The sequence below is a fragment of the Barbus barbus genome, assembly GCF_936440315.1.
Source record: "Barbus barbus genome assembly, chromosome: 29".
NCBI classification, from domain to species: Eukaryota; Metazoa; Chordata; class Actinopteri; order Cypriniformes; family Cyprinidae; genus Barbus; species Barbus barbus.
In genome coordinates, this window is record NC_136757.1 from 29,868,206 (window position 1) to 29,940,294 (window position 72,089).

Sequence of the window (72,089 nt, forward strand, 5' to 3'; positions counted from 1 at the left end):
AGGGTAATTAATGACAGAATTTACATTTTTGGGTGAACTATCCCTTTAACCTGTTAACCCGCATCGGCCCGCGGGCGGGCCGGAAGGGCGTGGTCGGGCGTGGTCGGACTTTTTATTACCTTTGTTTTAGAACAATATTCAATCAATTATCATTAACTATATATCATTTGAAAGCTAAAACACTCAAGATTAACGATGTGAGCTTGTTTTTGAAATCAATACACCAGAGAGGAAAGGGTTAACAGAAATGCTGAAAGACCGGCCATTTAAAATGAACAAAGCGAACCGCAGTACTCACGTTTGATCGCCAATAGCGCTGGTCAGCTCAGACTATTCCAAGACACACCAGCATACATTTCAAGAGAAGGGTCCACTCTTCAAAATGCATCCACTTTTTAATCCAAAACAACGAAAAAATAGGGGAAAACACGATAGATCCTCCTTTGTTTACATAAGCGATTCGAGTTATAGTTATCGATAGCGTCCATTTTCCAATAAATATCGATTATAATTCGTATTCCAGCTTTGAAACGCCATCTATTTCCAGCAGAATCGTCTCTTCCGAGTAAGAATAGCCCTCCCTCGTCTCTCTCCTTCAATCGCAGGAGCTGTTATAACCCGGGACAGTAAGCGCGTCCGTGAATGGGTCAGCGAGGTGTCAATCCGGACACATCACAATAGGGGTGTTTGAACCCAGCCAATGCCTCGCCAGCACAGTTTTGATGGATGGAAGTGTTAGCCAACCACAAGGACGTTTAAAGTGATTGACAGTTTGAATAGTTTACGTAAGATTGTTTAGAGAATAGCTCGGCGTATTGTCCGTGTGTTTTCGTGCGCTCTCGGGTTACGCATGAAGCGTACACATAATGGCGTCGCAGCGCTACACAGACTGGCTATCAGCGAACAGATGTTGTCCAAAGCTCACATCTGAATCTCTCCATCGTGGATCTTCGACTTGAGAAGTGTTTCTGTGGCGTTTGGTGGTGTTTTGGAGGACGTGGGGAGAAAAATGGCTAATTTAGTAGCCGAATACGCGCTGAGATCGCTGGGAAGCGTGGATAGCATTAGCACGTAAGTGTCTCCACCCTCCTCTTGAATGTTTATGTGTCTTTATCATGTATTTGCAGCTTTTGTTTCATGTTAGCTGTTTTAGATTCTAAAAATGACAACGGAGAGGGATAATATGAGGGGATTACATGAGTTTTGTTCGTGTGGGTGGGTGGGTGTGTTTGTTTGTGGGTATGTCCCGGTTATTGTGTGTGTGTGCGTGCGCGCGTGTGTGTGTGTGTGTACAAAATGTAAACAGTGTTGCAAGTTTGATTTGTTTTGCTTACACACTTTCTCACTCTTTTTCTCTCACTCTTCCCTGTCTTTTCAGAGGTCTGGTGAATCCAGATGGTCAGAAAAAAAACCATTTTAGTGGCTGCTAGAGCGTCTTCCTCCACTGTAAATACTGTAAATAGTTTTTTTTTTTATTATTTAGTAATATTAGTAATAGTAATCTATTACTATATTAGTAAAATAGTAATATTCATAATATTCACCATATAAAATAAATAAAAAATACAAATGTTGTAAAAACAATGTATTTTGCATGTTTTGTGTTTTCACTAGTTCAAAAATGATCAAATCTGTTTTGGTTCACTGTTTTCATTATTGGAATTGTTCAGAATAAAGACTGTTTAGTTATGTTCAAATTCTGAAATAGTTTTGTGTTTTTTTGTGGTTTCATTGGTAGAGCAGTTCTGAATTGATATACATATGTAGTATGCAGTGTCTTATGGAGTCTCTAAATAGCATTTTTGAAAGGATTCCTAGACTTTTCTTGAAATAAAATATCCAAATGACTTTTCCAAAGCTTTTCTTGAAATGAAATACCATAAAGATGTACTTTCTGTAAGTCTTTACCTATAAAAAATTTATTATTTCATATTTTATTTCAGGAAATATTTAGGCGTTTTTTTTCAAAAATGCCATTTGTAGACTAACCAAATGACTAAATGAGTCAGCACTACAAATGCTGTTCAGAAATAGTTTTTTATTGTGTGTTTTGGTGGGCAGAGCAGTTCTGAATTGATATACATATATGTATTATGTAGTTTTGACTCATTTGGACATTTGTTTACAAAGTGTCTATTTGGGGTCTCCAAATGGCTTTTTTGAAAGGACGCCTAGATTTTTTTTAAATAAAAGCTTACAGAAACTACATTTTTGGGAGTATCATCCTCAAATTTGAATCAAAACATGGTCAGATGTTCAGCTTTATCTTTATGGTGTTTTCAGGCCTTTGGCATGAAAGTCTCATCCATTTTTCCCTTAGTGAGCTTCATTAAAACATATCGCGAGTCAATTTCATGTATATTTTACCTTGTTTTACTCTATTGCTATACTAATTTTGAGTTATTATGACTCTAGAGTAACAAAGGATCAAGTGTCTAGTTTCAAACAACACCAGATTTTTAAATATAGACCTTAGGGTTCAAGAGCTACAGACATTTTTATTTGGTTATATCGTTTTTTACAAAATGCTCAAAAATAGGGGCGCAGGGTAACAGGTTAAGGGCTAAAATTGTGCTGAACGTTCAAACTTTTGAACTCTTTCAAACTTTTACAGCGCCTTCAAACTTTTAGACTAGGCTTTCTCAAGCCGACATCAAAGTTTTCCATCTTGTTGGAGAGCTGCGCTCCACCTCACCTCACATCTCTCAGGATGAGGTCATTCTTGTCACCTTATCCCCTCTGAAAGGAAACACCGCACTACTCTACTGGATTGGTTTTCCTGCAGATGAGAGCCGCCGCCTCAGATAGATATGCACATAGATTGTTCACACGGAAACCCAGCGTTCATCTCTGCTGTCTGCTTTTATTTCAGGTCGTAGTGGATGATTTGGGAAACAAGGCTGTGTACGAGTTTCCCATCAGCCGCTGGTTTGCCATCGATGAGGATGATGGGAAGATACAGAGAGATGTTCTGGTTGGAGGCAGTCAACCCACCGGTAAACATGCAAAATATCGCTTAAAATGAACATAGAGACAAAAGCCCCTCATACAGTCTTCAGAAAAACCAACATCAGCATCACATACTGTTGACTGTGTATAGAAATGTGCAAAAGTTTGGAAAAACCTGACTGAATTATTTGATCTGAAGACTTAAATGCTTTAATAAATTAGGTTTAAAATACCGTTCAAGAGTTTGGGGTCAGTGAGATTTATTTTTATGTTTTTAAAGAAGTCTCCTTTCCTTACCAAGGCTGTGTTTATATGATCAAAATGCAGTTAAAATTGTAAAATATTATTACAATTTAAAACAGCTTTTTTGTGTGAATATGTGTTAAAGTGTAATGTATTTCTGTGATGTGCAGCTGTATTTTCAGCATTATTACTCCAGTCTTCAGTGTCACATGATCTTCAGAAATCAGTATAATATACTGATTTACTGCTGATGTGCTGCCCAATATTTTTGTGGAAACTGTGATGCTTTTATTTTTTTTAGGATTCACAGATTAACAGAAAGTTCAAAATAACAGCATTTATTTGAAATGGAAATCCTTTGTAACATTGCATTAATTTAATGCATCCTTGATGATTAAAATATACTAACTCCAAGCTTTTGAATGGTTGTATATCATGGTTTCCACAAAAATATTGTGCAGCACAACTGTGTTCAACATTGATAATAATCAGAAATGTTTGTTGAGCAGTAAATCAGTATATTATTATGATTTCTGAAGATCATGTGACACTGAAGACTGGAGTAATGATGCTGGAAATACAGCTGCAGATCACAGAAATAAATTACACTTTAACACATATTCACATAGAAAACACTTATTTTAAATTCAAATAATATTTCACATTTTTACAGTATTTCAGATCAAATAAATGCAGTCTTGGTGCACAGAAAATATTTTTTTCAAGAAAGCTCTTCTTTTATGATTCAGTCTGGACTCATAACATTATATATTACATTTATATATATATATGAAGAGTTCATTTGCAAAAACAGATTTTCAAAAATCATGTTTTTTAATTGTGCATTCCAGTTAATCAAACTGCAGTCTGGTTATTTTGATTAGGTTAAAAAATAACTAAAAAACACAACTAACTAACATAATAAAAACATGATTTTTGAAAATAAAAAAAAAACCCTGTTATCTGTTTTTGCAAATAAACTCTTCATATACACATTATATATTTTTGCAGGCATCGTGTACAACGTTCAGTTGGTGACGGGAAAGATCAGAGGTGCAGGAACCAACTCCAAAATCCACATGATCATGCACGGCTCCAAAGGCATGAAGAACAGCGGCAAGATCTTTCTGGAGGGAGGGAAGTTTGAGCGCGGCCTGACCGACATCTTTAACGTGGAGATCGCGGCGTTGCTCAGTCCGCTCAGCCGAGTCACGATCGGTCACGATAACGGAGGAGTCAATGCCGGCTGGTACTGTGACAAGGTCAAGGCTCTGTCCTCCATAGCTCAAACTTCACCACTGATTATCATTTCAATTTGGCATTTAGTTTGGAAAAACCAGCAAAAATCATCTTTAAAATAATGCAAGTATTAAGGCAAGATTATTAAGGCGAGACACTACAAGCAACAGGCTGGCTGATTTTAACATTTTAATCTATTTTGCTTCCGTAACATGTCTTTTTTTCAGACTAGTGGAAAGAAAACATCCATTAAACACATATAAGTGTTTATTTTTTTACTCTATTTACGTCTGTAGATTTATTGCACTTTATCTGTTTTCGTCTCCAATCCATATCTTCAAAGAGTTTTTTCTCTTACAAACACCAAAACTTAGCAATTTTATTCCTCTCTGTATTCTGAAGGTTTGTTCAGGCATAATTCACACTGATTTATAAAGCATTTTATTCCTAAAAAATGTGTTTGTTTTCTGTCTGTTAACAGTATTTCCTATGGAAGCTTGATTCCACCACAAAATAAAAATAAAAACCAGTAATTGCTAATTTATCATAATTCTGACTTTTTTTTCTTGCAATTCTAAGTTTATGTCTCACAATTGTCTTTTTTTTCTTGCAATTCTGAGAAAAAACTTAATTGTGAAATATAAATTCATATTTGCAAGAAAAAGTCGTAATTGCAAGATACAGTATAAACTTATAATTACAATAAAACTCAGAATTATGAGGGAAAAAAAGTCGTAATTGCAAGAAAAGCTCATATCTGGCCATTCTTAATGTACTGTGATATGGTATGGGGATATCTATTAGTTGAAATATGTTCCCTTACTCACCTGTTCTGTCCTAAACTGAAAATGCTGTGTGATTAAATGCGTAATTTGTCTGTGTTTTTGTGTTGTAGGTGGTCATCTTCTGTCCGTTCACTGGCATCGAGCAGACGTTCCCCTGCTCTAAATGGCTGGATGAGGACGAGGCTGACGGCCTCATCGAGAGGGAACTGTATGAAATGGTGTCGCTCCGGCAGAAGAGGCAAAAAAGTGAGTATTGCTCATAATGTGAGAGAGAAACAGATTGCAGGTTTTGTGAGGTTAAACGGATCTCCTGCTTCTCAGAGCATCCCTGGTCTCTCTGGATCTGGACCTCAGAGCTTCCAGGAGCAGGAACAGACGCGTCTATCTTACTCCAGATATATGGAGAGAAGGGCAAGTCGGACGAGATGAGACTCGACAACAAAACTGATAACTTTGAGCAGGGCCAGCTGGACAAGTTCATGGTAAATCTGACATTTTAGGGATAAAAATATGGTGATGTGGGGAGACGCTGCCAAATGGAAAAAAATACATATTATTTATCAGGCTTTGATGTGTTTTAGAAATGGCTATATACAATTTAAACATTTTACTGTATATGACGTTGTACATAGTCATTCTGCTATATTATTAAAAAAATTGGTAAATTGAGTTCATTTTCATACCACAAAGATTTGCATGTAAATCTGAAATCTGTGTTATTATTATACTTTCTAAAGTATTTGAGTTAATTTTTATATTTTCTATTTACATTTTAATTTTAGTTAAAGTTTTAGTAATTTAGTTTAGTTTTTTGTCATTTATATTATTATATAAATTATTATATTTTTAGTAGGTGTTTTATTTTGATTTGTTTAAATTTAAAAATTAATAATTTTAATTTTACATTTTTATGATTTAAGTCATTTAGGTAAATGTTTATTTTGATTTGCTTTATTTTTTTTTAATTATTTTTATTTTTATAATTTCGTAAATTTTTAGTATGTTTATTATAATCGTTTTACTTTTAAAGTCATTTATTTCTTACAGTTTTATTATTTAATTTGAATGCATATTTAATTTTAATTTAAATAATTTTTATAATTTCATTAATTTTATGTATTCATTTAAATTTAATTAAATTTGAACAAATGTCAAAAGGACAGGAATTAGTTTGCTGTATGGATTGTCATTGTTTATGCATTTCAGCAGTTCAAACCATCTGATCTGTGTTGAATATGATTCATTTGTCATCTGTTTTATCAGATTGAACTACCAGATCTTGGGAAGCTGACTAAACTGAGGATCTGGCATGAGAAGAGAAATCCCTTCGCCGGCTGGCATTTGAGTCGAGTAAGAGCATGAGATGCTGCTGCATTTAATGCTTCACACTTGATATCAGAATAACAGTCTTCTGTATGTCTCCTAAGATGTCCATAATGAAAACTTTAACAAAGGAAACATTTAAATTCCCATGTGAGCGCTGGCTGGATGCTAATGAGGAAGATAACGAGGTGGTGCGAGAGCTTCCAGCCACTGGAGATCTCATCCCAGAACCTCTGACACGTACATTATCACGCATTATTATTATCGTTAACATTATCTACAAGATCATTTAGCTCTCTAATGGATATTTCTGTTTCTCCAGTTATCAAATATCGCATCACAGTGTACACAGGGAACGTGAGCGGCGGAGGAACAGACGCCCATGTGTTTCTGTGTCTGATCGGGGATCAGGGCGACACCGGCGAGCGCGCTTTGATCAACTGCAAAAACAACGTCAACAAGTTTGAGAAGGGCAACGTTAGTGGCGTTTCTGTGCAGCTTCTATGATGTGCTTGTGTTTGTCCATTTGTCTCTCTGACACCCTGCCCAGCAAACACAGAACGTTCCCCTAACGTTAGTATTTGGTTCCCGTTTGATTATTTTTGGAGAACCAAATAATAACGTTCCCAGAATGTTGCAGGGAAGTTAGTTAAAAAAACAAAACTAAAATAACTTACAATGTTCCTTTGGGTTATTATTTTGGAACCATAAAATAACGTTCCCAGAACATTGCAGGGAGGTTATTTTTAAATAACCTAAATATAAGACAGAACGTTCCCTAATGGTTAATTTTGGGCTATTATTTTGCAAATATAAAATAACGTTCCCAGAAAGTTGCAAGGAGGTTAAATTTAAATAATTAAAAATAACTTAGGCAGAACATTCCCAAATGTTTTTTAGGTTATTATTTTGGAATCATAAAATAACATTTTATAGAATATTGCTGGGAGGTTATAAAATAACATATACAGAACGTTCCTTAATGGCTATTTTTAGGTTACTATTTTTACAACCTTTTAAACTAATTCCAATTACAAAGTTGTTTTTGTGTAATGCCTTGTACAGAACTCTGATATTAGTTTAATACAGCATTTATTGAAATGTAGAAATTAATCAAATTGATAAATCCAACTTCCATGCCGCTATATGCTATACTAGGCAATAACGTTAGAGTAACATTCTACAAACGTTCTGTTTCCAAGGAGAAAACCTTCCTGTCTAACCAAAAACAAACCTTAAAATAGAATGTTTAGGGAAGCAAACTTTATTAGCTGGTGTTCCGTGTGTTTGTCACAGGCGGATGAGTTCATCATCGAGGCCGTGTCCATCGGGCAGGTGCGCAGGGTGCGAATCGGTCACGACGGCCGTGGTGGAGGCTGTGGATGGTTCATGGATAAAGTAATCGTCAGAGAAGAAGGCCAGGCCGAATCACAGGCCGTCGAGTTCCCATGCAACAGGTTACCGTCAATCCATTAACTGGAACCCATAGCACTGGTTTAAAGGGATAGTTCACACAAAAATGAAAATTCTGTCATTAATTATTCACCCTCATGTCGTTCCAAACCCATAAGACCTTCGTTCATCTTCAGAACACATTAACCCTTTAATTCACAGAATAGGTCATTCTTGAGTGATGTTTGTCTTTTTTTTGTCTTTTTTTTTTTTACACATCCTCCGTCATCTGTTCAGATGGTTCGACCGCAGTGAAGACGACGGGCAGATTGTTCGTGAGTTGGTGCCATTAGCAGACGGACAGAGACTTTACAGTAAGTTTTCTCCTGTTTCATATCTTGGTTTTCACCTGCTGGATGTGAAAGACATCTAATTAAGTATAATCTTAAATTAAAATATTAATGTGTAATCTAATTAAGCCAGTAGAGCAGGGATTGTCAGACTTTTAAGTATTATATTTTGTGATTTCATTAATTTTTAATAAGCATTCTATTTTGATTGTTTATTTTAAAATAATTCATTTCAATTCTATATATTTACTTAATTTTTTGTATTTCGTTATTCATTTAAAAAAAATAGTATTTCGTTATTCATTTAAAATTACTTGTATAATTTCTACATTATGATTATGATTATTTATTTACTATTTTACATTTTTACGTCTTAGTTAATTTTTAGTATCTTAATATGATTATTTGCTATTTTAAAATTATGATTTAATTATTTTTAGTAAGTGTTATATTTTGATATTTATTTTAATTTGACATTTTTATGATTTCTGAATTTGTGTTTTATTTTTATAGTTTTATAAAAGTTTAAAATTTCACATGAAGTGAAGTGTTTTTAAGTGAAGTGTTTTATTTTTATAGTTTTAATTGTACAATTATTTCAATTCTGCATTATGATTTAATTAAATGTTACTATTTTTATTTTGATAGTTTTAATTTTAAATTTTCAGTTCTATATTTTTATTATTAAAGTTTTAGTATTTTATTTTGACCGTTTTTGTGTTAAAGGTATTTAATTTAATGAATTTTTAGTGAGTGTTTTATTTTGACAGTTTTTATTTTTAAAGTATTTATTTTTATTTTACATTTTTGTGATTTAATAAATGTTTACTTGGTTTTTATTTATATCATTTTAATTTAAAATGATTAATTTACATTCTATATTTTTATGATTTAATTTGTATTTTTATTGATATTAAATTGTCTTCAATTTGACATTTCTGTGACGTAATGAATTAAGTGTTTTATTATTATTTATTTTATTTCAATTAATAATTAGCTTGTCTCATAAACCCCCTCACTGTTCAGGGGAACCCCAGTTTCACCGAAAACTAGAATTCAGCACAAAGGTCAAATGAGCCTTTTCAGTTCTTAGAACATATGAAAGCTGAATATGAGAAATGTCTGTTTCAGACGTCAGCTATCACATCGCAGTGAAGACGGGTAACGTCAGTGGAGGAAGTTCAGACTCTAAAGTGTTTGTGAAGTTCTACGGTGAGAAGGGAGACACCAGCAGAATGATGCTCGTGGTCTCAGACAACAACCTGCGCAATTACTTTGAGGCTGGCCGGGTGGATGTTTTCACCGTCGACACCGCTGACATCGGGCAGGTATGTGTGCTTTCCCACCTGTACTGTATTATATTGAACAGACACATATTAAACCACCTCATAAACTCATGAAGATGTGTTTCTCAAATCTAGATTAACCGGCTCCTGATCGGTCACACTAATGAAGGGATGCGTGCCGGCTGGTTTCTGGACAGCGTTCAGATCATGGTGCCAAATCACGGCAAACACTACATGTTCCCCAGTCACCGCTGGCTGTGCAAAGACGAGGCTGATGGGAAGACGGAGGTGGAGATTTACCCCAGTGAAATACTGGATCTTGAACAATGTAAACGCTCATGCTGTTATTATATAGCAGATCCCTGCTGAAAACACACAGCACACCTCAGCATTTTTGCCTTGTTTGCCTTGCCTTGGTTCCAGTACATTCGTAAATCAACATACATTTACTTGAGAAGCAAAATGACTTAAGATATTAAGTTTTGTTCTATTAAAAATGTATTATGCTCAAATCAAGAACATATATCTGCCATTGGAGTCAGAAAAATAATCTTGTTTTAAGTTTTTCACTCTACTTTTTCTGGCAGATATTTTTATTCTTTAAACCATAGAAGAAACCACAAAGCAACATTCTAAAACACTCAAAATAATGAAGCAACTGCATAGCAACACACTAAAAACTCTCCGAATAGCCTAGCAACTGCATAGAAACATTCTAAACCCTGAAACCGCATAGCAACACTCTAAAACCTCTCAAAACAGATTACATTTATTGTTCTGATCCCAATGGAAGATTTTTCCTTTTTCTTGTTTTAAGCAAAAATTCTATCAATTTTTCAGAAAACAAGACTTAATAGGCCTAAGTGTCTCGATTTAAGAATGTTTAAATATGTAATATATATATATATTTTTTTTTTTTTTACTGTGTATATTTATTTTTTTATATATAGATACTCACATATTGCATATATTTTGGAAATATTTACATGCATATACATTTATATATTTATATTCTTATATTTTATATTTAAATATATTTCATATATAAACATAACATATTTGTCTTAAATATATACATGTATGTGTTTGTATTTACATATACATAAAAATATACACAGCGATTAATCGTTTGACAGCACTAATATATATATATATATATATATATATACACACACACACACGCACACCCTGGCTGTGAAAACCCAGCTAAAGTAATTTTTTGGTGATTTACTGTTTTCTATATAAAATCATCCTTCATAAGGTAAAGAACATTCTGTGAAAATATAACCTTGATATCTTTAATATTGACTGAGTAAGACCATGTCAAAGATTTAAATCATAGTGAAATTAATGGGTGAAATCAAATTTTGATCTCATAATTAGATTTTGAGACTTTAGCCTGGATATCACAGAGAGGGTCGCATATTATTATATAATATTATATTATTTTTTTATAGTATTGGAATAAATATTGCATGTTCTTGTTGTTAGAAGCATGAAGTACTATTGCGTTCTTGTGTCATTGTCCTGTAGTGATAAACTATGAGATCACGGTTGTGACCGGGGACGTCTTTGTTGGTGGCACAAATGCCAATGTTTTTCTCCAAATCTACGGAGATCAAGGAAAGACGGAGGTGTTCCAAATCGGCAGCAGGTCAAACAACTATGAGAGAGGAGCAACAGAAATATTCAAGGTATTTTCAATGTCTACCATCATCATCATCATCATCACACTCACTCAGTGTCATAGTGATCTGTGACGTCTGATCGAACAGATTGAGGCTAAAGATGTGGGGAAGATCTTCAAGATCCGCATTAGTCATGATGACTCGGGCATAGGAGCCGGATGGTACCTGGACCATGTGGAGATCAAGCGTCTGATAATGGCCATGGTGCCCAAAGAGAAGAAAGAAGATAAAAAAAAGAAGAAGAATAAGAAAAAGAAGAGCGATGAGGATGAGGATGAGGAAGGCGGTGAGGAGATGCGTGAGGTGGTCTTGACCTACGTATTCCCCTGTGATCGCTGGCTGGCTTCTGGTGAGGAGGACGGAGAGATGGTGGTGGAACTTCTGCCGGAGGACAATGAGGAGCTGGAGGGTACAGACACCTACCAATGATTGATCATGCGATTCTGTTAACTACGTTTGACTATGTCAGTCATCACTAGACTCTAAAACACACTCAAAATAATGAACCAACTGCATATCAACTCTCTAAAACACTCAGAACACTCGCCTAGCAACTAAACCCAGCAACCACATAGCAACACTCTAAATCACTCAAAATAACCTACAGTAGCAACTGCAAAGCAACACTCTAAAACACTCAGAATAATCTAGAAACGGCATAGCAAAACTCTAAAAACACTCAGAATAATCTAGAAACGGCATAGGAATACTCTAAAAACACTCAGAATAATCTAGAAAATGCATAGCAACACTCTAAAAACACACAGAATAATCTAGAAAATGCATAGCAACACTCTAAAAACACTCAGAATAATCTAGAAAATGCATAGCAACACTCTAAAAACACTCAGAATAATCTAGAAAATGCATAGCAACACTCTAAAAACACCCAGAATAATCTAGAAAATGCATAGCAACAGTCTAAAAACACTCAGTACAACCTTGAAACTCCATAGAAACACTTTAAAACTCCTCAGAACAACCTAGAAACTGCATAGCAACACTCTAAAATCACTCAGAACAACCTAGCATCCACATAGCAACACTCTAAAAACACCCAGAATAATCTAGAAAATGCATAGCAACACTCTAAAAACACTCAGAATAATCTAACAACTGCATAGCAACACTCTAAAAACACTCAGAATAATCAACTGCATAGCAACACTCTAGAAACACTCAGAACAACCTAGAAACAGTATAGCAACACTCTAAAAACACTCAGAACAACCTAGCAACCGCATAGCAACACTCTAAAGCCCCTTTAGAATAACCTAGCAATTGCAGAGCTATACTAAAACCCATCAAATCAACCTAGCAACTGAATAGCAACACTTTATAACCACAGAGAATGCCTTAGCAACCACATGCAACCAATTTCAACACTCTAGAATTAAGGCAGTGAGTTTTACATGGGAAAACTCCACTAATATTTCTTTCAGATTTAAGAATCCAGTGTGACATTAATACTGGTGTATTATGGTGCATAAATCACAGATTACAGCTGCAGTATCATTGATCAAATCATGGTAAATCCTTTCTTGTTTTAATAATTCATAATCTGTTCCTCCTCAGAAAACACATATGAGGTCCACATCTTCACGGAAGACATGATGGGGGCCGGAAGTGATGCCAACGTGCTCATCAACATCTACGGAGAGAATGGAGATACTGGAGAACGACCCTTGAGAAAGTCCAATCATCTTAACAAATTTGAACGCGGACAGGTGAGATGAAACACCAGATGAACACCAGTCATGGAAGGCAGGAAATCTGACACGATCCCTCATGTTATTCACAGTAGATGTAGTCGTATAGTCTTACTCATAATTTGAGCCGATCAATTATTTACCGCACACATCGAATATGCTCCTCTGAATCGAGGCCACCCTGACAGACCCAAGCTGAAATCTTACGTGTCATTGTTTTCTTCATGTTTGTGGAAGGAGATTCAGGGTTATGTGTTGCTTCAATTTACAGGAGGACACGTTCTCCATCACAGCTGTGGAACTGGGGCCTTTGAAGAAACTAAGGATCCGTCACGATAACAGCCATCAGTCAGCCTGGTACCTGGACAGGGTGGAGATCGTGGACACTAAAGATGACACCACGTGAGTTCACTCAGACTGATTCCTTAGACTCTGGCCTGACACAGATATCAGAACAATCTAGAAACCGAATAGCAACACTAAAACCTTTCAGAACAACCCAGCAGCTGCATAGCAACACTCTAAAAGCCCACAGAAAAGCCCAGCAACTGCATAGCAACACTCAAAATTACCCAGCAACTGCATAGCAACACTCTAAAACCCCTCGGAACAACACAACCGCATAGCAACACTCTAAAAGACTCTGAATAACCCACAAAACCGTATAGCAACACTCTAAAACCCCTCTGAACACCTCAGAAACTGCATAGCAACACTCTAAAACCCTTCGGAACAACCCAGCAACCCAAAAGAAACACTCTAAAGCAGTGATCCTCAAATCTGGCTCACGAGATCCACTTTCCTGCAGAGTTTAGCTCTAACCCTAATCAAACACACCTGAGCATGCTAATCAATGTCTTCAGGATCACTAGAAAATCACAGGTAGGTGAGTTTGATCAGGGTTGGAGCTAAACTCTGCAGGAAAGTGGATCTCGCGAGCCAGATTTGAGGATCACTGCTCTAAAGCAATCAGAATTACCCAGCAACCCACATAGCAACTAGGGCTGGGATGATAAATTGACAAAGAATCGATTCATGGATCAATTCTGAGATTTTCAGAATGCATCGCGATTCCTCTGGAATCGATTCTGAGCTTAGATTTTAACAGCAGATGGTGCTCTAATCTAGTTTTTATCCACACACTCAAATGCTCATGAAGTGCTGAAGAGCGCTTGTGCGTTCAGCTGAGTCATGTAATTTCACCTCAGCTCAGAATGCTTTTATGGCACTTTTTTATGAGATTAATGTAAACACAGCCCACTGTGAACACCGTTGTAATTCGCTTCAACCTTTTCGAATTTTATGAATGATTATTTTAGGTTCAAGTGTGTGTTAGGATTTGGAAACAAGCAGAGTACTGCCGTTCAAAACTAAGCTCAGAATCGATTCCAGAGGAATCGCGATGCATCAGAATCGATGCTGAATAATTTCTCGATTTGCGATGCATCAATTTATTTTCCCAGCCCTAATAGCAACACTCTAAAAACCCTCAGAACACCGTAAAAAACTCAAAATCACCCAGCAACTGCATAGCAGCACTCTGAAATGCTCAGAATAATCCAGCAACCACATAGCAACACTCTAAAGCGCTCAGAAATACCCAGCAACTACAAACCCGATTCCAAAAAAGTTGGGACACTGTACAAATTACGAATAAAAAAGGAATGCAATAATTTACAAATCTCATAAACTTATATTTTATTCACAATAGCATATAGATAACATATAAAATGTTGAAAGTGAGACATTTTGAAATGTCATGCCAAATATTGGCTCATTTTGGATTTCATGAGAGCTACACATTCCAAAAAAGTTGGGACAGGTAGCAATAAGAGGCCGGAAAAGTTAAATGTACATATAAGGAACAGCTGGAGGACCAATTTGCAACTTATTAGGTCAATTGGCAACATGATTGGGTATAAAAAGAGCCTCTCAGAGTGGCAGTATCTCTCAGAAGTCAAGATGGCAAGAGGATCACCAATTCCCCCAATGCTGCGGCGAAAAATAGTGGAGCAATATCAGAAAGGAGTTTCTCAGAGAAAAATTGCAAAGAGTTTGAAGTTATCATCATCTACAGTGCATAATATCATCCAAAGATTCAGAGAATCTGGAACAATCTCTGTGCGTAAGGGTCAAGGCCGGAAAACCATACTGGATGCCCGTGATCTTCGGGCCCTTAGACGGCACTGCATCACATACATTAATGCTACTGTAATGGAAATCACAACATGGGCTCAGGAATACTTCCAGAAAACATTGTCGGTGAACACAATCCACCGTGCCATTCGCCGTTGCCGGCTAAAACTCTATAGGTCAAAAAAGAAGCCATATCTAAACATGATCCAGAAGCAGGCGTTTTCTCTGGGCCAAGGCTTATTTAAAATGGACTGTGGAAAAGTGGAAAACTGTTCTGTGGTCAGACGAATCAAAATTTGAAGTTCTTTTTGGAAAATTGGGACGCCATGTCATCCGGACTAAAGAGGACAAGGACAACCCAAGTTGTTATCAGCGCTCAGTTCAGAAGCCTGCATCTCTGATGGTATGGGGTTGCATGAGTGCGTGTGGCATGGGCAGCTTACACATCTGGAAAGGCACCATCAATGCTGAAAGGTATATCCAAGTTCTAGAACAACATATGCTCCCATCCAGACGTTGTCTCTTTCAGGGAAGACCTTGCATTTTCCAATATGACAATGCCAGACCACATACTGCATCAATTACAACATCATGGCTGCGTAGAAGGAGGATCCGGGTACTGAAATGGCCAGCCTGCAGTCCAGATCTTTCACCCATAGAAAACATTTGGCGCATCATAAAGAGGAAGATGCGACAAAGAAGACCTAAGACAGTTGAGCAACTAGAAGCCTGTATTAGACAAGAATGGGACAACATTCCTATTCCTAAACTTGAGCAACTTGTCTCCTCGGTCCCCAGACGTTTACAGACTGGTATAAAAAGAAGAGGGGATGCCACACAGTGGTAAACATGGCCTTGTCCCAACTTTTTTGAGATGTGTTGATGCCATGAAATTTCAAATAAACTTATTTTTCCCTTAAAATTATAAATTTTCTCAGTTTAAACATTTGATATGTCATCTATGTTGTATTCTGAATAAAATATTGAAATTTGAAACTTCCACATCATTGCATTCTGTTTTATTCACAATTTGTACAGTCCCAACTTTTTTGGAATCGGGTTTGTACATAGCAACAATCTAAAACCCCTCAGAACAGCTCAGCAACCACATAGCAACACTCTAAAACACCTAAAACTACCCAGCAACTACATAGCAACACTCTAAACCTCTCAGAAATACCCAGCAACTACATAGCAACACTCTAAACCCTTTCAGAACAGCCCAGCAACCACATAGCAACACTCTAAAACACCCAAAATTACCCAGCAACTACATAGCAACAATCTGAAACCCCTCAGAACAACCCAGCAACCACATAGCAACACTCTAAAACACCCAAAATTACCCAGCAGCTACATTAAAAGACACAGATATCACTTCAGGAAAACGGATCACATGAAGATCTGCATGTGTCGATTTATTAATGAGCGCTTAAACACACTGTCACATAACGCAGAAACGTAATGAACGCGTCTCACGTCTAGCTGTTCATATCGGCTTACGCTCAGGTATTACTTCCCCTGTAACCGCTGGCTGGCGGTTGATGAAGATGATGGTCAGATTGCGCGAGAGCTGGTTCCTGTGGATGAGGCCTTCATGAGGAAGGACGAGGATGAGGAGGAGTCTGGGGCCACACTGGGTTTGGAGCAGAAAGGTGAAAAAAAAAAAAATAGTTTTATGTCATAGAAGATCTAAAAATATATTACATAGGCTTGAATTATTAAATGTTGCTCAGTATGAACTTAAAATGAAAATTTGAACAATTTTTACAAATTGGAAACATATCTCAGCAAATTCTCTCGAGAATCCAATGATCTCTATACACACTACTTTTATTGCTTTGTGCTCTTGATGAAAAGAAAATGGCAAAGGATTTTTAACACATAACTATGTACCAAGTTGGGAGAACTTTGTGGTATCTTTAATAAAATTTGAATAATCTAAAAAAAAAAAAAAATGTTGTTTGTATGATTTGTGTTGTTATTTTTAATTAAAAAATAAATCTTATTCCCCAGCAATTCAGCTTGTAACTGGAACATTTTTGCTGAAATTATATTGAAATCATATCTACTTCTAATTTCAGTCTAAAGCAAACGATTGCAAATTTTATAAAAATGTGATCAGTTTTGTCTGTCAGTCCAAGTACTTTGAATAAACATTTATTTTCTTCTTATTCTTTTTGTTTTGTTTGTAGCAATGTCGACAACATACACATTGAGGATCAAGACTGGAGAAAAGAAACACGCAGGAACAGATGCCAATGTCTTTGCGATTCTATATGGAGAGAATGACGACACAGGTGAAAATACACACAATCATCACTTCAATGAAATACAGAGTGTTCTTCACACTATCTGCTAACTGTTCAAATGGCTTTTCTTGGTTTCTTTCCCTCTATCCTCATGAACTAAACAGGACTCATTAACCTGAAAGCCTCTAAATCACACAAAAACAAGTTTGAGAAAGGAATGATCGATGAATTTATCGTGGAGGCCGTTGATCTCGGAGAACTCCAGAAACTGAGAATTGGCCATGACAACTCAGGTGAGTGTGACGGTCATTAAATGTGACCGAAACCACGTCTAAATGTGATCATGGACTGAGTGATAGCTGGGTTTGAATCAGGCTTTGTTTAGACAGGATTCGCTCGACTGCCTCTAAAAGCTGCTTGCAAACAGTTAGCAACCTGTCTGGTATTAAGTTGCTTTGGCAAAGGTACAGAAACGATCCTATCACATCGCTCTTAATGGCAGCTGTTGTTCTCGAGCCATTTGGAATAAATCACAAATGAACCTCTTACATTCCTGGACAGCAGTGATTAAATTGAGATCAAACGTTGCTTGTTTCTCCCATGTATTATGTATTATCTGAAACGGTGCTCACATACACTATATTGCCAAAAGTACCCTCCTTCTAATGAACAGTCATTTCACTACTTCAGTCATTTCCATGAGTACAAATCCTAATGTTAAAGCATATAATGATATTCTAGGGAATTCTGTGCTTCTAATTTTATAGCAACAGTTTGGACAGAACAGAGTCACACCAGAGGTGTTCAGCTGGGATCAGGACTTGGCTTTCTGCAGACCAGTCCAGTTCTTCCACACTGACTCAATCAATCATGTCTTTTTAACCCTGCCTTATGCACAGAGGCACTGTCATGTTAGAATAGAAAAGGATCCTGTCCAAACTGTTGCTATAAAATTAGAAGCACACAATTCACTAAATATTTTGAGATTGCTTAGAGGGATCGATTGCTTCAGTTTGTCCCTGTCTGTTGTGCTGCTGAGAGGTTTGCGTTTGTAGCTCCGCTTTTTTATTGAATCTTTACCTTACTTTCACTCTCTGTTGTTTAAAGTGATAATATATAACTTAATTCCCACCATATTTCTGGTATTATCTATCAAACTAATCTAACTAATTTGATCGTTCGCTTTTTAAAACCGTGAGTGCAGTGCATCAGCTGGTTAGCTTGTTACTCACGGTTCCATTCGCGTTTCTATTATTGTTTTCTTTTTTCTCGCTCCGTTTTCATTCCTCTCTCGCTCCGTTTTTCACGAGTTCATCAAACAACAGTGGTAAGTGGTAAGTTAAGTTGGTATCATTCATCAGTCACGGTGAGTAATGGCTTCTTCTCCTGCTATTGTTGTTTGCACTTCATGTCACATGTATAGTTTATCTCTCTCTGTCGGCGATGAGGGATTCACATGTGATAAATGCAAGGAAATAGTTAGGCTGACATTTACATTTACATTTACATTTATTCATTTAGCTGACGCTTTTATCCAAAGCGACTTACAATTGCTATATATATCTGGAGCAACTAGGGGTTAAGTGTCTTGCTCAGGAACACATTGGTGTCTCACAGTGGATTCGAACCCGGGTCTCTCACACCAAAGGCATGTGTCTTATCCCCTGCGCCATCACCACCCCGTATACAGGGGTGGTGATGACAGAGAAGGTTTCAGAATTAGAGACACGCATCCAAACTTTAGTTGAGGATAGTAAGAAATGTGAGGGCTGGTGATACTGCTTTGGATGCGACTAGCTCAGGGAGTCCTGTACATTGTTCGGTTCCGGTTGAGCCTGTGCAGCAGGGCAGCTGGGTGACTGTGAGGCGGCCTAGTCGCGGGTCCGTTCTGATCCGTTCCGATCAGAACATCAACCAGGTTCTCCGCACTCAGTGACACACCCACTGAGAAACCTGATGAAAGTGCTCTAGTTATTGGCGATTCTATTGTATGGAACTTGAAAATAGAGACACCAGCCACCATAGTCCATTGTTTACCGGGAGCCAGAGCGCCTGACATCTTGGCAAATTTAAAAGTGCTGGCTAATGTTAAACATAAATTCATTAAGATTGTTATTCACGTGCTAATGATGTTCCCCTTCGCCAGTCGGAGATCACTAAAAATAATGTTAAAGAGGTGTGTGAACTTGCAAGTACGATGTCAGGCACTGTAATATGCTCTGGTCCGCTCCCTGCTTACCGGGGTGATGAGATTCATAGCAGACTGACGTCACTCAATGACTGATTACTTTTCGTCTCTTCTATAAGAAAACAAACATAACCCCCGGTATTTATTCAATACAGTCATTAAATTAGCAAAAAATAAAGCATCAACAGGTGTTGGCATTTCCCAAAAGCACAGCAGTAATGACTTTATAAACTACTTTACTTCCAAGATCGATTCTATCAGAGATAAAATTGTAACCATGCAGCCGTCAGCTACAATATCGCATCAGATAGTGCACTATAGATCCCCTGAGGAACAATTTCAATCATTCTCTACTATAGGAGAGGAAGAATTATATAAATTTGTTAAATCATCTAAACCAACAACATGTATGTTAGACCCTATTCCGTCTAAACTACTAAAAGAGCTGCTTCCAGAAGTCATAGATCCTCTTTTGGCTATTATTAATTCATCACTGTCATTAGGATATGTCCCCAAAACCTTCAAATTGGCTGTTATTAAGCCTCTCATTAAAAAACCACAACTTGACCCCAAAGATTTAGTTAATTACAGACCGATCTCAAATATCCTTTTTCTGTCAAAGATACTAGAAAAGGTAGTATCCTCGCAATTATATTCATTCTTAGAGAAAAATAGTATCTGTGAGGAATTCCAGTCAGGATTTAGACCGTATCATAGTACTGACACTGCTCTCATTAGAGCTACAAATGACCTGCTTCTATCATTTGATCGTGGTTGTATCTCTTTATTAGTTCTACTGGATCTAAGCGCTGCGTTCGACACTATCGACCACAACATTCTTTTAAATAGACTAGAACACTTTGTAGGCATTAGTGGAAGTGCATTAGCATGGTTCAAATCGTACTTATCTGAACGCCATCAGTTCGTAGCAGTGAATGAAGAGGTATCATATCGATCACAAGTGCAGTACGGAGTACCTCAAGGCTCAGTACCAGGGCCGTTACTTTTCACGCTTTACATGTTACCCTTGGGAGATATTATCAGGAGACACGGTGTTAGCTTTCACTGTTGTGCTGATGATACTCAGCTCTATATTTCTTCGCGGCCCGATGAAACACACCAAATTGAGAAACTAACGGAATGCATAGTCAATATAAAAAACTGGATGACGAGTCATTTCTTACTGCTAAATTCTGAAAAAACAGAGGTGTTAATTATCAGACCTAAAAACCCCACATGTAATAACCTAGAACACTATCTAACACTTGACGGCTGCTCTGTCAATTCTTCTTCATCAGTTAGGAACCTAGGTGTGCTGTTTGATAGCAATCTTTCACTTGAAAGCCATGTTTCTAGCATCTGTTGGAACTGAACTGCTGGTTCGTTTGGCCAGAGGAGACTGAGCCTGCTTCTCCCAAGGTTTTTTTTCTCCATTCTGTCACCGATGGAGTTTTGGTTCCTTGCCGCTGTCGCCTCTGGCTTGCTTAGTTGGGGACGCTTCATTTCCAGCGATAATGTCGACCTGATTGCAAAGACACTATTTAAACTGAACTGAGCTGGACGATGACATCACTGAATTCAATAATGAAATGCCTTTAACTAAAAATCTTTTTTTTATCTTTTCATTTTACATTATTGACACACTATTTTCCTTTTTTGATATTGTGCAGTTGCTTTGACACAATTTACATTGTTAAAAGCGCTATATAAATAAAGGTGACTTGACTTGACTTAAAATATCATTATATGCTTTAGCATTAAGATTTGTACTCATGGAAATTACTAAAGTAGTCAAACCTGTTCATTAGAAGGAGGGGTCCTAATACTTTTGCCAATATAGTGTTTATCTAGATTTGCAGTCTCAGTGAGAACTCAAGTGTTTCTCATCAAATGATCTGAGCTGCTCTCCTCTTAATGTTATAGCTTTATACTCTTACTACAACACAACTATTGGCTCATTTATGTTTGTTTTTATTTCTCCTACGGAATTTTAGGAGAAACATCTGTACGAAATCTCTTCAACTTCATTCCCGAGAACTTGAGCCATAAAAGATCAACATCTGAGCAATAAAATAGGCATCTTGGATAGTTTTTTTCTCTAGCTGGACTGTTGCTTTAATTGTCTGTATTAGCTGGAGCATTACTGGAGATGATTGGGTCTGTGTTTTGCAGGAGGGTCGGCTGGATGGTTCCTGGACTGGGTGGAGATCGATGCTCCATCTCAAGGACAGAGGCTTCGTTTCCCATGTGGCCGCTGGTTGGACACAGGAGAAGACGATGGAGCCGTTGTCAGAGATCTGTATCCAGCGGAGCTACAGACTGAACTTTACACGCCATGTAAGAGACCGTGAACCGCTTTGTTTACAACCAAAGGACATGCAATGGATTAAAAAGAGATTATTTTATTATTGTTTGCTTCTATTGAACACTCTTTGGCATTTTTCTTACAAAACAGTAATAGATTGTAATCCAGATTTTTTTGTTCTGTCTTGTACAAATATCTAAACATTCTTAAATCAAGATGCATTTACTTCAGTAGCAAAATGACTTAAGATATTACAGTTTTTTTCAATTGCTAACATCCCTTTGTCTAATCTGTAGTCCCATTTTCAAAACTCTAAACGCAATTAACACCACATCCATCTGTTGTGACCATACCATTAACACAATTCATGCTGTTTTCACACAATATTCAGTCAATTAACACGTTTCTAAAATGCTTAAAATGTTCTTTTCACCCAAGCTTACCCCATACCAAAAATCATGGATCTTTCTTATCTTTTTTACAAATGCTTAAACACAGCATGACAGAAATTAAGACCTAATGTTCCAAAATTTAAATATAGTGTAAAGCCTCTACTTCTGCAACAAAAGCATCTTAAAAGAGCTACTTAGAATTATTTTAATTACTAATAATTGAGAAATAGCAGATTCCAATCTTACAGTAATGAATAATTCCAAGTCTTTCCCTACATGGCCATGTACAATAAAAAGGCACTCTCTGGATTGTGTTACGGTACGTGTGGTTGTAGAATAAATGAAGAGCACTCGACGAAGTGATGAGGAAACAGGAATCTTTTTAATAGGCTTCAACTCACTAATACCATTGAATAGCACACATACAGTCTCAGACAAAAGACTAGAGGAGAACTCAGGACTTTTAAAGGTACAACCAAACGAGGAAACTAGATAATTAACTCAAGACTGGTGAACAGGATGAACGATGATTAACTAATGACAGGAAACTAGACCAGGAAAAACCAAATAAGGGCAAAAGGGAAACTAAACAGAAACCAAACCGTGGCAGATTGGTTTTGAAATGAACTATTTGACTAACTGTGTGATGTAGGTGTGTTACGGTGTTAAGAGTTTAGAAAAGTATTGGTAAACGCTTGTTAGCAATTGAAAAAAACAAAGTCTTTCAATTATATTAAATGAAAAAAATGTATCAAAATTAAGCAAATTTATGCTTAAAAGAATTCCAAATATCTGCCAGTGGGGTCAGAAAAATAAACTTAATTCAAAGGGAAAACAGGAATTTTTATGACACCATTGGCAGATATTTTTTTCTTGTTTTAAACATAGATTCACTTAAATTAGAGAAATAAGAAAATAATTTTTGCAGTGTATTATAACAGTAAGTTTAGCATGAAAACATCTTTGTTTGGATCAGTGTTGTTTTAGTGTTTATTTTAGTAGTTTTGATTTGCTGTTTTATTTTAATTTTAGTTCAGGTTTTAGTCATTTTGTCAGTTATTGCATTTTTTTTAAATATATCTATTTTTTTTTTTCTTGTGTCATTTTTTTGTCATTTTTATGATTATTACTTTTTAAATAGGTTTATATATTTCTGTTTTATAACTTAATATATTTTGCCAATTCAAATACATCAAGTTAAACTAAATGAAAATGAGAAATGTTGCCTTGGCATCTAGCTTAAATAAACTAGTTTTTTGTATACTTTATTTTATTTCAATTAACATTTATTTTGTTTCAAGTAATGGAAATGTTGCTTACACTTTATTTTAAGGTGTTCTTGTTACAGTGTAATTATACATTTAACTACTGAGTAATATTAATTAACTGCATGTACCATATGGTTAGGATTTGGCTTAGAGTTACTTGCATGTAATTATGTATAATTTATTGTTATTACAATATTAAGTACATGTAACGTGTAACAAGGACAACTTAAAATAAAGTGTTACCGAAATGTTTTGTATAGTTTTAGTTAACGGTAATAATAACCCTGGTTTGGAGTCCAGCACGAAACCACAGATGAAGAAACTGCTCTTAATTTAGCTTTATATGACTATAAAACAGCCAGAGAGGTTTGTGTGCATGTGCTTCATCTTTTGGGTGAACGATCCCTATAGATTTGAATAATTGTTCGTGTCTTTCTCCTGTAGTCGTTCCCTATGAGATCACCACCTTCACGAGTGACGTGTTCGCTGCGGGGACGGATGCGGACGTTTTCATCGTTCTGTACGGTCAGAAGGGTCTGTGTACGCAGCAGAAGTACCTGTGTGTGAACAAGAGAGAACGACGCATGTACTTCGAGAGATCAGCAGAAGATATGTTCATTGTAGAGGTGAGCATCAGTCGGTCATCGCTATACAGCACAGAAATGCTCTCAGTCACTCAACGCTGTGCTTTTATTTCTCTCTGCCAAGCTTGAAGACATAGGGGACGTCATAGAGAAGATCCGCATCGGACACGATAACCAAGGGACGAACCCCGGCTGGCATCTGGACAGAGTGGAAATCAGAAGACTTTTGAGGAAAGGAAAGGTAACAGCATTCAGCCAGAAATCACTAATATTACAGAAAAGGAAGGAAGGAAAGGATGTGACGTGTGGCCAAGTATGGTATCCCATACTTGGGGTTTGTGCTCTGCATTGAACCCATCCAAGCGCACACACACAACAGTGAGAAGTGAGCACACACACACACACACACTGTGAACACACCCGGAGCAGTGGGCAGCCAATGCTGTGGCGCCTGGGGAGTTGGGGGTTCAGTGCCTTGCTCAAGGGTCTCACCTCAGTCGTGGTATTGAGGGTGGAGAGAGCACTGGACATTCACTCCCCCCATCTACAATCCCTGCCGGACCTGAGACTTGAACCCTCAAAATTCCGACTCTCTAACCATTAGGCCACGACTGCCCCAGGGTTCCTACGCAGTTTGGAATAGTATGGAATTTGATTTAAGTAATCCCCAAAAAGCATGGAAAAAAAGTAATTTCCAGACTTTTGTCCCTATTTAGTTTTTTTATCATAGAAAATTAAGAAGTTAATGGAAATAAATTAATTGAACAAGAAGTGTTTTCATGGCAGCTGTTTAATGATTCTTTAGTGATTGTCAAACACGATTGAGTGAATTCAAGGTGCACATTTTATTAGGCAAAATGCAGGTTATAAGAGTTTTGGATTTCTCATCATATTCTTAGTACCGAATTACATAGTGTCCAGGACCTTTGCAAAAATAAAAAATATAAAGACTTTTATATGCACGTGAGAAATCACCTATCGTGCCATCGGCCCCTTTTGTGGTGTGGGTTCTTGGCCTCCACAGAGTATGCGTTAAAGAGACCTAAGGTCTTGAAATATGACATACTGCCCTAACGAAAGCCAAATTTTGAACATCTTTTTATAGTACCAGTCTTTTTTTATAATCTCTTGAACTTGGCAAATAGGACGATGCACACAGCCGTATTATGCCATCAGCTCATTTTGTTTCATGGTTTCTCCATCACCACAGAGGATGTGTTAAATTGGACATTAGGCCTTGATATTTGAGGTACTAGCATAAGGAAAGCCACATTTTGAGCAAGTAGAGTTTTATAAATAGTTTTATTCATGGTGAGATGGCAGTGAATAGGTTAAATAGGCTTTATAAAAAATATCTAAAAAGTTTAAATGCGTAAGCATGCAAAACAATTCATGCACATGTGAATAGTGTCTCGAAGACACAAAGTTTCTTGTGTGCATGCAAAATTCAATTTTTATTATTATTGTAATTATTATTTTAGGGGCTCTGTATGTTGTCTCTTCAAGAAAATCAATGAAGAATATATTTACAGATGACTGTATTATATATGGAAGGCATTTTCTGCCAATTTTAAATCAATTTAATTATAAAAATTAAATGAAAGCCAGATTAACAATTTCATTATAGAAAATTATACGCGAAATATGTGCCAAAATATTTTTCAATCTATCAGGGACAATGCATTGTCACAGTGAAAGTGAAACGATTTCATTTCATTATCAATTTTGGCAGATATTTTGCCTATAGTTTTCTATAATGAAATTGTTAATTACATTTTTATAATTAAATTGATTTATTTAAAATTGGCAGATGATATCTTCCATACTATATACCAAATATAAAGCTGACAATAATGCTGTATGTACTGTTTATGTTAAGTATGGTCTGTTATTCTACTGAGAGGTTTGGAAATTTGAGTCTGCAAAAGTATGGATTTTGAAATGGAAAATGTGAACCGAATGTTGTCCAGGGTTCGGAGACGACCATCTTCCCCTGTGAACGCTGGCTGGCCAAGTCTGAGGATGACGGCGAGACGGTGAGAGAGCTGGTGCCTTCGGAGATCATCACGGAGAAGCTGCTGAGAGACGGGACGCTCAAACACAATGAGATCGAGGTGGAGGATGCTCTGGAGAGTATGTGACTGTCATACTGTACATTATTAGGATTTCAGTCCATTTATTTATTTCTAAAGCACAAATAAACACAAATATCCAGCTTTTGCCTATGCCCCATTATGCTATAGGAATAACGTCTGTTAAACTGTGAACAATCAGCAAAGGATTCCATCATTTTAACAGATAACAAATATTGCTTTAGAAACATTCCTGTAAACACTAGGGCTGGTTTTAACACAAATTTCATGATTTGATTCGATTATGCTTCACAAGCTTGTGATTCGATTCCATTCAATATAAATTATTTTTTATATACATCATGTACAGGACAAATTTTCTCAAGGAAAAAAAAAATCTGTCATCTAATGCTGTAATGCAATGTAGTCAGTTGGTACTACATTAATACTGAAATTTAAAATTATCTAAAAAATGGTAAATATGGTGCATATATTTAGCAGAATTATCCTCTCTAGAGTTCATTTCTCTAGCTGACTAACACGTTTTTGATCACTTTTTATGAGTTAATATAATTGTGACGTTACTTGAGATTGTTTACAAGCTGTTATAATTACATCTGTGCGCGGTTGAAACACTGATTGAGTGAATACATGAGACAGGATACGGATTTCAGTAAGTTGTACTCTATATTTTAACATACCTTCGGATGTTCATTCATGTTTATTTTGTGCTGTAACTGGTAATAAAGCGGAGGAGATGATCAGTCACTCCACATTAAACGGCATTTATTATTTGAATATTGCAATAAGATGAACAGAGTTTGACATCTCAGACTTTGGTTCATATCAAAAGTAACAAATCACAAAGCTTATTGTGGTTTATTGAACGGAAGGCGCAGTACAATGTTCTGTTTATTAACTGAATCTAGACTAATCAATTCTTAGGATTTAATAATTGATATTGTTTCATAATAATAAGAATCGATTAAAATCGAGAAATCAATTTGTTATTTGTAACCAGCCCTAGTAAACACTGAATTTAACTTCCAGCAGGTCCAGCAAACGCACGTCCTGATCTGTTCATCGGATCGCAAACATCTGATCCAATCTTATTAAAGCTTAACCGATCCCACTGATAGGAAGGCGCCAGGTCATTTAAGCATTAACAAACAGGCATGCACTTTAAAAACAGTTCTGTTACACACTGACACTGTCAACCAGTTAAGAGACATTTAAATCAGAGTAATGTATTTTCATTTAGGACCATTTCAATTGTGACATAAGGACTGGGTTATTCCATTATTTAAAGAATTACACAAATCTAAACGAGATGAAATGAAAGCATGGATAACTCAAGACTTGAATTTGGCTAAAACTATAAAATGAAAAACTTTACTTAGTAATATTCTGTATTATTCTATATAGTATATATTCATATTTTCAGTTTTTTATTATTATTATTAGCTTTAATTTATTTTTATTTCAGGTTTAGTTTTGAGTTTATTTTAATTTTGGTACTTCAGTATTTTAATATTCAAAATGTTAAATTAATATTATTTTAAGTACTTTAGTAATAAGTGCTACTTATTTTATTTTAGTTAGTTGCCAATGCAACATTTCCAATTTTCATAATTTTTTAATTTACACTGAAAAAAAATATTCATTGAATTTACTAAAAAAAAAAATTAAGGTAAGAGATATTTTAGCTACATTTAAATAAACAAATTTAGTTGACTAACTTTCGATATTTTTTCTTTATTTAAATATATTTTCCTGTTTCTTACTGTGACAATGCTTTGAAACAATCTGTATTGTATAAACGTGAAGAATAGTTTTAGTTAAGAATAACAACACTGGCTCAATAAACACATTTCAGCTGGAAATACATGCCAGAATTCATGTTGTGGTTTGTTTTCTATAATAACAGAATATTCTTGAAAGGTCACAGTGGTGTATCACACTTGTTGTCAATCATTAAAACACATGCTGATGTTTCTGCAGCTCACACGTATAAGGTGTCGGTGAGAACGGGTGACATGAACGGAGCTGGCACCGATGCCAATGTGTTCCTGACCATCTACGGAGATCTGGGAGACACCGGAGAACGCAAGCTCAGCAAATCTGAGAGCAACGGAAACAAGTTTGAGAGAGGAGCTGTAAGTCATGAAACCGGTTTCACTATCACATATACTCATAGTTACTGTTATATCTTTCTTGAAATACATTTCCTTGCAAAAAACACATATGGCAGCTAAAGAGGATGATGTAAAACCAGCTAGAACAGCAGTTTGCAACCTTTTTGACTCCAGGATTCAATAATATTCACAATAATATGTGTATCATTCAAAATAATATATTCTTCAGGAATACTGCTCTTATTAACCAATGAATTTACAGTACATGATTTACTGGATATTTTTAACAACATTATTATTTCCCTAACTTATAGGTCAAGAAATCTCACATTTCAAATTAGGCTTCTTCAAATATCCAGATTCCTCAAAAAAAAAAAAAAAAAAAAATTGTTGAGAGGGTGAATTAAAATAGAAATTATGTTGATTATTTTAATGTGGTTTTGTCTTATTGTAAATCATTTGAAGTCATCTTAACAGCCCTTGGTTGAGAAGCACTGACGTAGAAACAGGTTCCACAAAAGCAGCTTATTTCTAGATTCGACGACTAATACAATGAATAATAACCAGTGTTATTTTAGTATCAGTGAGATACTATTATTCTTTTTAGTAGTGCTGTCAAATGATTAATCGCATCCAAAATGAAAGTTTTTATTTACATAATATATGTGTGTGTGCTGTGTATATTTATTACTGTATGTATATACAAATACACACACCTACAATATATATTTTGAAAATATTTACATATATTTACATGTATATATTTATATTCATATAATTAATATTATATATAAATACATTTAATACATAAACATTTTTCTTATATATATATATATATATATATATATATATATATATATATATATATATATATATATATATATATATGCATGTATGTGTATTTATATATACTTAATAAATATATATATATATATGCAATTAATCGCGATTAATCGTTTGACAGCGCTACTTTTTAGTAATATTTTGAATTTTTTTACTTTTTTTATTATGTTTTAATATTTTACATTTTTATTTTTCATGTATTTTATTTTTTATATTTTTATTTAATTTAAAGTGTTATTATTTTTGTTCTTATTTTTTGTTTTGTTACATTAAGTTACATTACATCAAGTACTATGAAAATGAAATGAAAAATTGTTAATTTTATTTCTAGTGACACAATTGTCTAAATTATAATAACCCTGATAATACCCTTTTCATCTGAATTAGCAGAAGGAAAGTCAGTTTATTGTTTAGTGGTTTCAATTTTTAAAATTAAAAAGTAAAAATTTTTACATTTTTAAAATAGCTTCAGAACAGTTTTATAGCTATTAGAGCTGTGGCAATGAAAAACATTTATGTAGAAGAAGGAAATATTATCATCCATAAAGTCCATCAGACCCGTAACACACTCCACAAACCATCAAACCTCATTTAGAAGAAAATGAAAGCAGAGCATCATCAGCACCACAATGAAAGCAGTAACGTTAGCCAGCTCCAGATCAGCATTTCAGGATTCACTGCAGCTGTTTGTGTGCAGGTTGACAAGTTCAGCATTGAAGCCGTGGATCTGGGTCAGGTCTATAAGATCAGAATCCGGCATGATAATTCTCTGGCTGGAGCTGACTGGTATCTGGATCAGGTGGAGGTGGTGGATGTGGAGACAGAAGAGGTTTACATGTTCCTGTGTGAACGCTGGCTCTCCATTAAGAAAGAGGACAAGCGCATCGAGAGGACCTTCTTTGTCAAGGTAATGGAAATCTGACTTAATAAAAACTAGGGCTGTCGATTTAACTTGTCAATTAATTATGGAATAAATAAAGTGTTAAAATGCATTTAACACAGCGTCCCATCCAGACTCGTCTGTCATCTTTGATGCAGTTTCTGATGAACATGATGCAGGATGACTGACTGCGTGATGGAGCCTGTTACAATGCAGTTATATGAATCTAAAATTCAAGAAATGAGTGCAAAAAAACTAATCACCCTCTAATATGTGACCCTGCAGCACAAAAGCAGTCATCAGTAACACAGGTATATTTGTAGCAATACACAACAATACTCAATATTTAGATTTTTTTGCTCCCTCAGATTCCAGATTTTCTAATAGTTGTATCTCAGACAAATATTGTCTGATCATAACAAACCATACATCAATGGAGAGATTATTTATTCAGCTTATTTATTTTTATTAAAAAAATGGACCCTTATGACTGGTTTTGTGGTCCAGGGTCACATATTTATATCATATGATATAGTTTAGCAATATCACACCAGCAAAAGTGCTGTTTCTCCCCAATATCTGCATTACAGCAAATGTGATACTGAATTATACAACAGTTCAATAAACAAGAAGTTAGTACTATTTTACATTTTTACAGTTTTGATCGATTTAACAAAATAGTTCCAGTTGAAGCCACAGCAGAACTGTTTTGCATGTCTGAGCAACACACAGCGAGTGAGTCAATGATTCAGTGACGTGTTCAGAAAGACATTAGGTGTGTTCGACTTGAAGTGGCGTTGCACAGACCGATCATGTAGATATATTAAAGTAGCACGAGAGTGATTAGAGAGCAGACGAGAGAGCTTTTGAATGGTTTTCGCAGTACTAGTCGAACACTCCTAGTCACTTGCTTAGTTTCTGAACAAATGACCTGTTTGAATTGAATCAGTGATTCAGTGACTCATTCATAAAGACAGTCTATCGCTTCATTTCTGAGTGAATCTGTCTTTTCAAGGAATCGAGTGAGCCAAAGATTCAGTGACTCATTCGTTAAGACAGGCAATTATTTGTTTTATTTCTGAAGGAATTTGACATTTGAAAGAATCAGTTGAATGAATGAATGTTTTTTTTAAATCTCATTAAGACATTTTGACCTATTGTTGGTCAAATTTAATTTGGTCTAATTTAAAAAAACAAATAAAAGTTGAATCAAAATCTTTCTAAATCTACTTTTCTGTAATGTCTGTTCAGTGTTGAAATGACTTTAAATGATCTTTTGAGGGTTATTTCTCAGCCCAAATTGATTGACATTTCATGTAATTAATTAGATAAAAAAAATTTAATCAGCCCTAATAGAAACTTCATGAAAAAGTTAACACGCATAATTCACTGTCATGTTTTTCTGTTAGGGATACGAGGGTGAGAGGAACCCTCAGAACGCAAAGAAGAACATGCAGAACACTAAAGCAGGTCTGGACAGCAACATGAACAAGAAGAAGAAGAAGAAAAAGGCTGTTATTATGGAGGAGGGTCCGAGTAAGATCATACTTTATTCCAGTGATTCATTCTGAAGTCTTAGACAGTCAGAGATGGGTGGTTTAATGCTCAACATGTTATGAAATCAAGAGAAGGATTCAATAGCAGATAACCACAGTTTATTAGAGAGAAGAACAGTCACAAGGAGCAACAGAGCTCGTGCACAGCGTTGATAGGAGACGGATGCAGGGATGCAATGGGCAGCCATGTCCAACTGTAGGAAACAAAACGAGAGGAAGCACAGGAACACAGAGATACTCTGAGGATCTGACAATCAGCGTAGCGTTAACTGATCTTAAATAGCCCCAGTAACAAGTAACAGCTGGGGCAGATCAGCCCGTAATAACGAGCTGGACACATCCACTCATGCCACACACACCACAACAGACAAGCAAGATGAGACACTGATTCTATGAACCGTGACACAACATCTGTGTTTTGGCAGTGATCCCGTACCACTTCACAGTGTCCACCGGAGACGATCGTGATGCCAGCACCACCAGTCGGGTTTACATTATTATCTTGGGGCCCAACGATTTAGAAACGGAGCGACTGTGGCTGGATCTCACTGACGGGAAGACATGCTTCGCTGCCGGAGGAATGGAGCACTTCATGTGTTACGGACTAGACGTGGGTGAGATCAAGAGAGTTGAGGTGAGACTCGTGTTGTTTGATTTAAACACATCAAACAGAGGAGTGAACATTTACACTATTGTTCAACTTTTTAATGTTTCTGAAAGAAGTCTCTGCTGCTCATCCAGGCTCAAAATATACTGTAAAAATTGTGAAATATTATTACAGTTTAAATCAGCTGTTTTCTATGTGATTATGTGTTAAAGTGTAATATATTTCTGTGATCTGCAGCTGTATTTTCAGCATCATTACTGCAGTCTTCAGTGTCACATGATCTTCAGAAATCATAATAATTTACTGATCAACAAACATATCTGATTCTTATCAATGTTGAACACAGTCGTGCTGCACAATATTTTTTGTTGAAACTGTGATGCATTTTATTTTTCAGGATGCACAGATGAATAGAAAGTTCAAAAGAACAGCATTTATTTGAAATATAAATCTTTTGTAATGTCTTTACTGATCGATTTAATGCATCCTTTCAAGGTTGATTATAGTTAACCAAGACATACTTTAAATAAAATAAACATTAACTAAAATTTTATAAACTGAAAAAAATAAGAAAAAATAAAATTACTTTTGAAATGCAAAAATAAGTAATTATAACTAATACATAAATGAATAAAAATGTTCCAGGATTTAAAAAAATAAAAACTAAAACTTAAGTAAAACTTTGTTACTTAAGTGCAAAGTACAAAAAAGTCAAAGTACAAAAACAACAAACTAAATAAATTAAAACTAATTAATGAAAACTATATAGACATATAATTAAAGTGAAAACAGAAAATAATTCAAAATATCAACAAAAACTATATTATTTAGAAATTGTATACTTTGAACAGTAATGTAATGTTTGAACGAGGGGTGTGCAATATCAACAAAAAATTATATCTCAATATTTTCTGGGATTTTATGGCTAACGATAATTAGACGATATTCTGCTGAGTGTGTTATTGTGCTGGCATCTTAAGGACTGATGTGGACGGCTGACTCCTAAAGATTTGGATATTCTTCATATTCTGTGTGCTGGTCAGTTCACAGCAGTGAGAGAAATTAATCTTTTCCAATAAGTTTAAACTAATTTTTCGTTTTATGGGCATTTTTACCATTTATAAAGCCATTAAAAAAAATTATTTTTATTTTTAATTATCTTTGGAGTCAAATTCTTACATTTAATCAGTGAATTAGAATAATAAGACATTTGGGCTGTTACCAAGCAAATTAAATCAGTATCAATAAAATTCATCTTCACAATGCAGAGGAAACACAGAAGCTGCGTCTGAAGAGGTGTTTAGATGTATTTACACACTGTTTAATGCAGGACATGAATGCATTTAACCTGCAATTACAAATGTTTTCATATATTAAACATAAAACTTTGAATACTGATATTTGAAATGATTTAAATAATGAAAAGATACATTGAATGTGAAATTAAACCCACCAGTAGGTGGCAGCAAGTCACTGTTAATAAGTGAGTCATTGCGACTGAGCAGAATAATTGATTCATTCAGGAACAAAACAGTCCTGTGCCTGTGTTTGGAATTATTTTTGTTGTCAAAATAGCACAAAACATGAAATACGGTGTCTTAAACATAAGTGTCTTATTTAACTTCTTGCTAGTGTAAAAAGATCTAGTAATCATGGCTGCAGTAATTAATCAAACAATGTAGAAGAGCATCAGGAACAGCCGTGTTTGCATGTTACCTGATGCAGAAACGCTTCACCCGACGTATGATCATCAGTATCAGTTGATTGTCAGTGAGTTCTCGCTCCAGTGCTGATGTTCTGTCCTCAGTTGGGTCATAACGGAGCGACTCCCGAGAGCTGCTGGCTGGTGGACCAGCTGTCGGTGGCCGTTCCCACCAAAGGCATTCAGTACAACTTTCTGTGCAAGTGCTGGCTGGCCAAAGACAGAGGAGACGGTCTGACGGCCAGAGTCTTCAACATACTGGACGCCACCACCATCAGCATCATCCGGAAGGTCCAGACCCTTATGATCAGTCTGAAGGTCTCTGTGTGTAGATGCTAGGGCTCATATTCTGGCTGTTGTTCAGGTGGTTTTTGAGGTGACGGTGGTCACCGGTGACACTCAGAATGCAGGAACGGACACCAACATCTTCATAACCGTGTTTGGAGCCAATGGGAGCATGGAGGAGATGCTCCTCGCCAAACATGAGGACAGGTACCTATTTACCACAATCACCATCATTCATATTTAGCTTTTTGTTCATATTTTGAATTAGATTTTATTTTCATATTTTCGGTTTTCATATTGATTTGACATTTTTTGTAATTTTGTTTATATATATATATTTTTTTAAATCTCTATATAGTTTCTATTTTATTTAGTACATCAAGGTAAAGTGAAAATGAAAATGTTGACTTGGCTGAAATAAGTTTAAGTTCGTATAATTTTATTTCAGGTAACATTTATTTTATTTCAGTTTTTACTGTTTAAGTTTCTTTTTTAATATTTTGAATTAATTTTTATATTCATATTTTCCATTTTAATTTCATAGCAATTTCACTTAAAGTTTATACTATTTCTAGTCACAAAAATAGTTTACATTTGTAGTTTATTTCACTTAATGTTTATTTTATTTCAAGTAATGACATTTTTAGAGTTAGTTTTTAATATTTTGAATTAGTTTTTATTTTCCATTTTCACTTCAAAGTTTGCTTAATTTTGTCTTTTTGTCATTTTTATGACTTTTAGTGCATCAAGTTAAACTAAATGAAAGCGAGAAATGCTACATTGTCGACTAGCTGAAACTAAATATTCATTTTTATCTTAACATTTATTTTATTTCAAGTAATGGAAATATATTTTATGGTTTATCTTTGATCATTTTGTCTTATGTTTTGTTTTGAATGATTTTATAAATGTATTTTCATTTTATTATTTTAGTTTTAGTTTTAGTAATTCTGTTGTGCATTTTTGTCATTTTTATTAGTTTAATAAATCGAAATGTATAGTTTTTATTAATTTTTATTTCAGCTGATTTATGATTTATTTCAGTGATTTTATTGCATCAGGTTAAATGAAACAAAGAGAATTACTGCTTCGGGAAATAGCTGTTGTGTGTTTTTTGTTTCAGTTCAAATTTATTGTATTTTAAGTAACGAAAAAAAGGATTTTGTGAAAATGTTTCGTCAACTTTTAAAAAAAAAAGTTTTTAGTTTTAGTTAACGCTAATAACCGTGGTTTGTGGTAGGTTTGAAAGAGGACAGGAAGACACGTTTAACCTGGAGATCGACGACATCGCGCCTCTAAAAAAGCTCCGCGTTCGCATCGACGGGACAGGAAGCCGTCCTGATTGGTTCCTCGACAAGGTCAGTCTGTGATCCGAGCATCTAATGAAACTCGAGCAGCTCACATCCTGTTCGGAGAGTCTTTTAATCAGGTTTCCAGGTTAATCACAACATAATGAATGAAACTCATTAAGGGCACGACTGTAAACATGTTGTTTGTTCCTGTCACATGACCCAGATAATCATGAGACACCTGAGCACGGAGGAGGTGTATGTTTTCACCTATGAGGAGTGGCTCTCCAAGACCAAAGGACCCAAGAGGGCCAAGGTCTGTGAACTTCCTGCGCTCGTGGACGACGAGGAGATGGTGGAGAAAACCACATACACCATCCAGGTTAAAACCAGTGACATCGCTGGTAGGTGTAACGAGTAAACATGATGCACGCTACAATATTTCTATGAATATATCTCTGACAGAGACTATCAGCCAATCACTGTGTGCATAGTTGATAAGCATGATGACATCATCCATAGCAACGAGGTAAACCCCGCCCCCTTACTCTGAGTTTAAGACTTCTCTCTCTTCCTCAGTACAAGTTTGTCTCAGCAGCTTTGTGAATAGCTTTAAGAGAAAACTTTTACTGCTATTTAGGAGCACTCTTGGTGGTGAGATCAAATGTGTCGTGAATACAGGCCCTGATTGTCAGACTGACTGGTTACTAAACAGATCAACATCATATCAAGGATACTATTGTTCACTAAAACTACAACCATAAAAAACAACTGTTTTCATTACTTACTTACAATATATGTTAACTGGGGGAAAAAACATTTCAGTTAATTCCTAAAGAAACACCTAATTTTCATTTAGTTCAACTTGAAAAATAAAATAAAATTAATATAACTTATAGATTAAAAAAAACTAATAAAATTACAAAAACAAATAGAATTACAGTAAAATAAAATGGAAAATATTAAAATAAAAACTAATTCAAAATTAATTCAAAATGAAAAAAAAAACTTAAAACAGAATTGTTTTTTTTTTTTTTTTTTTTTTTTTTCCAAGTAAAGTGAAATAAAAGAATTTAAAGTGTAACTTAATTCTGCTTGTTGCCAAGGTATGTATTAAAATAACTAAAACTGAAGTAGAATTTAATAAAGAATTATATAGATATTAAAAAAACTAATAAAAATTAAAACACAACAAAATTACTAAAACTAAAACTAAAATGTAACAATAGAAGCTATAATAGTGCCTCAGTGCTAATGAATGAACACTGGTTCCTATTGATTACAGACTCTGCAGAATCTAAACCCTGAGATCTTGTGAGGTTACAGGAGTCTCAGGAGAATAATCTGAGAAAGGAAATAAAATACTCCATGTGCTCTCCACTCAATCTCATGGCTGTCAGGAGAAAGCTGCGAGATATTAAAGAGATGTGATTATAATCATGCTGCTCTTCTATAGATGCACAACCATATTCTCATGTCGTTTGGCAGCCGCTGGCACCGATGCCAATGTGTGTCTGATCGTGTTCGGGGAAAACGGCGACTCGGGAACGCTGGCACTGAGAGAATGCAGCAACAGGAACAAATTCGAACGCAATCAGGTGGATGTTTTCCGTTTCGGGGATATTTTGAGTCTGGGCGAGCTGTCCAAGGTCCGAGTGTGGCACGACAACAAGGGTGAGAAACATTCTGTGTGTGTGTGTTTGTGTGTGTGTGTGTGTGTGTGTTTGGCCATTTCTATAACACCAGAAAGCAGGACACTATTCAGTGAAGACGGGATAAAAACTGACTGAAAAATAATACTAAAACAGTTTATGTGTCTCTGCAGCACAAAAGCAGTCATGAGTAGCACAGATATATTTGTAGCAATAGCCAACAATACATACAACAATACACAATATCATTAGGATATTAAGATCATGTTCCATGAAGATATTTAGTAAATTTCCTACCGTAAATATATCAAAACTTCATTTTTGATTAGTAATATGCATTACTAAGAACTTCATTTGAACAACTTTAAAGGAGATTTTCTCAGATTCCAGATTTTCTAATAGTTGTATCTCAGACAGATATTGTCCTATCATAACAAAACCATACATCAATGGAAAGATTATTTATTCAGCTTTCAGATAAATGATGTATAAATGTATATAAACATATAGATTTAAAAAAATTGACCCTTATGACTGGTATTGAGGTCCAGGCTCACAAATACTTCTAAACACTTAAAGGAACAGTTCACCCAAAAATGTACATTTGCTGTTAATTTACTCACCTCAGGCCATCCAAGATACAGATGAGTTTTGTTCTTCAGTAGAAAAGTAAAGAAGATTTTAAGCTGAAACCGTGGTCCTTGGTGATTCATAAAATGCAAGTCAGCAGCTACCGGTTTTTGAGAATATAAAAAAAGCATTTTAGGCAACACAAAATTAATACCCATGGCTCCTGATGATATATTGAGGTCTTATGAAGCGAAGTGATCAATCTGTGCAGGAAACTCAACATTATTTACAGCATTATTACTTGTAAACCACTGTTTAATGCAGTTCAGAGATGCCATCAATGCATTTACACTGCAGTCGCAACACTGGAAAAAATATACTGAATTTTTTAAGGTATGTGATTGCAAACAATTTATTTTAGCCACATTTAAAAAAAAAAAAAAAATTCTAGTTAACTAAATTTGTTTATTTGAATGCAGCTAAAATAAATTGATTGCAACCACATACCTTAACAAAAAGTAAATTCAATGATTTTTTATTTTTTTCAGTGCAACTTTTAAGTATCACATAGATTGAATATAGAACTATGAAATTATACTTGAAATATGAATATTAAACGGCGGCAAATAAGTGAAACATTGATTTACTAATTCAAAGCTTGATTCATTGATTCATTCAAAACGGCTGATTCATTAAAGAATAAAGTGATGAAGTGCTGATTTCTGAACCATGTGCAAGTATACTGTTCTTACTATTTCTGCCTTAGAAAGATATGCTGAAATACTAAGAGTAGGACACCAGCATGCAGTTTTGAATTTAGCAGCTTTATGATTGGCTTGTTGAATCATTGACTGACGTTTTGTTCAAAAATGCTGAATTGTTCAGGAACGAAACCATTGTGTTGATCAGAGGTGAAATGATTGCTGAAACAGAGCAAAATTTACAATATTGTGTCTAAACTGTACGTTACTGTGATGAGGTCCGGCTCCTGGATGGCATCTGGAGTATGTCGATGTGAAGGACGATCTGATGGATCAAACCTTCCGCTTTCCCTGCGACCGGTGGCTGGCCAAAAGTGAGGATGACGGGCAAATCATGAGGGAACTGGCATGTGCCAATAACGACATTCTGGATCTCAGTGACAAGACCAGTAAGAGAAGAGCGTTTCCTGTGTGTGGAACTCACGGGCAGTGTGTTTATTTTGTGCATTCAAATTTTCTTTGTCATGTCTTTTCAGAATATGAAATTGAGATCACAACAGCCAACTCTGAAGATGCCGAGACGAAGGAGAATGTCTGGATCATTCTGGAGGGGAAAAAAGGACGTTCAAAGGAGTTTATGATGGAAAACTCGAAGAAGAAGAAGTTTTTGCGGTATGTACAATGTCCCAGTTACACGCAATGTAATTTTAGCCAATGTTACATATAACTAACCAAAGCAAAAAAAAAAAAAAAAAATATATATATATATATATATATATATATATATATATATATATATATATATATATATATATATATATTTATTTATTTATTTATTTATTTATTTTTATTTTTTTTTCAGCTAGGCAACATTTCTCAAATTTCAGTTTCTTAGAAATACAAATGAATAAAAACTATATAGACATATTTAAAAAATATAATAATTAATATAATAAAAATAGCAAATACCAATAAAAATAACTAATCACAAATAATCCTAAAACGAAAAAGAAAATGGAAAATATAAAAATATTTACATATTTAAAAACTTTAACTTTTATTTTTCGTTTAGTTTAACTTGATGTACTAAAATAACTAAAACGGCAATATACAGTAAATAGCCAAACTATATAGACGTATTAATAAATAAAATAAAAATAATTTTCAAATAACTACTAATAATAAAAAAAACTAATAATCACAAATAATCCTAAAACGTTAACTAAAATTGAAAAGTGGAAAATATTAAATTCTAAATTCAAAATATTAATAAAAATGTATTAACTTGTTTCAGCTAGTTGCTAAGGCAACATTTATCATTTTAATTTAGTTTAACTATGTACTAAAATAACTCAAACTGAAACAAAAATACATTTACATGACGTATTTAGACATATTTTTAAAACATAAAATATAAAAATATCTCCTAATAATAAAAAGAGCAAAAAAATTCTAAAACGTTGACTAAATTGAAAAAGAAAATGGAAAATATAAAAATGTTCAAATATTTAAAAACTTAAACTTTTGTTTGTTTTTCATTTTCGTTTAGTTTAACTTAATATACTAAAATAACTAAAACTGAAATACTGTAAATAGCTAAAAACTATATAGATGTATTAATAAAATAAAAATAATTTCAAAATAACTGCTATAAATAAAAAGTAAACAAAGTATAAAATAAAATTCAAAATATTAATAAAAACTATAATAGTATATCAATGATATGAAAATAATCCAGATTATCATTTAGACCTGTCCAAATGTCCAATAACTAAAGAAAACACATTTTTGGAGTGACAAACATCAAAAATAAATGACCATTAAACAATAGAGACTGAATATATTATTATTAGATTATTAGATTATTATTAATATTAGATGACTAATAACGCATCATAATCTGACTCCGTTTCAGAGGTGCCACGGATTCATTCGAGTTTTCCTCTAAAAATGTGGGCGAGATCGTCGGTATTTGTTTGGGCCACATAACGAAGGAGAAGAAGGTGAAGAATGAGTCTTTCTGGCACGTGCAGGAGGTGGTGATCACGGAGAAAGAGCTGAGAAACAAGTGAGTTCACATCTGAAATTAGGAATGCACGATATTATCGGAGCGTTATTGGAATCGGCCGATAAAGGTTCAAAATGTAAACATTGGCTGATTTGAAAAATGATGCCGATATGCCTTGCCGATAAGACGGATAGCTCACATGTGCTCAGGGTGTGATCGTGATAAGATTACATCAACGGTGTGGTTATTCTTGAAGCCGAATTTTTCTGTAATGAGGATTCGATTTATTCTTTTGGATTGCTGCATTTAATTTGAGAAATCATATAGAACGATGCGTCCGGTGTGTGAGAGTCAACAGGTTCTAGTGCATCCGGTAAGGTGTTTTATTTACTTAGGGGCGCTGTTGGCTTACTTGTAATAAAATTAAAGTAAAATCCACAAATAAAATGTTAAGGTTTCAGCTACATCTGTCTGAGAAAAAAAACAAAAAACAGCCGAGATTAGTTATTTTCAAGGCTTTCAATGTACTCTCATTAAAAAAAGAAATTTAGTAATGTTTATTACTTCTACACTGCAAAAATTATTTTCTTAGTATTCTGTTTTCTAGTATAAATATCTAAACATTCTTGATTCAAGATGCATTTGCTTGACAAATAAAATGATTTAAGATATTAAGTTTTGTTTTCTAAAAAACTATCAATTTTTTTTTAGTTTTTGCTTAAAACAAGCACAAATATCTGCCAATGGGGTAAGAAAAATAATCTTATATTCAAAGGCTAAACAAGATATTTTTTTTACCTCATTAGCAGATATTTTTGCTTGTTTTAAGGAAAAACTAACGTTTTTTTATATTTTTTTTTACAGAAAACAAGACATAATATCTTAAATCTTTTCACTTGTCCAGTAAATGCATCTTGATTCAAGAATGTTTAGATATTTATACTAGAAAACAAGACAAAAACACTGAGTAAGAGAATCATTTTTTGCAGTGTAACAAATTCGTTTTTGGTCAAAACTAAGCAAAATTAAAAATACTTTGTTTATAATTTCTGCACAGGAGAGATTTGGTGTTGTTTCAAAACAAAGGGAAATTGGCATCGGCTACCGTCCAGAATAATTTGCTAAATATTGGTATATCGGATATCGGCAAAAATCGAATATCGTGCATCCCTATCTGAAATCCTGCTCCGAGCATCATTCTCTCGGTTTATCCTCCGCAGATCCTACTTCACATGCGACGCTCGGATTCCGCTGGCGGCCAAGAAAGATGAGTTCATGACGTTTGAGTGCACCAAAACCGTGGAGAGCTTCGCCAGCAAAGTGCGCAGTCTGGTTCCTGTCAAATACGAGATCATCGTCATCACCGGAGACGTGAAGGGCGCCGCCACCGACGCCAACGTCTTCATCACGCTCTACGGCGTCAACGGAGACTCTGGGAAGCGAGCGCTGAAGGGGAAGTACAGGAACCTGTTTGAGAGAGGACGGACAGACCGCTTCTTGGTAGAGATGCTGGATCTGGGCGAACTCTTGAGGATCAGAGTGGAGCACGATGATAACGGCTCTTCATCCGGATGGTACCTGGAGTGCGTGGAGGTCACCAACACCGCCAACTGGGTGACCACCATCTTCGTCTGCGGAAAGTGGCTGGACAGAAATAAAGCAGATGGACAAACTCACAGAGTGCTGTATCCAAAATATTAATTAACTAAAGACGTTTCAGAAATCACACACTATGGGATAAAGCAGTTTGTACTTTTTTAAAGAAATTCAAATAAACGTCATTTTTACTGAGAATTACTGTCATGTCAGCAGATTTCTTCAGATCCTGTCACAGTGATTGGACCTGCAAACTTTGCCAGCCAACAAAAACGTTGTATAAGTAATTCCCAAACTTTTGTCATGGTACTTTGAGATTCTTTTTTTTTTAAGTCATCCTGAGATTTAAGTTAATATTTAAATAATTGAGCAAAGCATTTGCATGTTCACTATTCTCTGACATTGGTTAATAGTCATGTGACATGCAGAAAAAACAAAATAATTCATATTTTTAGTAGTTTATATTATACATTTTTGTGATTTTAATAATTATTAGCTTTTAAATCAATTCAAAACCCCTTAAATTGTGTTTGAACAAGTACATTAATTGATAAATATCCACTTTTTCATGTATTTTATTTGCTTATGACGTACTGAGAAGTTAACTAAAGTAGTCATGAAATGTGCTTGGTTCTCGAAAACCCATTCCCTTGAATTTCTTTTAAATCAGTAGATATGTTATTGTTGCTTTGGAAGCTGGAAGCTTTTTTTTGTCAAACCACTTGATGAAGTGATTTCTTAAAGTCCCTCTGAGATTTTAAATTCATATTTTAAAGATGTATCAAATCATTTGCATGTTCTAGGTTCTCTGATGTTGGTTAATGGTCATATGACATGCAGAAAAACTAATATTTTGTCTTTTTAGTGAGCGTTTAAATCAACTTAGAAACCCTCAAATTGTGTGTTGGAGCAGGTGACGTAAATTAATTGACAAATGTCTATTTTTCCTTTATTTTATGCACTTATTATCTGGAGAAATAAAGGTGTTAGTAGTCATTAAATGTAGACATGATCTGTAGACCTGTTATTGTAGCCGGTCTGAAACCGTTTTCATGGTAAGTGCACACTTCAAACACACTGCTCGGAGAATGCTGGTCTTTTCTTGCCACATTCTCACTCATTGCCAACAATGTCAAGCTGTTTGAGACTTTAGCAGTGGAAGTTTCATCATAGTTTGCATCGTTCATAAATCCAAATATGAACATCTGCAAAGGTATTGTGAAAACTCAAATTTTGTTTATATGATGTCTTCTTTTTTTTCTTTCCTAAAAGCTACAAATATGTTAGCTCTATGTCTGAGCAGAGCCTGAGATGAACTAGGCATCAAGAGCCAGATTGTTATGAATGTGTTTTGATTGGTTGATTGATTAATCACATGATCACGATCAGCTGTGCTTGAGCTTTTAAAGAGACAGCAACCAGCTGCTTCTAAGAGATTTGCATCTTCCTTTCTCAGTGGTTCTTTATTTTTAGTCTTCCTCTCAGAAAAAAAGGTTATTAATTTTCTGTGTTCGTCATCAATTGACTTTTCTATTAGTTGAAGCCTCTGTTAGGCTCTACAGGAGTTTAGTGTTCTCACAACAGCTTTCTTTGGAGAAACCAGTTTCTTTTAAAGGATTTCTGTTCCTTAATTTTCTCTTATTTTAGCCTTCCTGAATGAAGAAAGTGCTGACTGTAACAGTTTTTCTTTTACCTCAAAAAGGTTAAAGCCTCAGACTATCGACAAATCTGCTATTTGCTTGCTCTTAAATTTTACAACAACGATAAAGCCTGTGAAATATCAGTCGTCTTAAATCAACTGCTTTTCCTAAAGTGAAAAACTGTTTTATTTTATTATTGTTTTTTTTAAACACCCACCCTCTCATTAAACTACCAACACCGAACAATTACATACGCTTCAATACGGGGCTTCACTAAAAATCAAGAAGGTAGACTCCACTTATGCAAAGTATTCGACTTCTGAGGTCAAATTTCCTCATTTGAAGTCACATTTATCATGTATGGGACTTTCATAATTGACTTTGTTATTTCCCTAAGCCCCCCCCCCCCCCCCCCCCCACACACCCAATAGTGTTGTAAAAATTCAAGTATTTCTTTTGTACAGAACAAGTTTAATCTGAAATGAGGTTATTTTGTTTACTCTGAACTCAATACTACTCTACGCTAGTTATTTTTAAGCCTTTTTATTTTTTAAACAGTGAAGTCTCATATTTATGTAATATCTACAGTAATTCAGTTAACATACACGGAAATCATTTGTACACATTCCAATTCATGAAAAAAAATAACCTTATGAAAACAAGTCAGTATTGAGCCTGTCTGAATGTATTATAAAATGTAAGGCAAAAGTCATGTTTTTGGACATGAAAGCATCTTTTGTTTTGGCATAAATTATTAATTTAACTAAACTGCCAATAACGTAAGCCACTGGGAGACTGTAGATGGCTGTAATTCATTCTATTGCATAAATAGAAAGCCAAATAATGTAAAGATTTGTAATACAAAGTATTTTTCCAAAATTAAGTTTTATTAGTATTTAGTAGGCCGTCTCATTCTAGTGTTTAATGCAGAGGACTCTAGTCTACAAGCCTCTGAAGAACTGAGATTGAGAACATTTGAGACGCACCCTGAGAGATGTTGTGGCTCTAGTGTGCACTAACCTTTGACCCGAGGCTGTTGTGTGTATGTGTTCTCAAGCGGCCAAGACCACAAGTATTGGGACGCAAATATGTTCAAGTTCCTGATTTAACAGCTCTTGACCGCAGCACTATCAGTCCATCTAATAGTCACCATGACCCAGTGTAGTTAATGAAACAACAATGACAAATATTTTGAGGCATTTTCAACATTTTATTTGAAAAAACACATACAAAAAGGGTCATATACAAGACAAGAAATTAAAAAAGAAAGAAAATTTGGGTTAAGCTATGCAACTTTTTGCATCATCATTAGTAATAAATACAGTACAAAATCCACCAAAAGTGAATCTAAGATTTCTTTTTTTTAACGCAATATACACTTATCTAGTTATCATACATTATAATCACCAAGCTATTGCTTAAATATTGTCAATACATATTTTTCTACTTGAGCTATAAAATATTCATGTCAGAAAACATTGCGCAGTAACAGCACACAGCAGTGTCTTATACAAAGAGCCACTTCCCTTTCACTGGCAGGTTATTCAACTATTTTTTTTCTTTTTTCTTTTTATGTCAGCAGCAGAAAAACATCAGAAATATTTATGGTAAAATATTTTAACATATGTATCCATTCTCATACGCATATTAAAACCTGAGAAAGACATGCATTACAGAGCTTGTGCTTTAGGATCTACGGTTCAGTCTGTTAGCGAAACATGACACTACTATTGCTTATGTCCAAAATCTGCTGGAGAGATGGATCAAATCAAGAGACTTTAAGGCTACACAGGCTAGAAACACAAATCAGAAAATATAAAGCCATTGTTCTTTTTTGTCTATCTCGGTGCAACGATTTCTAAGTGTGTAGAAAATAACAGGAGTGTTTCGTATGGCAGGAAAAACGTTTATTTCGCCGGAAATAAGAGTCATCTGCCGTATCGGTAGGGTTTTCTACCGTAAAACACGACACTGTATTGGCAGATTGATATTTAGGGGATGGAAGCTAAATAACCTGACAATATATGACGAACATACGGCAGCTACGCAAGAATGTAACAAAACACGACCTGCATTCAGACATTTAAAGCCCCTCTTATGAAGTACCGATACGTAAAGAAAAGCTGCTACTTAATGGGAAAAATAAGCATCACTTTAAATCCTGATTAAAAATACAGCATACAATGGAAGTTAAAGCCAGATGGGCACAAGACAAGCAGCTATAATCAATCACAGTAAGCGCTGAACTCACTCCTCACTTCTGAAACAGATTCACGGCCTGGAATCATCGGCTCGGTTCAGAGCGACGAGACGAGCGGACGATGTTCGCAGGATGCCAGTGCCGAGAGTGCAAAAACAGGAGAGACATGCAAAACAATTCCAGTCCATTGAACAGTTTGCCTACGAGCTCACAGCTGAAATTGCATTAATGGAATGTAACCAAAAAAACTACAGCACCACATACTAGCACATTTCAGCACGCCCTTGGAGGGATTTTAGCTTGTTTTGACACTTATGTCCCTTAAAGTACAACCGCATGCAAAGCACTCCCATGAAAGTATAGCACAATGAGGTATTTATACACACGTTATGCTGACGTAAATAAATAAACCGACCGATTACATTGCGATACTAGTTCAGAACTTAAACACGCACCCATAGTAGGTAAAGTTAGTCATAAATTATGATTGTTAAATACTTAAGGCATTTTGACGCACAATATCATGTGTAAAGTATAAAACGCAGACGGACGATGAGAAAGAAGATCACGCGATACACTGACACGCTACAAAACGGTGACCGAAAACAAGAAAACGCTTCCAACTCCTTGGCCTCCATGCGGCTGAACGCTTGAATTCTGGAAAGGTTTCGAAAGCAAGTTCGTCGAACGTACTACAAACACATCAGAAATGCTACGAAAAAACAGTCACGTACATTTAAAGTGGTCAGTGAGGCAACAACTATCGTTACGCAAAGAAACTGTGCTGTTAAAAAGTCTGTTCCCTTGTTTGTTTTCCATTTCTTCTTCTTTTTTTTGGATGGAGTGCACGTTACGCAAGGAAACTTGAGTGCAAATGCAAAAGCAGGGAAAGAGAAACAATCACAGGACCTCATCAGAAAGTGAGTGCATTTACAAAAATAACCACTAACTACATTAAGACGACAATAAATAACTTGTTTGTTTTTTCCAGCATTGCAGCTACTTATGTCGAGAAGCTGTACCAGCCCCGCACACAGGTTGGCAACAAAAGAAGAAATCAAACGAGGAAGAGTGATCATGAAGTACAGTTTAGAAAAGTTATGTTTGGTTTCTATAAAACAAATGGCTTTACTCCCTTGTCATGTCCTCAGCAAACAGGTTTCATGCACATTATGACTCTACAGATGCTGCTTTACGACCAAGCGAGACCACGAGTCACAGAGCAAATGGAGTTATGCCGTTACTATTCAACGTGTGCTTGTGCTACAGGCATTAAGGTACATATTTCACTCGTAGTGACTTCGGAGACGCATCGAGAACACAGTGTCTTCAGGATTAGTAGAATATCGCGCGGGAAACGTCCTCATGCACGCCGACCTCTTGTCAGAAAAACCCCGGCCTCTCGCTTCAACATGCATTTGGTGGATACGTTTCTAAGAGTCGGAGGCATCACGAGCACAAAATGCGGACTGTCACGGTTCATATCAAGCCTGGCCTTACGGTTACATACAGACGTCAAGCATCACCTCCGATAATTACAGACACGACGACGGAGCTTTTTTAAACACAGGCTCATTGTTCTACTCTTACGCTTCTCTCAGTCTTTGAGTCCCATTGGTTGTTTGTTTTTTTTCATAAATGATTCATTCACGTTTAAAGTTCATGACCAACCACGTGTAATGTGTCGGACTTTGTGGTGTTCATGCTGTAATGCGTGACCTACTGAACACTGAGAACATTTGGTTGGTCTTCATTTGAGATCATTCAGAGCGGCATTCGCCGTCCTAAACACACACACATACAGAGCACTTTGACTGAAACCATCTTCATCATCGACAGACTCGTTCTTCTCCATGTGCTGGACTCCTTCTTCTTCCCTGTTCTACATCGTCAGTTGGCTCAGAAGGCAAAGGTCAGAGGTGAGAGGTGATGGAGATGACACACATTTGGCAAAGTACCCACGAGGGGACGAAGATAGACAATAGGACTTTTTTTAGCTAGTGCTACACGAGACATCAGCTATCGGGGGACAACTGCGTCTCAATGTCTACCCTGCAGATGGGACACTTCTTATTGGTTGCCAGCCACTGGTCAACACAAGCCTGATGGAAGAGGTGCATGCAGGGTAATCTCCTAGGGAAAGAACAACAAGGAATTTGTTGAAAGATAACTAAACCGTTTACATCATTGAATGAGTTATGAGTAGAGCGTCTAACTACCTGACGTCCTCTCCGTCTTCAAGCATCGAGAGGCATATTGTGCATTTCTCATCCGTGTCAAGCTCCTCTTCATCCATGCCAATCTTCAGCTCTAGAAGTCTTCTCTACAAATCACACGATCAGTTATTAGTCTTTTAGCACATGCTTCTTAATCCAGAAGAAACGTGCACTTCATAAATTACAGGTTCAACCAGGAGCCAAGAGTAAAACAGTCACATGTGACCCTGGACCACAAAACCACTCATAAGGGTCAACTGAGATGTATACATCATCTGAAAGCTGAATAAATAATCTCTCCATTGATGTATGGTTTGTTATGATCGGACAATATTTGTCTGAGATACAACTATTAGAAAATCTGGAATCTGAGGGAGCAAAAAAATCTAAATATTGAGAAAATCTTCTTTAAAGTTGTTCAAATGAAGTTCTTAGCAATGCATATTACTAATCAAAAATGAAGTTTTGATATATTTACTGTAGGAAATTTACTAAATATCTTCATGGAACATGATCTTAATATCCTAATGATTTTTGTCATAAAAGAGAAATGTATAATTTTGATCCATACAATGTATTGTTGTCTATTTCTACAAATATACCTGTGTTACTGATGACTGCTTTTGTGCTGCAGGGACACACATATAAAAACATTAATAAAAGGTCTGGTAATTCTCCAGCAGATTTCATCTTATAAACCCACATCATATGCATCTTAAAATGGTGTAGGTTTGTTCAAAGTGTTGATTGTTGGTGAATTGCATGGAGGCTCAATTTGACCCCAATACCATTGATGCAACCAACATTTCTACAGCCTTTCCAAAACACAACTGTGTGTCGAATCATTGCATGCAAACTCATGACCAATGAGAAAATTCATGCTATCATTGAGAAAAACTTACAAAATATCAAGAAGTAGTTTACCCCAACACAACAGCAGGATAAGGAATATAATTATGCAAGGATGTAACCAAATGTTGACCCACAACAGTCTTGACAGATAACGTGGGTGGAAGATTTTTTAAAGTGGTTTTACCTTTTTATACTTGTGAGGAAAGGTAAACCTCTCAATGGTGGTCTGCACAGCCCCTCTGTTCACATTGCCCAGTCTGTCCTCCAACTGCAGGAGCTCCTGGAATCAAAACCACATAGAAACACGTCACATTACACGAGAGAGAATGATTAACTGAAGCAGAAGATGTGTGATAAAGAACACCAAGTGTGACGGTACCTCGTAACTCTCCCGCACAGCAGACGCATGGCGAGATGGACTGAGGCTTTGGAGAGCCAGCAGATGTAACTGAGGATATGGATAGTTTCTGATCTCATGGACAACCTGTGAAGGACAGCATTAATCAACATCAATGAAGCAGAAGAGAAAAAGTGCTTAAACAGTGGGACTAGCAACACCAAGGTCATTGATTTGATTCCCAGGGAATGCATGAACTGGTCAGTTACTTTAGATAAAGCATCCGTCACGTGCACACATGAAAACATGATTGATTGCTGCAGTTACTTTTAAAAGTAATGCATTACAATATTGTGTTACTCCCTAAAAGAGTAACTAATTATGTTACTTAGTTATTTTATGGAAAGGTAATGCATTACGTTACTTTTGAGTTACCTTTTCAATCTGGGCAGGGCTTGCTAGTTTGTTTTTAATATAAAAAAGCAAAAACACAATTTTTATATTTTATTACAGAAAACAAGACAATATCTTAAGTCATGTTACTTGTACAGTAAATACATCTTGATTCAAGAATGTTTAGATATTTATACTAGAAAACAAGGCAAAAATACTAAGTAAGAGAATCGTTTTTTGCAGTGATTACGTGACTCGCGTTACTTGTAATGCATTACCCCCAGCACTGGATTGCAGTGGGTACAGAAGGCTCAGACTGACCACTTGTGCTGAGGTGGTGTTCCTGGGGAAGTGGTGCAGTCGTGGAGAGGTCAGGTAATGCTGATAATGTTGAGTGAGGGGAGAGACGTGGTACTGCGGCAGGCCTGGATCCAGACTCAGATCCCTGAATGCAAACACAGGAACGATGTCAGTTGATCAAAGCCAAACAGAGTACTAGTTTATCAAGTCACTGAATACAGACGTACCAGTCTGTTCCTTCGGCAAGATAGCGGGGCTGCTGCGGCACCGGCGGCGGTGGGGGAATGTGAATGGATGTTGGGTATTCATATGGCGGCCGCAGCGTCTGCGGATGGGGAAGGGTTCGGTCTGGAGCATGTCTGCTGAGAGAAATCACAACCAAACTATTAGAGCCAGAGCCAGCTGGATGAATGCTTGAATCGATTATAATAATATACCACAAAAACATGTTGATATGAAAATAACAACTGATGAATTCTTCTCAATAAAACATGGAAGATGCATTAAGGCAGGACACTACAGATGAATAGGGTTCAAAATTAAACTAATAGATATCACCATACTTCCCAGTTGATTGATTACATTAAGAATTTCAAATGTTTTTATTTTATTTTTATTTTTTTATTATTTATTTTTTAAATTTTCTGAAATTTTATGTTTAAATGGGCACTCATTTGCACACATTTCCAGAACAGAAATCTGAACATTGGATAAGGCCAGGTTAAAGAGTCTTGTTTGATTTTGACACATTAGAGTTAAAGGGCCAGATTTACTAAACAGGGCAAATTAGCGCGAGAGCGCCGATGGGCGTGGAAATTTCTGCGGATGATTTACTGACAACGCGCATATTAAAGAACAATAAGATGCAATATCTTTGAAGTGAAGTGACATGTGGCCAAGCATCGTAACTCTGCTCAGAAGGTGATCTACTTATGATGCTTTTTTGGGGGTGTTAAATAATGGCGCAAATACCAGTAATTTTTACCAGCGCAAACGTTAGTAAATTGCGTTGCATGATTCATTTTAGTACTCTCCTCTCATAAATTTTGCATCTAAAAGGGAAACTCCTACAAATGCATATTCAGTAAGGTCAGGTGCACCTTTTCAGCGCTAAATCTTCACTGCGCGTCTTTAGTAACTCCTGACAGTACTATTTTAATGCCAAAAGACGGTTTGCGCTGGTGCAAGCAAGTAAATCTGGCCCAAAGGCTTTTCCAGGGTGGATTTTGGATTTTCACTCCATAATTCAGAAAAAAATACTGTCAAAAGAGAGGAAAAACATGCATTTTCACAAAGCTTTTAGGAATGAAAGATAACCTGGTGAATGATATTTGATCAAACCCCTCTGTAAAACCTTTAGAATATAGACCAAAATAAAACTAAAATTTGGTGTAAGTGCTGCTGAAGAGGAGAAAAACTCACACTTAAGTGTCTTTTGGATGCATTCTTTCCACTAGTCTGAAGCAATACATTAAGAAAAGCCAAATAACCCAAATTCTCAAAAAAACTATGAAAAAAACAATTAACTATGGTATTAAAGGGTTAGTTCACCCCAAAATTAAAAATCTGTCATTAATTATTCACCCTCCTGTCTTTACAAACCCGTAAGACTTCAGAACACAAATTAAGATATTTTTGATGAAATCTGAGAGCTCTCTGATCCTCTCTCATAGACAGCAAGGATACTACCACGATCAAGGCTCAGAAACATAGCAAGGACATCGTTAAAACAGTCCATGTGACATCACTCAACTTCAATTTTGCGAAGCTACGAGAATACTTTTTGTGCGCAAAGAAAACAAAAATAACGACTTTATTCAACTATTCTTCTCCCCCGAGTTACTGTCTTCCACCATTTTGGAGAGTATCACGACACATACACACGCTTTACCCTAAGCATAAACAACGCTGATTACGTCAATTACGCTCTTGGGTACTCTTCAAAATGCCGGAAGATGTAACTCGGGAGAGAAGAATTGTTAATTAAATTGTTATTTTTGTTTTCTTTGCGCACAAAAAGTATTCTTGCAGCTTCGCAAAATTGAAGTTGAGTGATGTCACATGGACTGTTTTACCGATGTCCTTACTACGTTTCTGGACCTGGGAACATTACAGTTGTGTTGCTGTCTATGGGAGGTTCAGAGAGCTCTCGGATTTCATAAAAAATATCTTAATTTGTGTTCAGAAGATGAACGAAGGTCTTACGGGTTTGGAACGACATGAGGGTGAGGAATTAATGACAGAATTTTCATTTCGTGAACGAACCCTTTAAGACTGGATGGGCAGGCGAACTTGTGAAGTATGGTTGATTATGAGTTGAAAACGCTGTCATACCTGGGCTGTGGAAGTATCCTCCTGTGCTGGGCCTCCAGGATCTGCTGCTGGATGAGGTATTGCTGGTGTAAAGCCTGAGGTAGGAAGGGCAGGGCCGGGATGTCCTGGAACGGTGGTGCTGGTATGTGGTTGAGGGATGGATGTAATGCCGCTGCTGGCTGGTGCGCAGGGCCGAGGTGATGGCTCATTCCCGTCTGAGATTGTCCTGGATGGGGCATTGGGAAATCAACAGGGATCTGGGCCTGGGGGCCTACGTGGAAATGCCGGCAAGAGGTAGCATGACTGTGCTGATGCCTGTTAAAATGAGATCCTGCAACAACAATGACATCAGAGCGAATTATGAATGGGATTAAGCCGCTGCTGGACGCTGACCTTCCCCCTCTCCTGAAGAAATCAATCATCAGCGGTGGGGTGTGATGGGAAATGAAGAGTGAAGATGAGCGGATTGTGTTTGAACAGCGGGTTTGCGTTAATCTTTTGGTTTGGGATGCTATTATTCACACAGTTAGTGTTTAACTTACTATATACCATAGACAGTATGAACAGGTAACTGAAGTCAGTGCCCTTCACTAATTCATGTAAATATCAAGACTTGCAGCTAGTTCGACCTCTCACATTTTGTGGTTCAATTTTGGCCAATTTAGTTTATTTTTCCTTCAATCCAAGCACTTTGTCACTCTACAGTACAATACCTCTATTTTTTTTTCATCTTAAATAGTCATATTTCCAATTGCATGATACACAAGTCTAGTTTACATGGCATATACTTCAACTAGTTATGAGTCATGTGGCCAGTTGCATAAACACTTGTCTTAACTAGTCTTACCAACTAGCTGTTAGCCAAGCCTGTTTTACATTTTGGGTTCAAATTAGACAAGTCTACCTTTTTAAATAACTGATCAAAGCGATTACAAATAAATCCCACACCATACTTGCAAACGTATCAAAAATAGATTTATTCACAATGTTTCGGTCCTATGACCTTCATCAGGCATAAGTAACTGATCTTAAAAAGTACAACCAATCTTGGGAGAAACGTTTGATGGCTATCTTGTAAAACTAGTCTAAAAAGTTTTCCAACAGGTCACTGAACTTTTCAGGTATCACTTTCATTGTAGAAATGTTGCTCTTTTGGAAACCAAACTGTGGTTTCCAACTAGTTCCCAAGCCAATAATTGCAAACCTAAAGATAAAGATTACATTGGTAATGTTACAAAGCAATAAAACAAATATAGAGCACTAACCGTAGGCCAAGGATTGGTAGAACATCCTGATGGATAACATGATCTGATCTATCAATGACTTTTCTTAAGTATTAACTTTTCCTGACTGACTTGAGATTGAGTTGTCCAATGAAATTGGCTGTTTAACTGTTTTTGGGGGAAATAATCATGCATATATCAACCATATTCTACAGCTGTGTGAACAGAAGTGTCTCTTCACCTCGGCCCACCAGATGTGAATGGCCTAGTTATTTAGTGACTACCAAAAGTAGACTGCGAGATGGAGATCCTGGACAGCTGAAGGAATCCACAGCTGCTTTAGGTTCTCAGCCAAATGTCTAAGCGAGCAGTAAACGTCTCACAGTGCTCTGGATTTAGACCGAAGCTGCTGTATTTCAATGTGAGCTGTTAGCCTGTCATGCATTATCAATGACGGGATTTGGGTTTTCTAATGACAGAACTTTGGATATGTGTGTGGGAACTATTTTCCAAAGCAATATCCATGTGCTGGCAAAACAAAATCTCAAAGCTAATGACATCTCAATGGACATGAAGTAGGACATCTTCCTGAATCAACATCCTCTGTTGGTTCTGGAACAACAGTTATAGTCCAGATCTCATCCATTGCCCACTCCTGAAGTGACAGAGTTAGGAATGAGTCTGAAATCTGTTTGGTTGATAGGAATGTTGTTCTAGGACTGACTCTTTACCCTTAGGAACATGTGATTACTGTGATTTATCCAAGTGGAGTGATTAACCCTTCAACTCTAAACATTGAATTTGGTGCATAGACGCAAAATAACATCAGAAGCAGCAGAAATCACAGGAACCCAAGGCTTTTGTTGGTGCAGGGGCAAGACATGCAGTTAGCATGCTTTATTATGAGCTGACATGTGAACATTAATTTATAGAGCAACTATTGCATTCAATAAAATGTCCTGGCATGACTGTAACTCCTGTTGCAAAAGGCAAACTTCACATGAAATAGGCTGCATAGAAGTTAAATGTCCTTCATTCAGAACTACTACTGATACTGATGTTTCACAGAATTAATAATGAAAGACAGGTGAATGTTTGAAATATGGATTGAGACTGAGTTTGTGGTGTTGTGATGGAGTTATCTGCTGGCTACTTACAAGACAGCAAATGAATGAGGAAATGAATCAATGCACCACTTTATGGGTTTGAGAACACTTGAGTATTCATTTATGAGAAAGAAAACTATATCATAGTAAAAATGGGAAAAACTGAGACACAGAAAAGCAGAATTACCCATCTCTCCACTCTACTTTCTGCTGGCAGATACACACAGACTTCAGAATGAAGGAATCGAAAACACATAAGCCTAAATCACCAGACGAAATCATGTGTAATGTGTCATCGTCACACAGAGAAATGGGACGTGCCCATGGCTCGTTGTGTTAGTGAGAAAAGATTCAATCACAGAGATCAAATGTGTGGATTCCTGGACACACCACAGAGACGTTTACATTGCATCCGGATCATTTACCGCGAGGAGACTTAAAGGTGCAGACTGTAATTGGAAATGGATCTAGTTGGATCTCATTGTGGACATCTACGGTTATCGTGAACGCACACTGCACCTTCAAGTGCCTCAGTGATGAGCGTAAATGACCACAGATCAACTCATTGAGGTTTCATGATGAAAAAAGCGAGGAAATCAGTCTATCGGTCACAGCAGAGGGAGGAGGTGGGGGGAGACAATAAATGGAAATCAGCAAGAAGCACACTGGAGGTTAGGAAAAATACTATATTCTTTATTGAAAAATATTAGTATATGTGGATTTGTGTCATAAGTCCATGCAACAAATAAAACAACATTGACCAATAGCAAGGCCCACCATGCTCAGTACAGGGTTAACAGAACAAAAGCAACATCCAATGAGCAGATGCATCGGCTACAGCACGTTACAGTACAGCAGGGTACATCTTTACTACAGAAAGATTACATTGGAGTCTATTCAATGTAGAATCAAAATAAAATGAATAATAATGTGATTCATGCACTGAAGTCTATTACCAGAACAAAAGGTAGAGAAACCACAACCAAACAATAGACATTTGCATTGCTCTAATAGAGGATTTCAGTAGCAGTGCAGGAAATCAACATCCCTGCCAAATGGATGACATTTTGGACACAATTTGGACATCGGATTCCATGCAATTGGAGCCAATCATTAGTTAGTTGGCGTGTTACTACTTTTGGTGTTTTTGTCTGTTGTTTTTTTGCTTTTCCTCAAAACATGATTGTGAATGATCGTGTAAAATCAGAAGGGCGATGAATGAAGCACACGTTATGCAGGTGACAGCTAAAGGTTTGTGGGATCATCCAAGCACAAAATGCATCCATTTTACAGGAATTTACATACATGTTGACTACCAAAGCTGGATGGGACATACATGAGTCTCTTCTAGAGCTACTGATGTGGGTTAAACTACAGCACTTGACATACAGACAGTAGTTTATGCACTAAATGTGTTAGCTCTGGTTTTAGTGTGTGTTTGTTCTCAGGAAGGGAGCAGATCTGAGATGTTTGTCGTCTTCTGATGGAAATAGGAAATGAGGAGGGATCAGAACACAGATGATCATTAAAACACAATGATCTGATAATGCAGAATGTAGATTCAGCCTCCATAGACTATGAGACAGGAGATAAGAACAGAAATAAAGCACATGAAATCAAACTATGAGACAGAAGATCAGAAACAGAAATCAAAAAAGCTTTATGAAATCAGTGATGGAGGTAAAGTTAGCACTAGTTTCGTGTGTTTCCTCATTAGATAATCAGCACGCTGCTGGAAATGATTAAGATTGTGTTCCAGAACGATAATTGCTCACAAATAATCGACACATTGATGAACTGCAGACACTTTAATTCTGAGGCTGACACAAACCTAGCCAAAACACTGGTTTCATTCATAAATTTAATACAAATGAGTATTACAAGACTCTAGTTAATAACTGAACTGGTGTTTTGTTTGTTGTCCGTTAAGCTCAGGCCTGAATTAGCATCTTTAGCTTTCTGAGGTAAGAACCAAACCTCACAAATAAACCTCAACAAATACATACAGCGCTCAAATACACGATAAAACGAATCGACAATCTGTCAGATAAACCGAATATCCTTCACATAAACCAACTGATTGCTTTTAAAAGCATTTTAAAGTGAAATCTGACGCGGAAAGCGTCCCTCGGCTAGCTAACAGATTACCTCAGATCCGAATCAAACCTCTGACTCGCTAAAAAAAACAATTAAGAATACCAAATCACCTGTTTTTTATTGAGTATGTCCGCAGTGAGGACCTATAGCAGCATATAGATCAGTCGTGGGGTTTAATAATCATGCATTAAACAAGCAAAGGCCCTTAGATGTGATCTGATCGTGAAATAATGTGTTATAAATACCTCTATTTCTCACTGAGCCAAAGACAGGAAGAACCAAATATCCGACATGAACTAACACCATCCTTCAGATCTTCTGTTTGATGAATACAGACTGTAAACGGATGAATAAATAATGTACATTCAGCGGGATCATATGCAGTCAGTCACCGCGAGGACAAAGAACAGCGGCGGCGGCGTTCGATTCGCCAACAAATCGCTCGGTTGAATCGGCTCTTCTTAGCGATTCGAACGAACCGAATCGCGAAGCATGTACCTGTGAGGAAGGATCGCGAATCGCGTCCTTAACAAGTTCGATTCGAACGATCCGTCTGAGCGAACCGAGTGAATCAAACTAACCAAAGCTCGAAACCAGCAGATTAATCTGACCGCTAGAGGCGCCACTGAGGACAAAATGATTATGATGATTAGTTGAAAATCAATAACTAAACCACAGTTGGTCTGGCAGAGCTTTAATTAAAATAAAAAAAATAAAAACTAAACAAAATAAAAATGTTTTACAGTACCATTGGTTCACACAAGCACAGCTGCCAATGAATTAAAAATAAAGCAGCAAAAAGAAAATATTTTTGTACATGATGCATACAAAGTTACATATATAACACTATTAAAGGCAAAAACTTATTCAAGTGCTTGTATATTTACAGCTTGTTGTCTTACCATTTGCATTAAAAATAACAACATTCACAAAATTAATTTAATTCATTTTGCATTAAAAAACCATTTGTATATAAAATATACAATATAAAATAAAATAATAAAATATACAAAAAAGGTTAATTGAATTCAATGCAATGAGACACTGTGATTGATCATATTTGGCCCATACCTACTTTCCTTTTTCTTATGACAAAAAAAATCCTTTAAACAACTGTAAATCATAGAAATAATGTCTTGGAGTCAAGTGTACAATCCACTGGTTGTAACAGTCTTCCTTTCACATTTAAAAACAACCTCGCTGAAATAAGACATTTATACTTTCATATGTTGGTTATTAATATTATCATAGAAATGTTGAAAAAAAAAAAAGAAAAGATCACAGCGATGCCATAGAAGAACCATTTTTGGTCACCAAAGAACCTTTCAGTGAACCATCTTTTCTTAATATGAAGAATATTTTAATAATCTAAAACAACTTTTTCCACTATAATGCAATGGAAAAGATCCCATGCATGTTAAAGGTTCTTCATGAAACCATCATTTTCAGCAAAGCAGCTTTATTTTGATCTTTTTTAAGGGTGTTAAAAGAGCCGTATCATTTCAAAATCAAGTGAGAAAACAGCAATCTGGATTCCTGAAAGCCAGTAGGACCTAAAACGCTTGGAGTGCACTGCAGCAAAACTTCAACATTTAGTGGCACGATGGGAATGTTTTTCTTTTATGTTCTTGAACTGCACCATTCCCAATGATATTCATGATTCACTGACACTGCATAAACTTTAACCTTTAGTTGTATAAATAACCCCATGAGGTCTGTAAGGAAAGAGAAACCAATTTTTACACTGCCACGTTCAGTGCAATGACTGCGGAGAGAAATATGTGACCTGGACCACAAAACCAGTCATAAGGGTCAAAGTTGAGATTTATACATCATCTGAAAGCTGAATAAATAATCTTTCTATTGATGTATGGTTTGTTATGATAGGATAATATTTGAAAATCTGGAATCTGAGGGAGCAACAAAATCTAAATATTGAGAAAATCTCCTTTAAAACTGTTCAAATGAAGTTCTTAGCAATGCATATTACTAATCAAAAATGAAGTTTTGATATATTTACGGTAGGAAATTTACCAAATATCTTCATGGAACATGATCTTTACTTAATATCCTAATGATTTTTGGCATGAAAGAAAAATTGATCATTTTGACCCATAGCTACAATGTATTTTTCGTTATTGCTACAAATATATCTGTGCTACTGATGACTGTTTTTGTGCTGCAGGGTCACATATGCAGCACGAATATTGTTGCACTGCCTGATATTTATCATGATGACATTTTATTCTTCTCTACTGCTGTGCATTATGAAAAATAACCTTTTTGTCCCCAGTAACATTATAAAAATGAAGTGAATCAGTTGTGGAAAGGATTGCATGTTACTGTAAGGATGGAAAATCCACTGCGACTCTTTCCATATCCAGTGTGTTCTGTCTCACTCTGTGCTGCTGTAATGGCTCGGTGGATCTGACGTCTCCTGAAGACTCGTGTGCGAGATTTCCTCACCTTTATCTGAAGTGCGTTTGGCGCTGAACAGATCCGATATAAAGAACACCTGCGTTGAGAGAGAAGTGTGTTGGTTACAGCAGGTTATGTATTTATTAATAAGCGTACGGCCTCACTTACAGTAAACAGTGCCACGGCGGCTCCCTGCAAGAGTCCAGTGAGAACATCACTCCAGTGGTGTTTATAATCAGAGACACGTGACAGACCCACATAAAGAGACGCCGCGATGAAAGAGAACTGCAGAGTCGGCCGAACCAGTCGAGCCCAACTTGCTCTCAGTCTAGACTGGAGATACAGCTGTAAAGAGAAATATACATTTATAAATATATTTATTAAGGCAAAACACTTGAGGTGAATAGGGTAGAAATGTAAACTAATAGATATTACTATACTGCTCCAGTTGATTAATATTCAAATGAGGCATTATCTAATTAAATATGCATAAATGTTGAATGCATTTCCAGCACATGCATCTGAAGATTGGATAATGTCAGACTTGACTTGATTTAAGTTTATTGCCACATCATTTTAGATTAGATTAGATTCAACTTTATTGTCATTTATGCAGAGTACAAGTACAGAGCTAATGAAATGCAGTTAGCATCTAACCAGAAGTGCAAGAATATAGTGTTTTATATACATATAAGTGCAGAGTAAATGAAGATATGATTTACAGAATATACAGTGTAATTGCTATATACAGTATTGAGCAGAGTATATACAGAATATAAATAGGAATGCAACGTAGGGATTGTATGTACATTATGAACAGAGCAATGTGGGATTATATATACACATTATGAACAGCAGAGACATGAGAACAGTGGTAATAAATAAATAAATACAGCTGGATGAGTGTGTGCAAGTATTGATAGAACAATGTATTCTATGCAAAATAACAGTAGTGCAATATTTTATAGAAATAGTTTACTGTGCTTTGTACAGTAACAACTTTAGACAGTTTATATTGTAATAACTTTAACAATGTGCAGTCTGTGCAAAATATGAATAGTGCAAATGCATGTGTGTAGAGTACTGTGACCAGTGCAGTAATAATAAGCAGGTGCAGGTTAGATTAGTGGTGTAGCGTTCAGAAGTGTCACAGCCTCGGGGAAGAAGCTCTTCCTGAGCCTACTAGTGCGAGAGCGTAGGCACCTGTAACGCCTGCCGGATGGAAGGAGGGTGAAAAGTCCATGGTTAGGGTGAGAGGCATCCTTGATGATGTTTCTTGCCCTGCCCAGACAGCGCTTATAATAAATGTTCTCAATGGAAGTTAACTGGGTGCCGGTGATCCGTTGAGCAGTTTTCACCACCCGCTGGAGTGCTTTGCGGTCAGATGCGGAGCAATTGCTATACCATACTGAGATGCAGTTCGTGAGTATGCTCTCAATGGTACAGCGGTAGAATTCCACAAGGATCCTGGGATTCAGGTGAACTTTCTTAAGGCTCCTTAAGAAGTAAAGGCGCTGCTGTGCCTTTTTGACCAGAGTGGAGGTGTTATGGGACCAGGTGAGGTCATCAGAGATGTGGATGCCAAGGAACTTGAAACTCGACACACGCTCCACTACAGCTCCGTTGATGTAGATGGGTGTGTGTGCATGACTCCTAGTCCGCCTGAAGTCCACAATGATCTCCTTTGTCTTCTGGGTGTTTAGTTCTAGATTGTTGGTGGCACACCACACAGCCAGGTGCTGCACCTCATCCCTGTAGGCTGATTCATCGTCATCCTTGATCAGACCTACCACCGTGGTGTCATCTGCAAATTTGATGATGGTGTTGGAGCCATAAACAGGAACACAGTCATGGGTGAAGAGGGAGTACAGGAGAGGGCTCAGTACGCAGCCCTGTGGCACGCCGGTGTTCAGGGTGATGATGGAGGAGGAGAGGTTATCTAACTTAACGGACTGAGGTCTGTTAGTCAGAAAATCTATAATCCAATTGCAGATGGGTGTGCTGATTCCAAGCTCGCTGAGCTTGGAGATCAGCTTGGAGGGGATTACAGTATTAAATGCAGAACTGAAATCTATGAACAGCATTCTCACATGTGTGTTTTGACTGTCCAGGTGGGTGAGGGCAGAGTGGAGTGCTGTTGAGATGGCGTCCTCTGTTGACCTATTGTGGCGATAGGCAAATTGGAATGGGTCTAGTGTAGCAGGGAGACAGGATTTTAAGTGGGATGCAACCAGTTTCTCAAAACTCTTGGCAATGATGGGGGTGAGTGCAACAGGACGGAAGTCGTTAGGGACCGAGGCAGTGGAGTGTTTCGGTACTGGTACGATGGTGGAGGTTTTGAAGATAGTGGGGACAGATGTTTGGGCCAGGGACAGATTGAAAATGTCCGTGAAGACCTCAGCTAGCTGCTCCGCACAGGCTTTAAGCACACGACCAGGTATTCCGTCAGGGCCAGCTGCCTTCCGTGCATTCACCTTACGCAGAGTGGAGTAAACATCTGATGTGGAGAGAGTGAGAGGCAGTTCACTGGGTTGATGCTCAGCTTTGAGTGAGATCTCCTTATTATTTTGATCAAAACGAGCATAAAAGTGGTTGAGCTCGTCTGGGAGGGAGGCAGAGCTGGAGGGGGGCACAGCTCTGCCTCCCACAGCTCTGCCAACCTTCATCTCAACATTTCATTGCAAACAAAGATTAAAACAATACAGTAGTGTACAATACAAAAATTAAATAAAGCAAACTTTTGTACATAAAATTCTATAAAAGATTCTTTAAATTTACTTTTGAAAGAAATTGTAAATGTTTTTCTGGGTCTATCTCGTAAAAGAAGTTCTTAAGTTCTTGAGTTTGTCCTGATTGGATAAAGTCAGATTCATATTCTGGTTTGATTTTGTTGTCATATCAGAGTAAAAAATCAAAAGTTAAGCAAACTTAAAAGATTAAGGCAGCCAGCTTCAGCAGATTTTTGAGTTTTCTCAACTTTTTGTTGTATAAACTGAATACAAGTTGAAAAAACTCTAAATTCTGCTGAAGCTGGTAGCCTTAAACTTTTAAGTTCTCAAGTTTTGATTTTTTTTTGCAGTGAAGGTTTTTCCAGAGGGGATTTTGGATTTCTGTTTTATCACTCCATGACTCAGAAAACACTGTCAACAGACTGAACTCAAACACATTCTCACCATGTTTTTAGGAGGAAAATGTATAAATCAGTGTGAATGAAGTATGAACCTTCATCTGTTTTGTGTGTGTAAACGATAAAACTCTTTAAAGATATGGATTGGAATTGAAATCTACAGATGCAAATAGATGAAGTGCAATAAAAGAAAGACTTAAATGCGTGTTTTGGATGATTGCTTTCCACTAGTCTGAAAGAAGACAGCGGTCACAGTTCTGTTTAGTTCGTTTCATTATCATGGGATTTTAGTTTGTTTCATTAGTTTTGCCCAGTATTTATGTTTCTCTGTTTCCATCCTTTAGTTGATTGGTATTGTTCGTGTATAGCATGCTGTCTCGCATATTGGCTGTCTATTTTGAGTTATTTAATGAACCTTGTTTTACTTTTATCATCTTCCCTGGAGTTTGTGACATAAAAAAACGGATAAAAAGTGGATAAAAAACAAAAACGTGCATAAAAAAACAGTGGTTTTGCCTATAGCATCTCGCCTTAGATTTGATGAAACAGATGAAATACTGTCATAAAAACACACTTACAGCGAGGAACAGCATACAGTACATGGAGAATGATGAGTGACCAGAATAAAAGGAAAGCCTGTCGGTAGAAGATTGTACATCATAATTAGTAAATCAGATGCAACCAGAACAATGCGTTCTTTTCTAAATCAAACAATGCGCTTGCAGATTCAATGCAAAAGTGTAAAAATGAATTTGACTTTGTGAATGTTAGTGCATGACTCCAGCTCACTCACCGGCCTTCATTGATGATGACTGGATCTCCTGTGCACGTGAAGTTCTCAATATAACCGGATTTACAGTCAATGAGACTCCAGTGCGGTTTACACACAGTCAGAAAGTGCGGCCGCAGTCGGCCGATGGTGTATTTGGCGATGTCGGTCAGAGACTGGCTCAACGCCGCTCCAAACACCAATGATCCCACCGCCTTATACACACGCGCTATATACTCATAACTGAAAGAAGCTCTGGACCGCAGATATAGGGAAAAACACTCACCGAAGATTATCTGTGGTGAAGAGAAAACAAAATGCATGAAGTTTTGATCAACTAATGGCAAGTGAAGTTCAGGGCCTGTATTCACAAAACAGCTTATCTTACCACTAAGAGTTTGCCTAAATCGTTTTAAAGAGAAAACTCTTAGCTAAAAAGCTATTCACAAAGCTGCTGAGACAAACTTGTACTGAGGAACAGAGAGAAGTCTTAAGCTCAGAGTAAGGGGGCGGGGTTTACCTCGTTACTATGTCATCAAGCTTATTAACTATGCATACAGTGATTGGCTGAGATTTATTCATAGAAATATTGTAGAGTGCGATATTATGTTGCCATATTCAAATAAAGGTTTAAAAATAAAATTGTTAATTGCACATTCAAGTAAAGATTTTAAAATGCATGCTGTCATTAATTAAACAAGTATATGTTCAGCTAATTGTCAGCCTGTATGCTTCTCATAAACAATTAGTGAATATGCATATAAACAGCCTTTTAATTAACAGAGTAGAATAATCACGGCTGATAGTAAGACATGCAAACGTAACAGAAAAGCAAACTGGACTCAAGAACATCTGTTACTTCTTGTCCAGCTGATTAATGAAAACAAGGATCTAATCAAAGGAACATTTAGAGTTGAGATAACCTCCAAAACCAAAGGAGATCTCTTTTTAAAAGCTCATTATCGTCAAATATTTCTAAAATGTTTACGTTCCGAGGCAGATTTCCAGAAACAGCTATTTTAGGATGGTTTGTGACTTCGGACTCCTCTTCACTGCTCCTGACCTTTCACAGATTTAGGAGCTAGTTTTAGTGCTAAACACTTTGTGAAATACTCTTAGAGCAATAATGTAGAACTGATACGCCCATTATTTTTAAGATTTTCTCCTGAATCGGTGAGTTATGATCTACGTTTATCCTGAAGATGTTTTGTGAATACAGGCGCTGGTTAAGAAAGCAACCGAACACTTACTATCAACAGTGCGAATGGAATTATTATCCCCATCAGTAACTGGTAGGATATGGTATCTTCTTTAAAGGAGTACCTAATGGAGTCATCGCTGCAAAAAAAGCCTCTTTTGAATGGCTTGTGCTGAATATTCAATATCGCAAATGGAAGTCCAGCTGCAACAGACAGAAAGCACAAATGAAGCTCTCAAAATAAAAGCAATGCATCATCTCGTAGCATGTTGTTGGAGAAGAGCAATGTTTCAGTGCAGATTCTGCTGAAGAGACACTATAATGGCAAATAATCAAATCACTGCACACTATTTAAATCAGTTGTTCAACAATAGCATTATTCTGTGTCACCAGACTAGTCTTATTATTCTATAACATCACATCAGGCCATTAAATTAATTCGGAATCACAGACTGAACAATTTCCTCGTCCACAGACATTCTAAACATTTCTATGCATGATCTAATAATGCACATAATATAGAGCTAATAGTGGCTTGAGCATCTGGAATATGGTGCATATAGTAGGTTTTAGCAGCCTACAGTAAGTGCTTTAAACATCTACGACTGTGTGAAGAAATATCCCAGCCGTCAGGGAACGTTTTGACAAGGTTCTCTCAAAATTAATTTCCAGTAACATTAATAGTAATAATAACCAGGGGTTATGAATGTAAATGTAAGACCAAGAAAAGAAAATGGAAGGAAACACAATATCCACTTTTGTCATTTTCCAGTGCAGATGCTTAAATCAAGAAGCATTTACTTGACATGATAAGATGTTTTCTGACAAACTGATGAAAATGAGTTGAGTTTGATTAAAACGAGAACAAATATCTGCCAATGGCCTCAGAAAAGTGGGCACAGTATTCAACATTTAATTCCATGACTTTCTGAATTCAAGACATTCAGGTCTGATTTAAGACCCTTTAAGGCCTTCATTAAGTGAATTTTAAGTCCTTTTTAATACCTGCAGAAAATGTTAGCTATTACATCATTCATGGCACGTTTTACTTAGTTTTTCTTTTGTTTTTAACATTACTTACTACTTGCATGTTCAAACAATGCTTGTAAAATGACAACACAAAATGATCCCTTAATGTTTTCTCTAACGTTTCAATAACCTTTTTTTTTTTATTATTATTATTATTAAAAAAAAACGTTTAAAAACAACTTTGACAAAACGTTATTTTGTTATCTGGGCCATTTCTATAATATGAATACAATGTAAACACAACTTATCTGTGAACACTTACAGCTGTACTTTTATCTCGCCTCATAAAATAAACTAAAGAACTGTATCTCGAGACAACTTATGCTTTTCTGAGCAATAATAAAAGTGTGTATTGCGGTAAATGTGCAATGACGTATGAATAACCTATAACGAGTAAGCGTGCTAATATACATTCATGCATGTGTTTCTGAAATGAATATGAACTGAAACAATGTTGATACATTTATATTCAGAAGAATCTCAAGCGGTTACAATAATAACGCAGATGTACTTCAGGAAGAGCACCCGCTGCTGAGAGAGAGGCCAGATATCTGGAAGAGAGTTATTTACCGAGCAGCACACAGCTGACGTCCACACAAACACTGAAGAGTCCTTTAGTCTCGAACATACTCAGTTCCGCAAACACACTTCTGGAGCCCTTGGAGAACTTGGAGCTGAGCATTTATTTACATCAGATAAAACAAATCAGCTCTTTAACTTGTTAACACGAACGCACTAGTTAAACGGGAGATAATCTGATCATCGAGCAACAAACTCTCGGCTGCTTTTCCAATCACTTATCCGCGTTTTTCGTTAAGCACAAGCGTGAATCATATGCGTTTAATGGCGATGGTCTGATGTATGTCGCCGTTATATCTCCGGTTACTTCATATCGCATGATGGTGAGGTCAATCCCTCCGCCTGTCAATCATCTACAGGCTCCGCCCACCGCTTCCTCTTCCTCAGCAGAGTCACGTTCACTGATGCCTAAAACAGAGCAGGGCTTCTGCATTCTCATTCAGCTTTCATAACATTCCAAACACTGTTTAAAATATAAAATAAACAAGCCAAGTCAAGTCCATTTTATTTATAAAGCCATTTATACAATACAGATGTTTCAAAGCAGCTTCACATTACAGGAAAACAGTGTTGGTTGATTTTGTTCGATTAACAGATTTGTATGTTTGTTGATTTTATTCAATTAAATTATTTAAATGTCGTTTGATTTTGTCAATCAAACAACAAAATTTTGATTTCGACAAAAACAGATGTAAATGTCGGTTGATTTTGTTCGATCAACAGATGTAAATGTTGGTTGATTTTGTTCGATCAACAGATGTAAATGTCAGTTGATTTTGTTCGATCAACAGATGTAAATGTCGGTTGATTTTGTTCGATTAACAGATGTAAATGTTGGTTGATTTTGTTCGATCAACAGATGTAAATGTTGGTTGATTTTGTTCGATCAACAGATGTAAATGTCGGTTGATTTTGTTCGATCAACAGATGTAAATGTTGGTTGATTTTGTTCGATTAACAGATGTAAATGTTGGTTGATTTTGTTCGATTAACAGATGTAAATGTTGGTTGATTTTGTTCGATCAACAGATGTAAATGTCGGTTGATTTTGTTCGATCAACAGATGTAAATGTCGGTTGATTTTGTTCGATCAACAGATGTAAATGTCGGTTGATTTTGTTCGATCAACAGATGTAAATGTCGGTTGATTTTGTTCGATCAACAGATGTAAATGTCGGTTGATTTTGTTCGATCAACAGATGTAAATGTCGGTTGATTTTGTTCGATTAACAGATGTAAATGTCGGTTGATTTTGTTCGATCAACAGATGTAAATGTCGGTTGATTTTGTTCGATCAACAGATGTAAATGTTGGTTGATTTTGTTCGATCAACAGATGTAAATGTCGGTTGATTTTGTTCGATCAACAGATGTAAATGTCGGTTGATTTTGTTCGATCAACAGATGTAAATGTTGGTTGATTTTGTTCGATCAACAGATGTAAATGTTGGTTGATTTTGTTCGATCAACAGATGTAAATGTCGGTTGATTTTGTTCGATTAACAGATGTAAATGTTGGTTGATTTTGTTCGATCAACAGATGTAAATGTCGTTTGATTTTGTTCGATTAACAGATGTAAATGTTGGTTGATTTTGTTCGATCAACAGATGTAAATGTCGGTTGATTTTGTTCGATCAACAGATGTAAATGTCGGTTGATTTTGTTCGATCAACAGATGTAAATGTCGGTTGATTTTGTTCGATCAACAGATGTAAATGTCGGTTGATTTTGTTCGATCAACAGATGTAAATGTTGGTTGATTTTGTTCGATTAACATGTATATGTCGGTTGATTTTGTTCGATCAACAGATGTAAATGTTGGTTGATTTTGTTCGATCAACAGATGTAAATGTCGGTTGATTTTGTTCGATCAACAGATGTAAATGTTGGTTGATTTTGTTCGATCAACAGATGTAAATGTCGGTTGATTTTGTTCGATTAACATGTATATGTCGGTTGATTTTGTTCGATTAACAGATGTAAATGTTGGTTGATTTTGTTCGATCAACAGATGTAAATGTTGGTTGATTTTGTTCGATCAACAGATGTAAATGTCGGTTGATTTTGTTCGATCAACAGATGTAAATGTCGGTTGATTTTGTTCGATTAACAGATGTAAATGTCGGTTGATTTTGTTCGATCAACAGATGTAAATGTCGGTTGATTTTGTTCGATCAACAGATGTAAATGTTGGTTGATTTTGTTCGATCAACAGATGTAAATGTCGGTTGATTTTGTTCGATCAACAGATGTATATGTTGGTTGATTTTGTTCGATCAACAGATGTAAATGTCGGTTGATTTTGTTCGATTAACAGATGTAAATGTCGGTTGATTTTGTTCGATCAACAGATGTAAATGTCGGTTGATTTTGTTCGAGCAACAGATGTAAATGTCGGTTGATTTTGTTCGATCAACAGATGTAAATGTTGGTTGATTTTGTTCGATTAACAGATGTAAATGTTGGTTGATTTTGTTCGATCAACAGATGTAAATGTCGGTTGATTTTGTTCGATCAACAGATGTAAATGTTGGTTGATTTTGTTCGATCAACAGATGTAAATGTCGGTTGATTTTGTTCGATCAACAGATGTAAATGTCGGTTGATTTTGTTCGATCAACAGATGTAAATGTCGGTTGATTTTGTTCGATCAACAGATGTAAATGTCGGTTGATTTTGTTCGATCAACAGATGTAAATGTCGGTTGATTTTGTTCGATCAACAGATGTAAATGTCGGTTGATTTTGTTCGATCAACAGATGTAAATGTCGGTTGATTTTGTTCGATCAACAGATGTAAATGTCGGTTGATTTTGTTTGATTAACAGATGTAAATGTTGGTTGATTTTGTTCGATCAACAGATGTAAATGTTGGTTGATTTTGTTCGATTAACAGATGTATATGTTGGTTGATTTTGTTCGATTAACATGTAAATGTTGGTTGATTTTGTTCGATTAACAGATGTAAATGTTGGTTGATTTTGTTCGATCAACAGATGTAAATGTTGGTTGATTTTGTTCGATCAACAGATGTAAATGTCGGTTGATTTTGTTCGATCAACAGATGTAAATGTTGGTTGATTTTGTTCGATCAACAGATGTAAATGTCGGTTGATTTTGTTCGATCAACAGATGTAAATGTCGGTTGATTTTGTTCGATCAACAGATGTAAATGTCGGTTGATTTTGTTCGATCAACAGATGTAAATGTCGGTTGATTTTGTTCGATCAACAGATGTAAATGTTGGTTGATTTTGTTCGATTAACATGTAAATGTCGGTTGATTTTGTTCGATCAACAGATGTAAATGTCGGTTGATTTTGTTCGATCAACAGATGTAAATGTCGGTTGATTTTGTTCGATCAACAGATGTAAATGTTGGCTGATTTTGTTCGATTAACAGATGTAAATGTTGGTTGATTTTGTTCGATCAACAGATGTAAATGTCGGTTGATTTTGTTCGATCAACAGATGTAAATGTTGGCTGATTTTGTTCGATTAACAGATGTAAATGTTGGTTGATTTTGTTCGATCAACAGATGTAAATGTTGGCTGATTTTGTTCGATTAACAGATGTAAATGTTGGTTGATTTTGTTCGATCAACAGATGTAAATGTTGGTTGATTTTGTTCGATCAACAGATGTAAATGTTGGTTGATTTTGTTCGATCAACAGATGTAAATGTTGGTTGATTTTGTTCGATCAACAGATGTAAATGTTGGTTGATTTTGTTCGATCAACAGATGTAAATGTCGGTTGATTTTGTTCGATCAACAGATGTAAATGTTGGTTGATTTTGTTCGATTAACAGATGTAAATGTCGGTTGATTTTGTTCGATCAACAGATGTAAATGTCGGTTGATTTTGTTGATTTTGTTCGATTAACAGATGTAAATGTCGGTTGATTTTGTTCGATCAACAGATGTAAATGTTGGTTGATTTTGTTCGATCAACAGATGTAAATGTTGGTTGATTTTGTTCGATCAACAGATGTAAATGTCGGTTGATTTTGTTCGATCAACAGATGTAAATGTCGGTTGATTTTGTTCGATCAACAGATGTAAATGTCGGTTGATTTTGTTCGATCAACAGATGTAAATGTTGGTTGATTTTGTTCGATTAACATGTAAATGTCGGTTGATTTTGTTCGATCAACAGATGTAAATGTCGGTTGATTTTGTTCGATTAACATGTAAATGTTGGTTGATTTTGTTCGATCAACAGATGTAAATGTTGGTTGATTTTGTTCGATGAACAGATGTAAATGTCGGTTGATTTTGTTCGATCAACAGATGTAAATGTTGGTTGATTTTGTTCGATCAACAGATGTAAATGTCGGTTGATTTTGTTCGATCAACAGATGTAAATGTCGGTTGATTTTGTTCGATTAACATGTAAATGTTGGTTGATTTTGTTCGATTAACATGTAAATGTTGGTTGATTTTGTTCGATTAACATGTAAATGTTGGTTGATTTTGTTCGATTAACAGATATAAATGTTGGTTGATTTTGTTCGATCAACAGATGTAAATGTCGGTTGATTTTGTTCGATCAACAGATGTAAATGTTGGTTGATTTTGTTCGATCAACAGATGTAAATGTTGGTTGATTTTGTTCGATTAACATGTAAATGTTGGTTGATTTTGTTCGATCAACAGATGTAAATGTCGGTTGATTTTGTTCGATCAACAGATGTAAATGTCGGTTGATTTTGTTCGATCAACAGATGTAAATGTTGGTTGATTTTGTTCGATCAACAGATGTAAATGTCGGTTGATTTTGTTCGATCAACAGATGTAAATGTTGGTTGATTTTGTTCGATCAACAGATGTAAATGTTGGTTGATTTTGTTCGATCAACAGATGTAAATGTTGGTTGATTTTGTTCGATCAACAGATGTAAATGTCGGTTGATTTTGTTCGATCAACAGATGTAAATGTTGGTTGATTTTGTTCGATCAACAGATGTAAATGTCGGTTGATTTTGTTCGATCAACAGATGTAAATGTTGGTTGATTTTGTTCGATCAACAGATGTAAATGTTGGCTGATTTTGTTCGATCAACAGATGTAAATGTCGGTTGATTTTGTTCGATCAACAGATGTAAATGTCGGTTGATTTTGTTCGATCAACAGATGTAAATGTTGGTTGATTTTGTTCGATCAACAGATGTAAATGTCGGTTGATTTTGTTCGATCAACAGATGTAAATGTTGGTTGATTTTGTTCGATCAACAGATGTAAATGTTGGTTGATTTTGTTCGATCAACAGATGTAAATGTCGGTTGATTTTGTTCGATCAACAGATGTAAATGTCGGTTGATTTTGTTCGATCAACAGATGTAAATGTCGGTTGATTTTGTTCGATCAACAGATGTAAATGTCGGTTGATTTTGTTCGATCAACAGATGTAAATGTCGGTTGATTTTGTTCGATCAACAGATGTAAATGTCGGTTGATTTTGTTCGATCAACAGATGTAAATGTTGGTTGATTTTGTTCGATCAACAGATGTAAATGTCGGTTGATTTTGTTCGATCAACAGATGTAAATGTTGGTTGATTTTGTTCGATTAACAGATGTAAATGTTGGTTGATTTTGTTCGATCAACAGATGTAAATGTTGGTTGATTTTGTTCGATTAACAGATGTAAATGTCGGTTGATTTTGTTCGATCAACAGATGTAAATGTCGGTTGATTTTGTTCGATCAACAGATGTAAATGTCGGTTGATTTTGTTCGATCAACAGATGTAAATGTTGGTTGATTTTGTTCGATTAACAGATGTAAATGTCGGTTGATTTTGTTCGATTAACAGATGTAAATGTCGGTTGATTTTGTTCGATTAACAGATGTAAATGTTGGTTGATTTTGTTCGATCAACAGATGTAAATGTCGGTTGATTTTGTTCGATCAACAGATGTAAATGTTGGTTGATTTTGTTCGATCAACAGATGTAAATGTCGGTTGATTTTGTTCGATCAACAGATGTAAATGTCGGTTGATTTTGTTCGATCAACAGATGTAAATGTTGGTTGATTTTGTTCGATCAACAGATGTAAATGTTGGTTGATTTTGTTCGATTAACAGATGTAAATGTTGGTTGATTTTGTTCGATCAACAGATGTAAATGTTGGTTGATTGTGTTCGATCAACAGATGTAAATGTCGGTTGATTTTGTTCGATCAACAGATGTAAATGTCGGTTGATTTTGTTCGATCAACAGATGTAAATGTCGGTTGATTTTGTTCGATCAACAGATGTAAATGTCGGTTGATTTTGTTCGATCAACAGATGTAAATGTTGGTTGATT

At 36.1% G+C, this 72,089-nt stretch overlaps 3 protein-coding genes across 4 annotated transcripts; 1 reads left to right on the top strand and 2 right to left on the bottom strand.

Annotated features, from left to right (window-relative positions):
- The first annotated feature begins 812 nt into the window (after nt 1–812).
- On the top strand, nt 813–42,181 carry LOC306849604 (lipoxygenase homology domain-containing protein 1-like). The gene is made up of 37 exons (XM_079384767.1): nt 813–1,071; nt 1,379–1,446; nt 2,873–2,996; nt 4,204–4,454; nt 5,327–5,462; nt 5,538–5,698; nt 6,480–6,566; nt 6,644–6,779; nt 6,862–7,016; nt 7,836–7,996; nt 8,229–8,305; nt 9,413–9,609; nt 9,703–9,895; nt 11,101–11,261; nt 11,343–11,664; nt 12,831–12,982; nt 13,236–13,366; nt 16,610–16,755; nt 17,296–17,400; nt 17,517–17,645; nt 21,713–21,877; nt 23,950–24,131; nt 24,214–24,330; nt 26,060–26,222; nt 28,163–28,317; nt 29,837–30,046; nt 31,429–31,555; nt 32,001–32,209; nt 33,990–34,175; nt 34,249–34,376; nt 35,410–35,527; nt 35,685–35,862; nt 36,947–37,132; nt 38,660–38,830; nt 38,918–39,053; nt 40,297–40,449; nt 41,610–42,181. Exons 2-37 carry the CDS (start codon nt 1,396–1,398, stop codon nt 42,088–42,090), a joined length of 5,940 nt encoding a protein of 1,979 aa, XP_079240893.1. The 5' UTR covers nt 813–1,071; nt 1,379–1,395; the 3' UTR covers nt 42,091–42,181.
- Nucleotides 42,182–44,817: 2,636 nt separating this feature from the next.
- Nucleotides 44,818–57,097, bottom strand: LOC306849385 (E3 ubiquitin-protein ligase ARK2C-like). 2 transcript variants are annotated; one of them, XM_079384348.1, is made up of 8 exons: nt 56,908–57,097; nt 52,258–52,567; nt 50,151–50,285; nt 49,945–50,068; nt 49,273–49,377; nt 49,078–49,173; nt 48,045–48,148; nt 44,818–47,958 (listed from the first exon to the last, which is right to left on the bottom strand). In XM_079384348.1, the coding sequence occupies exons 1-8, from the start codon at nt 56,966–56,968 to the stop codon at nt 47,841–47,843; spliced, it is 1,053 nt and encodes a 350-aa protein (XP_079240474.1). In that variant the 5' UTR covers nt 56,969–57,097; the 3' UTR covers nt 44,818–47,840. The 2 variants fall into 2 exon arrangements, with proteins under 2 accessions (XP_079240474.1, XP_079240475.1); XM_079384349.1 differs by having other exon boundaries at nt 50,151–50,282; nt 56,908–57,081.
- Nucleotides 57,098–57,342: 245 nt separating this feature from the next.
- LOC306849290 (phospholipid phosphatase 1-like) lies at nt 57,343–66,153 on the bottom strand. The gene is made up of 6 exons (XM_079384221.1): nt 65,774–66,153; nt 64,227–64,378; nt 63,001–63,272; nt 62,786–62,843; nt 59,249–59,425; nt 57,343–59,177 (listed from the first exon to the last, which is right to left on the bottom strand). Exons 1-6 carry the CDS (start codon nt 65,883–65,885, stop codon nt 59,058–59,060), a joined length of 891 nt encoding a protein of 296 aa, XP_079240347.1. The 5' UTR covers nt 65,886–66,153; the 3' UTR covers nt 57,343–59,057.
- Between the last annotated feature and the right edge of the window lie 5,936 nt (nt 66,154–72,089).

What these genes read in the sequence shown, in the direction of transcription:
- LOC306849604 (XM_079384767.1), top strand. Translation starts at nt 1,396, where the DNA reads ATGGTCAGAAAAAAAACCATTTTAGTGGCTGCTAGAGCGTCTTCCTCC. An exon ending in CCGGCAGAAGAGGCAAAAAA is followed by an intron (nt 5,463 to 5,537) that starts GTGAGTATTGCT and finishes CCTGCTTCTCAG; the next exon opens with AGCATCCCTGGTCTCTCTGG. An exon ending in GAGAAAGAGCTGAGAAACAA is followed by an intron (nt 40,450 to 41,609) that starts GTGAGTTCACAT and finishes TATCCTCCGCAG; the next exon opens with ATCCTACTTCACATGCGACG.
- LOC306849385 (XM_079384348.1), bottom strand. Translation starts at nt 56,968, where the DNA reads ATGGTGTTAGTTCATGTCGGATATTTGGTTCTTCCTGTCTTTGGCTCA. An exon ending in CTTGCCGAAGGAACAGACTG is followed by an intron (nt 50,069 to 50,150) that starts GTACGTCTGTAT and finishes GTTTGCATTCAG; the next exon opens with GGATCTGAGTCTGGATCCAG. An exon ending in CTGTGCGGGAGAGTTACGAG is followed by an intron (nt 49,174 to 49,272) that starts GTACCGTCACAC and finishes TTTTGATTCCAG; the next exon opens with GAGCTCCTGCAGTTGGAGGA.
- LOC306849290 (XM_079384221.1), bottom strand. Translation starts at nt 65,885, where the DNA reads ATGCTCAGCTCCAAGTTCTCCAAGGGCTCCAGAAGTGTGTTTGCGGAA. An exon ending in CGTCAGCTGTGTGCTGCTCG is followed by an intron (nt 64,379 to 65,773) that starts GTAAATAACTCT and finishes TGTCTGTTGCAG; the next exon opens with CTGGACTTCCATTTGCGATA. An exon ending in TTCCATTCGCACTGTTGATA is followed by an intron (nt 63,273 to 64,226) that starts GTAAGTGTTCGG and finishes TCTTCACCACAG; the next exon opens with ATAATCTTCGGTGAGTGTTT.